Source organism: Uloborus diversus, chromosome 9 (assembly GCF_026930045.1).
Source record: "Uloborus diversus isolate 005 chromosome 9, Udiv.v.3.1, whole genome shotgun sequence".
NCBI classification, from domain to species: Eukaryota; Metazoa; Arthropoda; class Arachnida; order Araneae; family Uloboridae; genus Uloborus; species Uloborus diversus.
The window spans coordinates 14508147-14575899 of NC_072739.1; the positions used below are offsets into that span (position 1 = coordinate 14508147).

At 35.2% G+C, this 67753-nt stretch overlaps 1 protein-coding gene across 1 annotated transcript; it reads left to right on the top strand.

The window, feature by feature from the left end:
• The first annotated feature begins 22433 nt into the window (after positions 1-22433).
• On the top strand, positions 22434-60591 carry LOC129229766 (uncharacterized). The gene is made up of 5 exons (XM_054864139.1): positions 22434-22473; positions 28404-28571; positions 48840-49004; positions 54048-54182; positions 60565-60591. Exons 2-5 carry the CDS (start codon positions 28407-28409, stop codon positions 60589-60591), a joined length of 492 nt encoding a protein of 163 aa, XP_054720114.1. The 5' UTR covers positions 22434-22473; positions 28404-28406.
• Positions 60592-67753: the final 7162 nt, after the last annotated feature.

The window sequence follows — 67753 nt, forward strand, 5'->3', positions numbered from 1 at the left end:
TAAACATTATTATTATTATTTATAATGCATGTGTGTTAATTAATACTTAGAGTGCGAAGAGTAAATGGTTAAGTGCTATTGGTTATTAATACTAAGAGTAAAGTGATATTGAGTTTTAAATTTAATTAAATCATTTCGTTTAAAGATTCAGTTGAAAAAATTTTATTTTGTAAGTTTGAAAATTTTTGAAAAAAAAAAAATAGTTTTGCGAAAAAAAAAGATTGAAAAGAAAAAAAATAATATGTTACAAAAATATTATTATTATTATTATTTTGATTTGAAAAAAAATATTTTTGAGGAAAAATTTATTGTTGTAAGAATAAAAATTTATTTTTATATGATTGAAAAAAAAAATTGATTTTTTTTTTAATTAGTGGAAAAATATTACAAGTTTGAGAAATTATTTTTTGAAAACATTTTATATGATTAAAGAAAACAAAAATTTTTGATTTCATTTTCTAAGTAGAAAAATATTACAAGTTTGAATCAAAAATCTGTTTTTGAAAGAAATATTCTTACAAGCTGGAAATTTTTTTATATAAGTTTGAAATGAAAAAGAAATTAATTCGAAACTACGAATTAAAATCTAAAATTTTGTTTGGAAAACCAGACATCAGGCTATTGTCGATCTATGTGCTTGATATTTGAGAAACGTGAACTAATTTTAATTGGTCAGAAACAGTGACATCACTTGAAAGACGTAGGCCAGGTGGTGAATAATACTCGCACGTGGGGTTTGTTATCTGTTATCGGTAAAGGGGTAGATAGCAATATTGATAAAGTCATTTTCTCATTTCGCATCGGTGTGTGTGGACGATGGGAAGTTCTTTGGGATTATGGTAGTTTTTTTCAACAGCCGCGTTGATTTGCGATTTCACGGCATGCCTTCTGCAAATCGACGATGGGCAAACAGCCGTATGCAGCGATTTCAAATAAAACATGCATGTAGTTGTAATTTGTGAGATTGAGTTATAATTAACAATCCACTTATTACAATTTCATTCACTGTTTTTAAATAACTTCGCGATAGCTGGTACTTGAGGGATTTCACCCCAAAAAGGTTAGTCTTTTGTACTTAATTTTAGTCAGTATTTAGCTATAACTTAATTTGTCAAAATTTAGATTAAGTTTCTTAATTTAACGTATAGCTGTCCATTTGAATGTATCGTTCGAAAAGGATAAAGACTAAAATAAATGATATCGATTTTGTTAAAGAAATTAGTTGTTAAAGTAAAATATTATTGGGAAAATGAAATAGTCAAAGTGGTTCTAATTCATGAATGTTGAAAATTTTGTTTTATTCTAACAAGAGTGCTTGTATGAAAAAAAAAAATAATAATAAAGTAAAACACTATGCGATAAAATGACTAAGTTAAATACTAATCAAAAAATAATTAATAGAGTTGATTAAATAAAATGTGATAAATTAAATGAAACTCTTGAAAAGCATATAAAGTGATGAAATGTAACTTGAGTGCGAAATTTGCTTACTGGAAAAAATTAAATAAGTTGATTTTTTTAAAATCGTGAAAATTTATTAATGATAAGTGTTAATTACTACTAAGAGTAAATTGATTGCAAGTTTTTAAAATAAATTAGTTGGATGAAAATTGTAGACCTGATAATGTTTCGAAAAATTTGTGGGTTCGATTCCTGTTACTAATTGTGAAAAATTTCTAAGTTTAAAAATAACGGGAAAAAAAAAACGATAAAGTAAAAACAAGCAAGAAAATGATTAAGTTAAATACTAAGCGATAAAATGACTAAGTTTAATACTAATCAAAAAATAATTAAATAAAATGTGATAAATTCAATAAAACTCTTGAAAAGCATACGTAGTGATAAAATGTAACTTGAGTGCGAAATTTGCTTACTGGAAAAAATTAAATAAGTTGATTTTTAAAATCCATGAAAATTTCTTAATGATAAGTGTTTATTAATGCTAAGAGTAAATTGATTCCAAGTTTTGAAATGAATTTCAGTAGAAATTATTTTTCGGTAAGTCTATTTTTAAAATTTGCTGACATGAAGTTTTGATACTCGACTTATAATTTTAACATTTCTCGGGTTCTTCATTGATGTTTAACTTTTTTATGTGATGTGTTTTATTTTACCGTAGGTAAAAATAATTAAATAAAAGTGAAATTTATAAATTGTAATGAAAATTCTGTTAATGAAATTAGTTGGTTGTAAAGTAATATTTTGGAAAAGCTGTAATGAATGATAAATAGTAAAACGCAGTAAGTAAAATAGTAAAGTATGGTAAAGTAAAATAAAATAGTCAGAGGGGATTTAATTCATGAAAGTTGAAAATTTTATTTTATTCCATCAAGAGTGTTTGCATGAAAAAAAAAAAATAAAGAAAGGAAAATATGATTAACTTAAATATCGATGATAAAAAATAATTATTAGAGTTAATTAAATGAAATGCGATAAATTAAATGAAACTCATGAAAAGCATATGTAGTGATAAAATATAACTTGAGTGGGAAATTTGGTTACAGTAAAAAATTATTTAAGAAGATAATTTTTAAAATTCATGAAAATATTTGATAGTGATAAGTGTTAATTACTACTAAGAGTAAATTGATTGCAAGTTTTTAAATTAAATTAGTTGGATGAAAATTGTAGACCTGATAATGTTTCGAAAAATTTGAGGTTTCGATTCCTGTCACTAATTGCGAAAAATTTCTAAGTTTAAAAATATCGGGAAAAAAACGATAAAGTAAAAACAAGCGAGAAAATGATCAAACTCTAAAATATACTAAAAAAAAAAAAAAAAAAAAAATCGAAATCACGAAAAAATAATTTAAGTCTGAAATGCTTGAAATTAGTTAAAGACTAAAAAGCTAAGAAAATAGTTGAAGACTGAAAATAATTGAAAAACGCTAAAATAGTGAAAAAAAAATAATCAAAGTGCTAAATGACAGGAAAAAACGTTAAAGTTCAAAATGTATGAAAGAATATTTAAGTTAATTATTTCTTAGAAAATTTAACAAATAAGAAAAAATATTTTGTTGTATGAAAGTAAAAAAAAAAAAAAATAGTTAAGAAAATTATTTCTCCGAAATTTTTACAAGTTAGAAAAATTATTTGTAAATTTGACAAAGAAAAAAGAAATTAGTTAAGAAAATTTAACGAGTTAGAAAAAATAAAAATGATAAAGTTTGAAATGCATGAAAAAGAAAATCAAAGTTTAAAATATATTTCAAGCCCACAAAGCATTGAAATAAATCTAAAATCTCGAATGGGTTGTATTTAAATAAATCTTTACTTAAGTGAAAACTTTGTTATTATGAAAAATAATAATAATAACGATAGTTTCAATTATGAGCTGAAATTCAGTTAATGATATGCCATGATTAGTACTAAAGAGTAAATTAACTGATGGTTTTAAAATTAATTTAATTGTAATATTCGTTGTCATGGTACAGATTCACATTAAGACTGAAAGAGTAATGGAAAATATAGCATAGTGGTTAGCATACGTTTTTGCTAACTCAAAGTTTGGGTGTTCGATTCCCGGCCGCGACATTCTGTAAAAATAAAAATAATTAAATTCGCGAAACTTTGTCGAAAATCGTCGAAATTATTCAAAGTTCGGAAATAAAAAATCAACCTCTCAATAGATGGCGCCAGGAGCATTGCAAAAATAAAATCTTCAAAGTTCGCGTAAAAATAGTCACATCCGAAACTTCTACGTTGAGTGTTGCCATCCCAAAACTCGTAAAAGGTGACGAAAAACAAGTGTTGCCATCCGAAAACTTCTACGAAGTGTTGCCATCCCAAAACTCTGGTTGTCATGACAACCAGAAACCTCGTAATCTTTCACGGACAACTCAACTCACGCGGCGAGGGAGGGAACTGCTGGGGGAGGGAAGGAACGGCTGGGGGAGGGATTGGGAGGCGGCTCATAGCCGCAGAGCCGCCTCTTGGGGCAGGATCGGCCTTACTACCCTACTGTGATCAACAATGAATTTTTAATTGAAGGCCACCACCCCGCCCCCATGCTTTTTAGCACAAAAGTATAGTTTAAAACGGTAATAACTTACATTGTAATTACGTTGTAAAATTGGAACAAATTTTATCTGATGCAGAAAAATCATGGATTTCAGTGGATATTTAATTGCCTTTTTTGAAGCATTTTTGAGAATTTTTTCGTTTTCAAAAGATTTATGCAAAAATATTGATTAAAACTGGAATGATATGTTTAAGGTTAATTAAGTGAGTTAATCATAGAATATTATTATAGCTTTTTTATCGTGTCAGAGGTGGCATCCGATCACAAAGAGGTGGGTGAAATGAAGTTGCATAAAATTGGAATAAATTAGTTATAATTAATAGTTAATTAATTGAGTTGATTATTGAAATGCGTAATACTATTCAGTCTGAGTTCACATACCAAATTTCAAAAGAGTTGCGAGATTCGATTTTGAAATTGCAAGATTCCGTCCGCCCACTCTAAACCCCAAATTAAGTTAATACAATAAGGGTGCGTTCATAAAGTCGAACGCGTTAAACGAGTGAAGCGAATTAACCAAACGACGCGTTCAAAAAGAGAAAGCGTTATCTAATTGCAAGATTCCGTCCGACCACTCAAACACCAAATTAAGTTAATACAGTAAGGGTACGTTCATAAAGTCGAACGCGTTAAACGAGTGAAGCGACTTAACCGAACGACGCGCTCAAAAAGAGAAAGCGTTATCTAACTGATCGTTCAAAAAGTGTAACTGGGTTAGTTTCATGAAGAAAAATTCTTAGCAAAGCTCACGAAGGAAAAGGGTGATTTGCATAGACATAAGAACCGGTTCGCTCTCGCTCACTTAACTAGATGGATCAGCCTACCGAAGTTTGGAGGGGAAAGTGATTCTCCCTAGGAGTAAACTCGGCCGCCATTGTGAGGGCAAATATATTGGTGGTTGAACAGCATTTACTTCGTTTCTCAGAGTTTTTCAGGTGGAAGAAACTCAACCATGCCGACTTCGTGTTCAGCCTTTAAGTGTACGATTAGAGCAAAGAAAGGAAGCAATGTATATTTCTACAGATGAGAGTGAGTTTGTATTTAGAAGCTTAGAATTTAGTTTGAGCTACTATAATTTTAAATAATCAACAGGAGTAAAAATATTGTAACGCATACTGCTCTATTTGATAGGAAAAATAAAGGAGGGTTGACGAAACCGTCTAAGGATAGTGTTAAAATTTGCTCAGAAACAGAAAAGTGTATCCGTAAGTATATTAACAAAGGTTTACCAAAAATGTGTGTGGTTAAAATAAGAACCAAAATTGTCAATTTAGTGCTAGCCATTTTTACTTGCATTTCATTATTTAAAGAGATCGATCATGGCAATGATGATAAAGATAGGGAGCATACACTTCAACTAATAAAATTACTTGCAAACCAATACAGTCGGAGCTCCATATATCGAAGTAGCAAATTGCCGGGGGAAAAAAATCGATATATAAAAATTTCGATGTATGGAAACGATCTTATTTTATCATAAAAGTCTCCTAAAACATTAAAATAAACGCTGACTTTCGTGTATGATACCCAATTTATAATTTACACGAGTATCGGATTAATTGAAAGTTGATTAAAAAATTAACAGAAATGATATTTTTACGCCAACTATACATCTTCATATTCTTTGACAATTCAACTTGATCGCAACATTAGGGGATTTTCGTTTTAACAAATGTGATCGAGAGAAAAGTAAAAAATTAATCTACTTAACTTGACTGATTTTTACTGAAGCTAAGAAGACTAGAAATGATAATCAACAAACAAAAGGGATAATTTGAAACTGATTTTACAGTGTTACTGGTTACAGCTAAGTTTTGAAATAAACTTAAGGGGATTTATGAACTTCAGAACGGAACAACGACGTAACTACACACCTTTCAACCACAGATTTCTTATGAGTTCCGTAGTAACCTTTAGTGGACGTAATTTTCTCCTCTAACCTTCATTTTTCATGAGACAAACAGTCTAAAGAGGAAAAAAAATCTACGAATGTCTCGAAAGAAAATTCGATATATAGGGATTTTTTCGATTTATAGAAACTATTTTTCTATATGATGAACATAGAAATTTGCTGGGATTTCGATATATATAAAATTTCGATATGTGGAAGTTCGATATATGGAGGTTCGACTGTATGTGAAAACTAGATGTCACCATATTTCTAAGAATCTCAACTGTAAGCGTAGTAGAATCAGACAAAAATTAACAAAAACCATACTCTTTAATAACAATTAAATTATCCGTTAAGTATAAAATAGCATAAATAAACTTATACCAAACAGCATTTTATTTTAATTTTGCTTTAAGAAAAACATGAACTATTAACAAGTTAACATATAAGCTGATTACGTATAGTTTTATGCAATTTACTAGCTTTTAAAACAATATAACGATAACTAATGCTTCAACTTTAAGTTTCAAAGATACTTGGGAAACCATACGATAGTGTAATAACGAAAAAATATTTATGATTTAGTAGCAATGGAAAGAGCTAAGTACATTATGTGTCTAGATTCGTAAATTTTTTGCCTTTGTGTCTCCGTAACCGAAATATGAAGTTTGTAGGTCTCTCGTAATTTTAATAAAAGTTTAAATTTAGCAAGTTTCAGTGAGAAATAGATAACATTTTTCACACGCATGCAGGCAGATACCGCTCGAAAACTAAAGCCTTTTGTATTTTTAAGGACATAAACTTTTAGATCAATCAAAAATTAGCGTTGAAAAGTTGTCACCATTAAAAACTGCACATAATAGAGAATTAATAGCAAATATTCGTGTTTTATCAACAATTTAGTTGCAAGTGTTACATATTATTTTATTTCATAATATTTGTTATTGATTCTGATCCGAAAGTGGATGTGAGATTTACAAATCTATGTACCTTATGCCATTTTTGTTCAATAAAAATATTTTGTTAATTTTACTTCTTGCATATTCTGATTACGAGTAATTAAACATGTTATCATGACTTTAAAAGCTATTCAATATCAATTTTGATTTCTTAAATTTATAATTTATTACTAACCAAAAGTACATATAAATTTACCCATGAATTGCAAATTTTATGCAGTAAACTTCACAGATATATCCGAGTTAATTTAAAATCCTTTTATTTGAAAATATGCCAAAATTCACACAAGATACCAGATGCAGCCTAAAAAATCCTCGTAGTGATTAAAACTGACTTATCCGTTACCCAAAAATTAATTTTTCGTTAAAGACAAAAGTATACTTTAATGTTTCGCATAATTCTGAATGACGAATGAGTTACAAATTAAGAAGAGGCGAAATCTATTTTCTGTTTTGAAATTACCTCCAGTAGTTAATTTCGAACAGAAAAATGATTTTGAGGATTTTTTTTTTTCAAATTAAAAAAAAAATCTTTCACTGAAAGTACTATTTTAAAACAGAAAAATCCCAGAAAATTGGGGGAAAACGTACCGATAGTAAGCTTATGTGATGCGCGGTGGTAAGTTCTTGCCCTACAAATGGCGGACGATCGTTGGTTGAAAAGGAATCACTTTTCTACCACCGGATGATCCATCTAGTTAAGAGAGCGCGAGCGAACCGGTTTCCATGTCTATGGTGATTTGCTCTTTGCTCAGTTAGAAAAAATGGCGGCGCCCAGTGCATGCAATGTTTGTGTTTTAAATGCGATATATGTGCGGTTCATAATGAGTTTATTGTTGAGCATATGAAATCTTGTTGCGAGAAATCATCAGGGATTTCAGGATTGAGAAAATTTAAATAAAAGAAATCGAGGGGATATTTCGATAATTGGGAATCTGGTGCGGCGTAAATAGTTTTATTTTGGTAACCCTGCTGATTTATAGTAACCCTATGTGAATAGATGTTTCCGATCTCTTTATTTTGATTTGCAAAGAAAAATACTTCTCGCGCAGGCGCTGCAGCCAAAACTTGACGCCAATGAAGAAAGATCGCCAGATTCCCAATTATCGAAATATCTCCGAAATCGAAATAAATACTTCACACTTTAATTATTTATTTCATCTAGACAACTGACAATAAAGAACAAAAAAAAAAAAAACATATAAATGCATATAATTTTAATAGCCTTTACAAATGCATTGTACTTTACTTTTAGTCAAATAATTTAAATACACCTGTGCCTACTATTTCTAAGGTCTTAACGGAGAAATTTTAAATTTAAAACACATTTTGTATTTTCTTACTAATATTATATATGCGAAAGTTTGTCTGTATGGATGTATGGATGTATGGATGGATGTTTGTTACTCTTTCACGCAAAAACTACTGAACGGATTTTGATGAAACTTTACAATAATATAGCTTATGCATCAGAATAACACATAGGGTAGTTTTCGTCCCGTTATGGGGGGCAAAACCCCCTTAGGGGGGCAATAAAACACAATTTTTGTATAAATTCTCTAATATTGGGATGAAAAAATACTTGCACATATTTACATTATATGTCCATCGAAAGCTCTGATTTTTCTGCTGAAGATGGCACCTGTTCGAAATTTCTAAGTAGAATAAAAAAAGAGTTATGAGCTTTTTAGATCCATGTTCGAAGGCTTTCCTCAACTCAATACAGTATTTAGTGTATCATCTCAACTCCCTGTCGATAACGACAATTGTTGTATTGTTGACTTTCTTTGCTTTTCGTGATTGTTCAAGGCTTTTCTCAAGTCAAATCTTGAAGTAAGATTTTTGCACAAGATTGGCAAATAATACATGATTTGGCTGATAATTTTCCATTTAAACGGAACTTTAATGTTATTAATGGTTTTTATTATTATTTATGCTAATTGAACACTTACTCATTATCCAAACAACCAGCAGATCGCCAAAATTTTTGCAGAAAGATTTCCGTAGCTGATGCATTTGGCAGTTTTTTCAACGTTGCTGTTTTTGAAGCCGAAGACTACGTCATAATGTTTCTCAGCTTTCACCATGTAAACAAAATATCGCCAATCAAAGAATTTTCAAAAGACTTTTTTTACTGTGTTAAATAATCCAGCAACTAAATTAGGCAAATCCATAAACAGCACAAAAACTTCCATTAATTTTCCTTTTTGTACAATTTCAAACAATCACCAAATTTTATTACTTATTTTGGTAACATTTCGGATGAAACTGTTTAGCGCCATTTTATGGTGACCAAAAATATCTCAGCATCTGGCGACGATATCTCTGTAACGAAAATTAATATCATATCGTTTTACAAAGTAAGGAAAGAATGGGGGAGCATCATCGAAGGTACCCCGAAACGACTTTCGCAAATTCGGTAAAATCGCACCAAGAGCCACAATGATTGAAATTTCCCGAAATAACTAAAGCAAGTATAAGGGGATTACGAGCGCAGCTACTTTTTTTAATCACTTCGTTCTTAATTAGCCATACAGAGAAGGTTTTAGACTCCATGTTAAAAAAAAAAAAGTATCAACAGATTAATCTTTTCAAACATGAGAAGATTAATTTCATGTTTTTTAAATTTGTATATGCTTAAATATAGTGCTTTCGTTTCTAAATCAATACTACTTTGTTCTTTATGCTTATTGCTATTTTAGTTTTATGGGTAAGGAAGAAACTCGATTTTTAATCACGTCAAAAAGATGTGTTTTAAATTTTTTTACTTAAAACAAAAAACAAAAGCAAGTAACGATTTTTTCTAATAATTATTACTGACCCAGGCAACGCCGGGTATTTTTGCTAGTACTACATATAACTGCAACAAATAATTCAAGATATTTTGTTTGAGTCGGGTCATATCTGATTTTATAAAAGTTAGTAGATTTATAGTGAAACGTTTTCTATTCAAAAAGCGTCGGCCTGACGCATTTTCCGCTTATACCGGGGATACACCAATTTAGTAAACAAGAGACTGTTTTCTATACTTTTTTTTTTTCAGATTTTTTTAGAAATTAACTGAATATGCAAACAGTGGGGCAGAAAATAGAATGTGTGAACCGATTCTTTTTTTGACTGTTTTATTAAATGTGTAGTTTGTTAGTTTGTTGTTTTGTGCAAAGAAACAATGATGGAATATAAAAAAAATATCTTAATTAAGTTCGAATGTAGTTGAAAGGAATTTTGACGATTTGTTTTCTTTTTTTTATTTTATTCAAAAAAAGAATCCTTTAGTCATTTTCTTTCATCACTAACTTCAAAAAACACATCCTCCGCCAAAGCAATGACCTGCGTCGTCTGCATCTAAACATCCGCCATCCTTACTTTTAACTGAGCGTTCAAAAAGTGCACGCGGTTGACTAAAAACCGACGAGTTAACGTTCGTTAAGCCAGTCAGTTTCGTGAGACTTTATGAACGCGCCCTAAGAGTAACTAATAATTAATAGTTAAATAAATTAATTTGATCATGAATCATTATATATAACTGATGAAATGTGATGTGCCGACCTGATAATTTATATTGTTATCAGGTCGGCACATCAAATTTCAAAAGAATCAGTTCACAGAAAGTGGGTGAAAATTTAGTTTCTAGATTCACCCCAACAGACATGCACCAAACCAAGTTAATTAACATATGATAATACAACAGGGTTACTTTTATTAGTGAAGTCCCTATTAAATATGGATATGTTCCCAAGAACTCGTGTATAGAAGTTGGCACATACGATATAAATGGTGGGGTTATGGTAACGTGATCTCTCAGTAAGATTGGCGAAAAATAATGAACTTGGCGGAAAATTTTACTCTTTAGTCGAAATGTTTATTGGCTCTTTTCATTACAATTAATTTGGCTGATTTGAATTGTTAATAGAGTTTTTGGGCATAATTTATTTATTTGGCGGATTTTAAAAACGACATTGAAGACAAGATTTTTGAAAAATCGCCCCGACTACGTTACCGTAATCCTGCTTTTCAAACGTTGCCCAGAGCAATGTTGTTGAAATTAAAAATTAAATATTTAGTTTTAAAAAAATAAGCCCTTAAAAAAGAGTAACAGTTTTATCAAATTAGAAAAAACACCTACCCTTAAATGCAAAATACTCCGTTCAATAAAAATACTACATATATAGACAATAAGAACAATACAGGATTCATTTCAATGAAAAATGGGAACTACTTTGATATACCCCCCCAAATCGGAAATTTGGCGACTTTTTTTGTTTTTGTTGACACAAAACTTTGTTGCCACAAAAATTGTTGCCACAAAACTTTTAAAAAAACTCAAAAAATGGTACAAAATACATGAAAATACTAAATTTGGCAACAGTAAAAACCTAAAAGCTGAAAAAACCTAAATTGGCAACACCAAAATAAGGAACAGCAACCCTAAAAAGTCCGTAGGGAATGCCAGATTTGGCGCGTAATTTTTGGGGGTGTATATCAAAGTTATACCGAAAAATGACATCCTGGGGAGCAAAAATGGCAGCAGCAGTTTCAGAAATGGGATATGTTTTTATCATAGGAGTGAGCAATCGAATTACTATGTATGATTTTTAACCAAGTCAGCTTTATCCACATGAAAATTATCCTTTCGTAGATCGTGCCAAATTGGGGAAATTAATTTCCTTCACAGAAATTTTTTGGACCAAATGGGAAAACACCTACTTTCGCCAGTTTTTCTTCTATGCTTTAAAAAGAACATTTATTGTTTATAATGAATCGATGTTCATTAAAAATGAACGCAATTGAAGGATTGCATTACTTCGCAGTTGCTTACGTTAAATATTTGGCGAATTATTTATTATTTAAATGGAACATTTAATCTTGTTTAATGGCTAGTTTTGCTTAAAAATTAAACATATGATTTAATATTTTAGCAACAATGTTTTCAACAGCAGTTGATAAACAAATAAGCGCTTTTTTTTTTTTTTTTGACAAGCTTGGCGAAAAATTTTGAAAAACGCTCCGAGTGTTCAACGTTTTGTGATCATTCCTCCAAATCGTTTTATTTTTGGTCGCATTGGCAAAGCCGCAAACCATCATATAAGTTTTTGGAGTCAAAAAAAAGGGGGGGGGGGTGGAGACAAAGGGCAAAAAGAAACGCCGAGCGTCTCAGCCTATCGTGATCTTCCCGCCGGTAATACGAAGAGTTGCTTTTCTATGCTAGGGTAAGTTACCAAAAAGTAGAGCATTTGTCGTGTTTTCAAAATTTTCGCCTAACTAGTCAAAACAAAGCGATTACCTGCTTGTCAGTAGTTGCCAAAAACAATATTGCTAAAATTTGGAATCTAGTGTAAAATTCTAAAACAAAATCAACCTTTAATTAAGACTTAAAGTTACACTAAAAAAAAATCTGCCAAACATTGAAATTAAGCCATTTATATATAAAATAATCTGCCAAATATAAGGTAACAAGTCATTGACTAACGAGACGTGTTCCTTTAAAATGAAAGTATGATGAACAGAAATGGCAACAAAACTATTTGAGCAACGGGATTTTTTTTTAAATTTTTTTGCCAAGTTGGCAGGTTCTATGTTATAATATCCCCCGCTGTCGAAACTGAATTGTATACCGCATTTAAATTAAAATGGAAGGATCAACCATTACACAGCCACAAATTATTTGCATTTTTAGAAGGAAAATGGCGTAGTCATCTTAACGAATTTACTTACGCGAATCTTCATAATCAGTCTCAGACATATTTGTTTCGCTTGCTTAAATAAATAAAATAAATTCTGTTCGTAAATGCGGCGTTGGATATTATACGTATATATGTAAAGAAGCGTAAGCAGTTTGTTTTCATCAAGCTAAATAATAAGTTACTATTGCATATCGATATTTGTTCTAGTGCTGCCACCGTTTGTAGTAAAAGACACTTGCAGCACGTGAAAGGCTTTTTCACACTGAACATGGCCCACTAAATTTCGCTTACTCTTATAGGCGGTGACAGTAGCTGAAATTCTTGGCAACAAAGAGGGCGATACAAGGAATCCCTGTTTTCCATAACGTTGACTTCAATTGAATTGTTTATTAAATAAAATAGTATTTCTGGCAAATTTGGCAAAACCCGAAACTTTTCTCTGGTAACCCTAGCTCCGCAACAATGAAAAATCCGATCCAAACTGGCTAAACTCAAGCTGATGCGTCGGCCTGTATACATAGTGGCTCTAAGTGGATGCACAGATTCCGTTCAGCGCCTCTTGCGGTCAGAATGGGCGGCGAACGTACAATCAAAAATTAACCAACTTTTAAATTTGTCATTGATTGGTGGATGCAATGTGCAGATCATAGTTGCGTCGGTTTAACCATGGCCCCACTTAATTCTTATAGGCCGTGACAATCGCTGAAACTCATGGCAACAAAGAGAGCACTAAAGGGAACCCCTGTTTTCAATACGTTGCCATTGATTGACGGATGCAGGGGTTCTATTCAGCGCCTCTTGTTCCATTCAGCGACGTCCAATCAGAAATAAACAAACTTTGGAACGTTGACATTGATTGGTGGATGCATGAGCGAATTATAGATGCATCGGTTTAAAACAGAAAGTCATTGTCGAGGCCCGTTAAGCGTCAGCGCCATCTAGTGGACCATGGTTTAACACAGAAAAGTCATAAACTGATAAGGCCCGCAAGCGTAAGCGCCATCCAGTGCAGCCATGCTCTGAATGAGACCACGTTATGAAAATTGCAGTTTCAAATTGCATGTGGTTTTTGTTCACTTGTTTTCTTCATTTCCTTTCCAAGTAAAGTCTTAAGACTAAGAGGTTTTTTGAAGTAAAGCTTCGACTAAATTTGCATAACTACCACTACTTTGATTATTTGTGGCGAGGAAGTTATCTCTCTATTTCATTGTCCACATCCATCTACACATTGAGGTGTCTTTCACTTCTGACTGATTCTCTTCTGACTCTTATTCATTCATTTGGCGACTTTTCTTAAAATCTCTTCGGACTTTAAGATTTGGTATCTCGATTACGGGGACACGAGAACAAATAATTTTTGCGTCCATAAAAATGTTTCACAATGCACTTTCGCTTGCTATTTATTTAATTTTTCCCCCTATGATACTATCCTGTGATTTCCTGGTAAGTAATAACACAAACCATGGTCCCACTAGATGGCGCTGACACTTGTCGGCCTTGAGAATTTATGACTTTTCTGTTTTTAATCGATGTGCAACTATAATCTGTTCTGTGCATCCACCAATTCGCAACTCCAGCGCTCGAATACGCTACCTTGCGGAGATTTACAAAACTGCCGACGAAACTAAAACATTGCGTTCCATGTGTTCATTTTGGGCAAAACAAATAGTTTGTTATGTGTATTTTTTTTATTTGCGTAATTCATCATTTGGAATCGTCATCCGCAACAGCGTAACATCAAAAATATCTGATATAAACTGTGAGTACACATTTTATTTATCTTGTTCTGAGTGAATTTGAATAAATATCAGTTTTTCAATTCGATGAAAAAAAAAAAGAACTTAACAACATTGACTGGACACTTTTCCTTAACCTAATTCCACATAAATGATTTAAATAACCTCTGTTACTACAGTATCCTACTGAAATAGACAGTATGCAAATAAATTTTCTTGAAAATATTTATCGCAGAACAGATTGAAAAATCCAGAAAGAACGTTAAGAATTTGAACAATAAAAAATAAAAGTTCGCCAAAAATCTGTTTATAGGGTTATGGTTTTAAAATTGTGTGAAAGAATAATGTATCTTGACAAGATTTCGCATATCAGTTAAATCATTTCCATGACGAATGAATTAAATGCATGATGATTTCTTTTGATATCCAATCATATAGTCATAGAAATAAATTATCTAGTGTTAAACGTTACTCTTGACAGTCTGTCACGTATGTGACTATGTGACAAAAATGTCAACAAATGCCGGAAATGTCACGAAACTGAACTTAATATGTACTAATGTATAGAAAAAACGGTACAAAATGAAAATGCCGTTCGAAGCGAACCAAAAATTTACGAATTCCGAATTCAACATCGTGAAAATGGCTGCTTCAGAACAACTTACTGTGTGTTCTGCATAATTTTTTACTTTCGTAATACTTTTTAATTTCAAATCTCTTTCTACATGGGTCAGAATAACCAAAAGACTTTGAAAAATCTTTTCAAATGAATAAAGAACAAAAAATCATACATGCGAACAAAAATATCTATCATTTCCTAAGTTTAGAAGCAATTTATATGTTACAGCGTGCGTTTGTTTTAGTTTTTTCATCGGCCATTAGACAGTGGCTGCAGCGCCCCCTATAGTTTGTTGGAGTTGCGAATCAATGACCAGTTTCAAGGTTGGTTTATTTTTGATTGAACTTCGTCCAGTCTGACCGCAAGAGGCGCTGAAAGGATTCCCGTGCAGCCACCAATCAATGGCAGCATAATGGAAAACAAGGGCTACCTGTAGCGCCTTTTAATTGCCATGAGTTTCAGCGATTGTCACGGCCTGTGCGTAAGCGAAATTTAGTGGGGCCATATCCAAACCAATCCGACCAATTAGCGTTCTCTTGGAGGCATTGCAAAAGAACTTTCTCCTCTTCCAATAATGGAAGCGTGACTAAGCTTAAAACTGTAATTAAAATAGACTATAAAAAGTTATAATTCTAGCTCTTTCAAACTCGGAAGTAGGAAACAAACTCTATCAGACACAGAAAAAAATCATTCTTTTGGCTAGAATAACAAATGTGAGGAGTTTTAATCGAAACCATCCATAATATACTTAATGAAAAACTTCAAACTTAATTCGAAGCCAGGGGAGGAAATGAAGATGTTATACGGATCATGAGTATTCCTTAAAAAAGTGTGACACGAGAACTAGACAATAAGACAGTTCAAAACATATTAATCAACTAGAAAATCGCCCGTCAAGGCATGAAGGGTGAAAATTGCATCTACATTTGAACGAAGCAATTGCCTGTATGATTATATTTTCATAGCTGAACTTTTAACCCTAACCCCAGTGAATTAACCCTCAACTCCAGTAGACAGCGTCGGCCCCTTTTTAACCGACTTCAAAAAGGAGGCGGTTATCAGTTCATACCGTATGTATGTTTTTTTTTTGTTTGTCCACTCACAGCGTCCTACCTAGTGAACCGATTTTGACGATTCTTTTTTTAATGGATAGGGGATGTCTCAACTTAGGTCCCATTACTTTGTTTGACCATATTTGTTCGTTAGAAAAAAAGTTATTGGCAAAAAACAGTAAATTTCATGCAATTTCCCTATTAAATGATTAAATATAAAACCTATTGTTATAAAAGTTTGGTGCCATACAACAGTAACAGTAATAGTAATGATAATTTTGAATGAAGGCTTCTCTGAAGCAAGCATCCATTCCAGAGATGAACAAAGATAAATTTCTAGTACCAATCGCTTAAAGTTTCAGGCATGTTTATAGTTTTTTTTTCTTTTTTTTTTTCCAGTATGGAGCATTTTTATGAAAAAAATAAGGTGAAGTCACGTGATGGTAATTTCATACTATTTCTGAAATACATTTACACTAAAAAGAATGAAATAAAAAAATTTTGGAAAAAAAATAGAACCGACTTCAAATTGCTCTAAAAAGGGAAAAATAATTTTATTCTTTAAACACCATCGATAGTACTTTTAAACATAATTTTTGAAGTTGGCGCAAAAACGGTAGATAAAATCATTCACAGTCATAACTCAACTACAACTATGAATTTAACCAGGCCCAGTTTCTTTACTACAACGTACATATGCATTGATAACAGCATATTTGAGTAACGATATAAATGTTTCCCTCCTAACTTTGGATGATTTTCTGAAAAATATATGAACGAAGTATGGTTGCACTGCATTTTACTTTCCGTTTTTGCGCCAACTTCAAAAATTATGTTTAAAAGTACTGTCGATGGTATTTAAAGAACAAAATTATTTTTCCCTTTTTAGAGCAATTTGAAGTCGATTCTATTTTTTTTCCAAAATTTTTTTATGTTGACCCCTTTTTCGTTTCTTTATGCTCCTAAAATGAGTATTACCAGTAAAGCAGTTAAGTTACCGGATCCAGTTCAGCCTCGTCAAAATTAAGCATTTCCCTGCATGTCAAACATTACCCAAAAAAAAAAAAAATATATTACCAAATTATCATAGCGTGGAGCGGTTTTCATTGTTGAGGACGTCAGGAACGTTACTCGATCATTCGCTATTATATTTCTGCGGATTTCTACGGAGCTATATAGAAATAAAATGATAAATAAAAACACGTATGTGCGAATTGTTTTACGAACTCCATTTCTTCCACTGCTTGTTTATAACCAGGGCTATGGAGTCGGAGACGAACTGAATTTGGAGTAAAAGAAACGGGAATCGATGACTTTAGAATTATAAGAGTTGGGGTGGGTCTCTTTCCCTTCGAGTTCTTAGCTCTGCAAGGGCTGTAGAAAGAGAGTCAGAGGCATACAGTCGGAGTTGGACTAATTTTGGGGTGAAAAAGTCGAGTCGGAGTTGAACTAATTTTGAGATGAAAAAATCGGAATAGGAGTTGGACTTAATTTGATGTGAAAAAGTCGAGTCGGAATTAGACTAATTTTAGGGTGAAAAGTCGGAGCCGGCGGTTCTAGAATTACTGAAGTTTTTGTCGGTCATTTTCCCTTCGACTCCCAGCATTGGCTATAACTAGCAAACATTGCGGCAGGCCCGTCGTTTCGAATTTTTCCTGTGGGTGGAAGGGAGGGAGATAAGGAGTGTCTTCTCAATTCACATTTTATCGGAACAACAAAAATCACGCCCATTTACCGCTGAAACACTACTTTTTCAATGTCAGGGGGGCAATTGACCCCCTGACCCTTGGGTGGATACAGAGATAGTTTTTGGATGGGGCACTAGACGACAAAAAGTGCCCCTCTATCCCTCTTCCCGCTCATACAATTTTTATTCTTCGTGTGTGTGTTTTACAGAACAGGTCTATTTTATTTAATCAAGACCGTTCTTGAAATTTTTTTTTTTTTTAATTTTTATATAACTTTAGATCATTTTGAAATTTATTGTCCATTTTCTCTACAAAATTGTACTTCAAGGGGAAAAAAAAGCCACTCATATGTTTGTCTTTAAATTGCAATCAAACTTAATTGTGTGTACAAAATACTGATTTTGATGGTGTTACTAGGGTTTCTAATCCCGCGACAATATCAGTCCCGCGGGATTTCGGGATTGTAAAGAGCCAATCCCGCGGGGTTGATGCTATTCTTCTAAGAGTTTGTCAAATATAAAAAGTTGTGCTTTTTAGGACGGACTGCTTTTGTTACATGAACTAATCGTTATCTCGAATTCCGTACACCAATTGTAGAGTACTACAAAGTCATATCTCAATTAGTGACTATCATTTGGAACGCAAAAGTGTACTTTTAAAAAGTCCAATGCGTCTTAACAAATCATCGCGCTTATGGGATGGGGAAAAGATTTTTGCACAAAAAATAATGAGCTTGGTGCGACTTCGCTGCAGTTGGTTTTACTGAGGCTAAATAATGGGGTGGTTTCCCTCGGTCAAAAAGTACTGCTTTTAGTCACTGAAATTGATAGAATGAGCAAAAAAAAAAAAAAATTAATTTGAATTTTGTCATCTTGAATTCAAATTATGTTTTTCACAATCACGAGTGTGTGTTTGTATGTGTGTGTGTGTGGGGGGGGGTGCATGTGTATGTGTGTAGGCATGTGTGTTTGTGTCTGTGTGCAGTCATGAGTGTGTGGGTAGTTGTGTGTATGTGTAGGTGTCTGTATGCATGCGTGTGTGTATATGTTTGTGTGTGTGTGTGTGTAGGGGTATGGGTGTTTGTGTGTGCGTGTGTGTTGGTGCGTGTATGTATGCGTGTGTGTGTGTAGGATATGGACGCAACCTGGAGACGGTTTTCGCTAGAGGAGCAGCATCGTGAGGCCGGCCGACGCGACGGATGGTGCTGGCAGAGGATGGCGCCGTGCCGGTGGGAAAAATGATAGCACGCCAAAAACAGTCAAATGAAAGCAATAAGTAATCGTGATTGCTCAAAAAAAAAATAATAACATGGACCCAGAAAATACTTTTATTTTCCCAACAGTATTTTTTCAATTAATTTTTTTAAATGTCCGATTTTTCAAATACAAGGCGTGGTCTTGATGACGTCACAAATGATATACTTTGGCGCATCTTTCTACCACGTTTCCACGTTATGATAACCAAGAAGCGAATTGAAGACTGCGCTCTACGCTTGCTATCAACCATATCGTTGCCAATGCACGTGAGTAAAAATCCGAATTAAATATTTTGCTCTGAATGTCAATACTGAATAGCATTTCATCATTTGTGATGTCATCGGCAGAAGCGTTAACAAATGAAATAGCACAGATTAAAATAATTTTTTAAAAATATTAAACTTAAACAAATTATTTAAAAAATGGTCAGATCCAATGATTTTAAGCATACTCTTTCAGAAAAAAAAAAAAAAAACTTTTAAAATTTTGGTAACGACCCCATTGTGGACATTTTGCAAAAGATCCCCATAAACTCCACCATCTTCTAAAATAGATTTTTCTTTTCGGGGGGGGGGGGGATGTCATGTCCTGGGTTTTTGCTCATGAAACTTCAAATTTCGGACGAAAATGATGCCTGTTTGATTCTCATGTATTAAGTTATTGTTCTTTCATTAACGTTGGTCACTACATTGGTGCATTTGATTCGTTACTGCAAACAGGTGAGCGCTGATTGGGTCGAATTCTCAGTAAAAGTTCTTGAATAATTTCGCTAATTTTACCTCTCGTTTAATAAGAGATAATCAAAAACTTGAGCAGCTAAACGTACTGCACCGTCTTGCGAGTCATCATAGTGTGTCATCCAAGCTTCAGTCACCTCTTTTCGTGCAGAATATACTGCAGATTGCTCAGCTAATTCATCCAACATAATTTTCAAGGTACCACCCCACATTTATAATGTGAGCTTCACATAAACAGACATCGACAGGCACTTTCTGCTGGTTAGACAGCAAAAAAAAAAAACGAGCTGATGTATGCATCACATGACTTTTACACGAATTTAATGTTATTTCCCCATTGTTGCAATTTTAATGTGATTCAATAGTTAAGTCTCTAAATATCACCAACAAGGGCTAAATTGAAACAAGATTTAAAAATAAAAGCCAAATTTGTTGCTAAGTTGGCGACAAAAAGACTGGCGATATATCACCAAGTGTCCCATTATAACAACACTTGAGTTTGCATCGAAATTAACAATGATTTTCCCCCAAACCAGTACGAAACACCCCTTTAGAAACACCCAAATGCGACCAAAAGGGGAGGGGCACAACTAGACCCCAGTAGGAGTCTATGTACCAAATTTCAACTTTCTAGGTGAGTTATGCGACATACATACGCACATACGTACATACGCATATACGCCCATAAGCACATCCGTACATACGCACATACGCTCATACGCACATACATACGAACATACAGACATCACGAGAAAACTCATTGTAATTAACTCGAGAAACGTCAAAATGGATATTTAAGGCGTCTATATGTTCTTAGGTACATATGTACGTGTGGTCGGGTCGAAAAAAAAAAAAAAAAAAAACGCAACATTCACTCGGGGGTGAGTAAAATGGAAATAAAGGCCGTTTTTTGAGTGAAAATGTTTTTGCGACTACAAGACTTCCTTTTTGCAAAAGGAAGTAAAAATAATGTCAGGTTTTTCATAGCTCTCTTCTTCGGAAAAAAATATTGTGCGCTAGTTGTTTAAGTTAAAGGTTTCAAACACATCCCTTAAGTCTGCAGAAGCGTTTAAGAATTGCATTCAGGCTACTCCAGCGAATTTTACACTCTACACACTTTCTCAATTTCTTCAAAACCCCAGTTTTCTGAGTTTCAATATTTAATATTGGTTGTCTAAAAGGCTTATAATTTTTACACATTTTTGCAGTTGTTGAACGTATAAAAACAGAAACCTTGACTAAGAATACCAATTCACTCTCAGAAAAATACTCTACTTTTATTGTTTTCTTGACTGGAATCCTCCGTTCATTATATGAGACAAAGTTTTTCTTGCTTTTCTAGAAGGTATACAGGAAACTTCAGTTGACACTATTAAAAATATTTGTTTTGAAGACGGTATAAATTGGGAAACGTTTGCATAGAAAATCTATGAGGGATTGGAAATCCAGTGGGATTTTGCTCGCAAGCCCGTTAAATATCATGCGGGATCCCACGGGATTCGGGATTGCGGGATTGGAAACCCTAGGTGTTACTGTATTTTGTCAAAATTTCAATAAAGTCAGCTGATAATCCGAAGGAAATGGCGAAGGCTGTAGCAGATTTGGCCTAACGCAGGGTGCACCACGTGGAGACCTGCTACTCTACACACCAAGCCACCCAACGAAGAAACCTACAGGTTTCTAGGTTGGGTGGCGTTGGATAGTCACTCCACATCTCTCACCAAAACCGAGAAAGTCTTGTTACCATTCGGGGGAGAAGTAGAGGAGTTATCTTCAGTTATCTTCGCGTGTGTGTGCTTTAATAAGTTTTTTTTCAAAAAATTTAATGATGTTATGGAAAAATGAATGTAAAAAATATTTCATGGGGTAGGAAAGATTGAGACATTTTACCGAGCTAATTATCATAAGATGGACGAGCAAATTATCATAACGTGGACGAGCAAATTTTCCATGACGTGGAAACTGCCACAACATGGGCGAGCAAATGAAAGTAGCAAATTGGCGAGAAATTCATCGTCCATTATTTGTAAATATACAGGCGAACCAAATGACCTTTTCATTTTCTACCACGGGCAAAGCCGTGTGGGTACCGCAAGTTTTATTTATTGATGCTTTTCACAAAAAACAATATTCCATTTCAGAATGTTTTCGAGCAGTTGAAAACGGAGTAATAATTTCTCATTCTCCAACCTCCCGGAAGAGCCGCCCGAGCGAAGGATCCCGCTCTGTTCCTTTCAGCATCGAAAGTGGGCGCCACCACGAGGTTAACAGGTAGGTAGATGCACTGCGCCCCCCCCCCCCCCCACACACACACACCAACGCTCACGCTTCGTCGCATGAAGACGAAGAATCGCGTACAACAGGTTGTTTCATTCCAGGGTTCAAGTTCTGAAGGAGAAGCTGGGATAAATAGTCATCAGCACAACAAGTAAGTTACCCCGCACTTGTTATTTTGGGTATGCGGAGGGAACCCGGTCGTAGATATGTTTGATACAACTGCGAAATTAGGTATGATTAAAGCCCCGGATGTTTTAACGATTTGTGTCAAAAAACCCTCTTTTCATTCGCGAACTATAAATATCGGTGTCTACTTGTTTTTTCGCATTGCCCACACTTCTGCATTCCATCAATTTATAGGAGAGAGGAGGGAGGAATGAGACAGTGGGAGGAGTGGGACAGCTAAAATTATGGCAAAATAAATCACTTTATTTTATTGTCAGTTTGACCACTGGAGGGCCTGTTTATAGCTTCTTTTCGTTTCATACTTGCAGTTTCTCCAGCAGGAAGTTTCAGTTAATAGTTGGAAAAAGTTAAATTTCTCACCTCCAAAGAGTGTTTTTAATCTATTTTTAGTTTTATTTCTTTATTTTATGTAATTTGTAAAACTAACATAATATATTATCATTGTAATCTTAAGTATATAATGTATGCTTATCTGCAATTTAATTGAGCCTAAAACCAGCATGGTTTATGTGACAAGTTATTTTTTAGAAGCAATGTGTAGAGGGAGGAATGGGACATGCCCCATAAATCTCTCCCTTCTGTAAAGGGGCTGTTCAAATATTACGTAAGCATGTTTTTATCAATTTTTGATCTCTCCTCCCCCTTGTCAGCAGAAATAAGCAAATCGCAAACCCCCCTTAATAATAAACTGAAAGCTACAATGCAAAATTATTGAGAAAGGACATGAAAGGAAATTTTAATTTTCCTCAACAGGATGACTGTAGCATTATAGATAAAACAAATATTATCATGAAATTACAGCCACCACAATTGGTTGGTGGGACTAGTAGAGCACAGTCTTGTTTTTCTTTTAATGTGGACCTTTCTTATTATGACATTCGGTAATTTTTCTGTAATTTTCAAATGTGGCTCACTCCTCCCACCCAGGAGGGAGGAATGGGACAAAATTCTTGAAATTTGTAATTAGTCAAGTGTGAAAATAATAAAATGTTTAAACATTGTGTATATTTTTAAAATGTATTTATAATATGAAAGTTTATTGTGCGAGCTTTTGCATTTATGAATAAGTAGAGGATTATGAATAAAAATCATTTATGTGAAAAGTGTCCCAATCCTCCCTCCTCTCCCCTACTAGTGGTACCCCCCCACGGCTTTGCCCGTAATATAAAATTAAAAGGTCTTTTGGTTCGCCTGCATATTTACAAATAATGTAAAGTGAATTTTCTCGCCAATTGGCTTGTGCCCATGTTACTGTTCCACGTTATGATAATTTCGTAATTTACTCGTCCATCTTATGATAATTTTGTTCTTAAAATTGTAATAGAAAAAGAACCACTTCGAATTTTCGAAAAATCGCTTCGAGGTGCACACCCCCATGCTACAAACTAACTTTATGCCAAATTTCATGAAAATCGTCCGAACGGTCTAGACGCTATGCGCGTCACAGAGATCCTGACAGACAGAGATCCGGACAGAGAGAGATCCTGACAGACAGAGATCCGGACAGAGAGAGATCCTGACAGACAGAGATCCGGCAGAGAGACTTTCAGCTTTATTATTAGTAAAGATATCGCTCATTTGGAAAACGAGTGCCACAATACGAAATTTTTCATTTTTTTTTTTTTTTTCGTTTAGAGGCCTTCAAAGGGCTTTATCTACTTTGGAAAGTTATTACAGAATTTTTGTTCTAATATTAACCAATGGAGCAAAGTTTACTTTTCTTTTTGCAAATTGCCTGAAGAGTTCAACTTCAAACGCTTCCCCTGTAAAATTTCATTTTTTCGTATTGTGGCACTCTTTTTCCAAATGAGTGATATCTACTTTTTGGCCGCTTTTTGTACCGAAATGAAAGTTTTTTTTTTTTTAATTTTTTAATCTGAATCTTTCTTAAGTTGTTAAGTATGTCTAGAGGAAAACATGTCCCTATCCATTCATCTGTATGTCGGTGTAATATGTCTACTATATGTATATATATAAGTAATTAAAAGAACTGAAAATTTAATTCGATTTGGGAGAAATGGCAGCTCGTATAATTGTGTCAAAATGATTTATCAAGCAAATTATTTTTATTTGAGCGATCCAATCTTGATATCCCTTGCAGTAATCGTGGAAAAGATTTGTAGCTTTATTACAAACACTAAAAGTCGGTATTCATGTGTCACAACTGCACCTACGAATTGTGCTATAATGGCGTCGCTTCCGAAATTTTGTATTTTTTTCTGATAGAGCATGTTTCGAAACATAGGATCAGACCAGTTTTTAAATAATTTGACAAAGTTTAATACTGCAAAAAATTTTTTTTTATCGGTGCGCAGATTTCATTGTTTACACTTCTGCACATGACATCACAAGTGATTAAATGCCATCACTGATGCCATTAGCGCAAGCGCAATATTTAATTCGCATCTGTACTCACGTGTATTGGCAACGATATGGTTGATAGCAAGCATACAGGGCAATATTTATTTCGCTTCTGAATTATCATAGTGTGGAAACGCGGTTGACAGCAAGCGTAAGCATTCAGCGTGCCAGTGGATTACGCGCCAAAGTGCATTTACTTGTGACGTCTTAAAGACCACGCCTTGTTTGAAAAATAGGACCTTTTAAAAAATCAATTAAAAATTAAATGTTGGGCAAATGAAAGTATTTTCTGGTTTTTTTTTTGAGCAACCACAATTGCTTATTGTTCTCACTTGACACTTTTGAATACCTATGATTTTATTTCCCCCCCCCCCCGCCTCCCTCTGCAGCACCACCGTCGGCCGCCTCACGATGCTGCTCCTCTAGCGAAAACCGTCTCCAGGTTGCGTCACTTACTTACCTACACTTACACCTACACACACACATACACCTACACAGACAAACACATACACACGCGCATACATACAGACACTTACACATACACACACAAACACAGACACATACACATACACACACAAACACAGACACATACACACACAAACACAATCACACACAAACACATATACATGCACACCTACACATACACACAACTACCCACACATTCACATACCCCCCCCCCCCCCCTCCACATACAAACACACATACACACAACTACCCACATACACAACCTACCACATACACTACCTACCACACACCTACCTACATACATACACACACACTCTTGATTGCAAAAACCATAATTTGAATTCAAGATGTCAAAGTTCAAATAAATTATTATTATTATTTTTTTTTTGGTCTAAAAATTGTAAATTTATCTCAGTTGTTTTTGCCTTACTTATGTATTTGATAGTTTATTTATTTATTTTTTTTGCGAATAGAAATAGCTTTATTAATGCACCAATAAGAGAGATAAATCGTATTAGACTGCCGGTCAGCGTATTTCTCGTGATTTTAATTGTATGGAAATATCTCAGTGTTTTAAAATTTTTAACTGATGCCATCTTGCGTTTGTTAACAAATAAAGGTTTGAAATTATTTTAAGCAAGGCTTTTACAATAATTTTTAATTTTCATTCTTTGCTTTGCTTTTTAGATATTACTAGCTGCGTTGCCCGGTTTTGCCCGGTCTATTTTGAAAACAAAAATTTTGTCAAGTGACGTATCTTCAACAATCAGGCATAAATAAAAGAAAAAAAAATCAACATGCAAAATTTCCCCTCCAAACAATGACGACAGATATTAAAATACTTTTAAGAAACTAAAATAAAATAAGAAAGATGGATTTAAAAAGCGTAACCATGGAAACACAAAATAAAATAAGTTTGAGAATTGAAAATGAGAAAGATGGAAATAATGGATTCAAAAAGCGTTACCGTGGAAGCGCAAAATAAAATGGTTAAAAACTTGAATAGAGAACAGGTTTTTGAACTTCATTTAATTCGCTTGTAACTTTTTTCTAATAGAGATGTTTCGACCTTAGGTCGAGTTAGATCTGGAGTAAAAAAAGCAGCTCTTTTGAATGCTGTCAAAATGAAAATTGTAGGACAGTTCCTTCACTTTTTATTGATGGATTTAATGAAGAAAGTAGTGCCTAAATTTCAGCTAAGCCTAAAAAAAATCGAGCTAAAAACGTAAAAAACTCCCTCCACAATTAAGTTAGAGTGTTGGAGCAAATTGCGTAGAACGCGGAAAGTTCTTCCCTTTCCAACGATATATAATATTACTATTTGCGAGTAATTTTTCACCCCTATATTCGGGAATTTAGGTGAAAGTTGGGCTTAAATTAGAATAAAAAAAGAATTATTCATCGAATTATTTTCGAACTGGTCTGCAAACCTTTTCAGGACTTAAAGGAACAAACGGTGGAAATTTCAGCAAATTCGGCCAGGTAATTCTCGAGTTTTGCGAGTTCAAATACACAGACGCTTTTTGGACACTTCATTTTATACTATGTAGAGATTAGTCTATTGATTATTATTAGTCTATGGAAATATTATCTCAAAGATTTAAAATTGTTAACTGTTGCCATCTTATGTTTGTTAACAAGTAAAATATTTGTAATTAATTCAAGCAAGGCTTTTAAAATAAGTTTCACTTTTCGCTCTTTGCTTTGCTTTTGCAATAATTCAGACATTGGGATGGGCGTCAAGTTTTTGCATGTGTAATTTTGTTTTTGTTGAGAATATTGCTTCCTCGTCAAGCATGGGGAGCTATCAGAATTATAAGAAAGATATAGAAGAAAGTTTCGTGATGGCCACAACATATTAGTTTCTTTTTGGCACCGTTTTTTCTTTTTTTGCGCTCTTTGAAGGCCAAGGTTGGCGCCCTCTTGCGAGACCCCAGTACCCATTCCACCCCTGAATTATCGGCTGCGTTTTCTTCACACAATTCCAATAGCTTCGGAATAGTTGTGAAACGTAGATCGAAAGTTTGTTTTAAACTATTTTTAGAGGAAGAATATCAACAGGTGATGACCTCTGCTGGCCTCTTCTGGAATGAAACACAAACGCTGTTTGCCTGCGAAATGTGTCATTCCGACACGACATTAACCTCTCAGCATTCACGCGCTTTTACATTCCGGCCTCTTGAACTCCGCACATCGAAGTGGACAAACATGGTGGGAAGAAACGCCCACTCACAAGGACGAGAGAAGTTAAAACAGGGTGTTTACATGACTTTGTTTTGAACCAATGCCTTCCTCAAAATTTTGAGAAGCATTATTTATAATAATTATAATCTTATAGTATAATTAAAAACTGAGCGTATGTACCTATGTATCTATGTCCGAGTTACTTCTCCCGAACGCCAGTGAACAGACCGTCGAACCAGGTATCGATAGATTCGTATTTTTCCCTTCTTTGTGTTTGGCTATTTAACATAATCCTCTGATAATAGTTAGCCGAGACATCAATTAAAAACTATTAATTATGAGGCTTAGATTTCGAGATAAAATCCCTAGTTTTCGAAAACTTTCCTCCATTCAAATTATTATTTAGTGCTTCATCTCAACTTTCCGCAACAATGCTTTTATCAAAATTTTAGGTGTGAACATGGGCGTGAAGAAAATCATTGAGAAGAAAGATGTGATGTGCTATTTTTTCCCTCAAGTATGAAAAAATAAAATTATGGCTTTTGTTTTGAGGCTTTTAATATAATCGAGGGATTTAAAATGTTGCCTTTTTGGTTATTTTTCCGCAATCTGCAGCAAAATTTTACTGTTTTTTTTTTCTTTTTTTTGTTCAAGCCTGATTGTTGAACACGGTCACTTGACATATTTTGTATTTGCGAGGTAGACCGTGCAAAACCGGGCGACGCAGCCAGTAATATTAATAATTAAAGAAATACTTCCAGAAAACAATATTATCCAAATGAGGTGTATCACGGGAATAAATATATAAATAAAAAATATAATGAAGCTGACTTGAAAATGTTGTGCAAAAGAGATATTATTTTCCTCTCAATGCATAGTTGCTTTCATTCCTAAAAATGTTCATTAATTCGTTTGTGTTTATTTCTATGTACATATCTTTGCACACAAAAGTCGAGAGAGGGTGTCGGTGCGTTGAGAGACAAGATGAAAAAAAGTTCGACACAGTAATACTTAATTAGACTAGAAATAACCTGATAGGCAGTGATGTTCTCATCAAATTTTCTGAGGGTATCCTCCCAGTAATCCATTACACACAATTTGTGTATGTGATCATATACATAGTATGCCATAATACTACGAAACTTGAGGGTATACGCTATATGTCTAAAAAATGTTTGAGAGTATACGGCGTATATGGAGTATAATGGGAACACCATTGCTGATAGGTTTTAATGATTAAGTGAAATATGTTCTTTCTCAAGAGCTGTTTCTTCTCTCTTCCCCCAGGCGATGTCGTCGGCTCCGAGTCAGACGAGTACCACGAAGACTGACACCCACCGTTCGGGCGGGGTGAAGGTGACGGCCAAAGCGGAGTCCACTGGGATCGCAGACATACTGGAGCTCGACCCCTCCCACTTCAAGACCATCCCCGGAATCCTCAAGATCGTGCAGGTGGTGAGTGTTTGATTTCGTTTCTCAATTCGCCAATCCAACTGATTGTTTCGAATTGTGATAGTCTGATCGGTATTCTTTAAAAAACCTTCCAAGTCCTGAAGGGATTTGCCATAAAATCCCGGCACTTCGTGGCAAAGTTCTCTGGTGGCACCCCAAGGTACCGCGGCGGCCAGTTTTATAACCCCTACATTCAGAGCCGTAACCAGATTTTTGTTTCGGAGGAGGTTTTACCAAACACATTCTTTGAAACATTTATATGGTCAATCAAATTCGGTTTCATGTGTAGTCTCTATTGATTTTTGTTACAATAAAATTATCTAAATGGAAGGAGGAGACGTTCTTTCAAAACGTCATATTGTTATATAATAAATGAATTTCGTAATAACTACCATAAACTCACAATGAGTTTGTATAATTTTTCTGTCATTCTTTTTTCATTATACAAATAAAATTGAAATAATAATAATAACAACCATATTATTGTTTTCACAAAATAATAATAATAATAATAATAAATAAATAAATTAATTAATTAATTAAGGGAAAGCACTTCTTTGGAAAAAAAAAATTTCGGAGGAGGTTTGAACCCTATAAACCACACCCTTGCATACGGCCCTGCCTACCATTAAACACTTAAATATTTTCTCTCTTATCCCTGTAGCAATGGAGGGAAAACAACATGCTCCCCTCACAATATAAAAATGAATGTAATTAAGTTTAAATAAATCGTAAAACTTCATCTGAGAGCTTTCCCTTGGCCTCAGAGGAAAGAATTCCGTTACTATCTGTATCTATACATGCATAACCCTTATTACGCAAGTGCTCCTTGTGATGTAAACAAAGTGGCCAGTCCTTTTAAGCCGTAATCACTTGTACGGACGAAGCTAAGGTAAAGAAAATCTAAGTTTTGAATCAGCCTGAGGCTATTTGAAAACGATTTGCCTCATTGTCTTTTGAAGTCGTTTCATAATCGACGGATTGTTTGCGCGCACTGTAAATAACCGGTGTCATGGCTTGTTTCGACACCCTTGACAACGACCGGAAGCGACGCAAGGTCGCATACGAGACTGGAATCGTAATTGCTGTTGCAGTTAGCACCAATGCCCATCACATGGCTTCGGGCAAAGATCTTACGCTTCCAAAACAAACCTTTTTTTAGTGCAACGAGCAGATCGTGTATATATACCGGGTGGTCAATAAATGAGTATACATTTGAAAAAAATAATACACAGAATAATATGCGCAGATAGGTAAAAAATGGCACACATGCTTGAAACGGGGTGGGGTTTCATTGTAACCACAAAAAAAAAAAAAAAAAAAAAAAGTTGTGACATTGGCATTGGAGTCGGTTGAGTGGCATGGTGGTAAAGCGCTGACTTTGTCGCTGGTTCTGACCCGCGGTGGCCAGTCGGGGGATTATTTTCGAGATGCAGAAAATTGTCAGAGCTTATGTCGAATGATTATACGGCATGTAACAGTTCTCTAGAGGGTATTCGTGTGGCTTTGGATGAACGTGGCCAAATTAAATCTTAGTACCGTTTCCTATCAAAGAGAAACTAAGTTCCCGCCATCTGGTGGTAGGGTGTCAAAATTATCTGTGCCAATAACTTCGACGCCTTAATGGCGGCCCATGAAAGACTGGATGCCGTATCGATCGCACTAGGTCTATAAAGGCCTAAATATCCTAACACAGCTCCATTAGAAAGAGGGGAGGATACATTGGCATTGGATGTTACCTTGTAGCATTCCTATTGATGCCGGTCGGTCACTTTTACTGTTGACTGCAGATACCCTCAGAGCCAACAGTCACACGGAGTGAGATCAGGGGACCTGGGAGGCCGAGCATAACGAAAGTGGCGGCTTAGAAAGCGATCATCACCAAACGATGAGCGCAACAGATCTTTCACATGTCTTGCAATATTGCAGGCCCGGCTCCTGGGGTAGGCGATCTAGGCGGCCACCCAGAGCTGCAGATTGTAGGGGCGGCAAATTTCGAAACCTTTTTTTTAAGTATGAATATCTGTTTCAGCGCCATAAGATATTCACTTCTTCATTGCTAAAAAAAAATAATAATTCAGAGTGTGTAACAGTGCTTGGATAGGCAAAACATAGTACGGAATTCAACTAGAATTCAATTATGGAGGAAGCAAATTGCGTGATTTAAAAGTCTTTATATATATATATATATATATATATATATATATATATATATATATATATATATACTATTATTATTATTATTATTATCAGTATTCTTATTATTATTAAGTGGGAGGGGGGGACCGCACTTGAAAATATCGCCTCGGGCGGTAGAACTAATAGAGCCGGCCCTGGTAAAGTGTGGAGCACCACCCAACATAAAAAACAATTTATTTTTGTTTTGCGGTTACAATAAAACCCGATGTTATTTCAAGCATGGGTGTCAATTTTTACTTTTCTACATACATTATGTGAAGTGTAAAATTTTAAATGTATATTCATTTTCTGATTACCCAGTGGTGCATGAAGTCAGAGAACGAAATTGGAGAATGTCAACAATTATCGGCGATTTCTCGGAAACATTCGATCTTTAACGGATATCTTTGCTATGAGAGTAAAGAGCTTAATTTCCCTTCTGCTGTCTGACAATGATATATATATATATATATATATATATATATATATATATATATATATATATATATATATATATATATATATATATATATATATATATATATATATATATATATATATATATATATATATATATATATATACTAGAGGACCCGACAGACGTTGTTCTGTTCAAACTTTGTAAATTGAAAAGTTAAAAAATTTCAATAAACTATCAAGTGTTTGAACCGTTTTGTTGAAGAAAATAAGTAAAGCGAAAATGTTTTAAGCTGCTTGATGTCAGAATGCGTATATTTATCACAACTTGATTTTTCTAATGCCTACTGAGCAGTTGTTTTATTAACTATTTTTTCTCCCGTACTTGATAGTTTGTTTCTTCAGCCATACTCAAAGGATAAAAAGTGCCCTCAGGTATTAAGTATAAAAAACTAACTACCCATCTAGAACAAACAGGAAATCCCGCTGCAACATCCCCCATATGAAAAAGAATAAAACAATCGAAAGGATATCGTTTAGAAAAATGATAAAGATAAAAACAATTCTCTGAATAAGCAAAAATCACTCATCCCCCTCCCGATGTAAAATAACTATTCTTCAACTAAAATGACTAAACACTCTTTAAAAACGAAAAACAATTCGTTGTAATTTGAAATATTTTACCAAATAAACAAAAAATACAATTAATTGCATTAACTGTATCTTTAAAATGTAAACAAATGATCACGCAACTCTATTGTTAATAGCCAAAATCGCCAAGCACCAAGTTACTGTAATCCAGCCGATCAGTGAGCGAATCCATCTCCGACTGATTAGCAGTCCGATCTTTTGAACGAAAACTTTTCATATATTGCCCAATTTGTTCTTTCCACCAAAGATAAAGAGGTTCCACTGCACTGATCTTTTGTGTCCAGAACTATTATGTTGCAATTTATCTGGACGAAAATAAAATTTGTTTCGTCTTTAAATTCCCTCATCTTTTCCTTTAATAATGTACCGATTAGTTTGATTGAATCCTTAAAGCATTCTTGACATTGGTGCCAAAACGGATTTGGAACCGAGAAACAAATGTACGGCACTTTCTGATCATTTCGTGAGGAAAACCTAAGCACCGATCCGGTCACATGGTTCAACTGCGACGACAGAACACACGTTTTGCGTGAACCTTCCAGTACATTACTTTAAAATATATCATGGGACCTAAAATCGTTGCTTTCAAGAAATGAAGGCTTCTCTCTCTCTCTCTCTCTCTACGTTTTATTTATTCTCAATTGACATATCACAGTAGGAAATTTCATTACAAAAAGCAGAGCTGGCTTTCTTATTGTCCTTTGGCAACGGGTTAAATATTTATTTCAGATCTCGCTCAACTATAGGTTAAAATAAATATTAAAGATTTGGGAGATATAACCATTCAATGTTTAAATTAATTAATTAATTAACAAAAACGTTTCCGATTCGATCCATCGCGCATCTAAACCATGCTTGCCACAACTTAATTACACACAAAAAAAATGATCAAAAATCGGTCCAGCCGTTTAAAAGCCTTATGGTGACAAACGTCCGCACAGAAGATATATATATATATATGTATATATATATATATATATATATATATATATATATATATATACACACACATCAACACACAACTACCCACACACTCATGTCTGCACACAGACACAAACACATATGCCTACACACACATACACATTCCCCCCCCCCCCACACACACAAACACTCATACACACAACTACCCACACACTCATACCTGCACACAGACACAAACACACATGCCTACACACCATACACATACCCCCTACACACAAACACCTCCACACAAGCCTATACACACACACTACTGATTGCGAAAAACATAATTTGAATTCAAGATGACAAAATTCAAATTAATTTTTCTTTTTCTTTTTTCAAACAAAAATCGCTCAACTGCTTTTTAACAATAAGTTTCTGCCAAGTTTTTCGATGACTATTATTTTTATGCTACAGTAGTTCTATCAATAGAAAAAAGGAGGAACCAGGACCGGTCAAACTGAAAGGGTGATCAGGTTATGGTACAAGATAGAGCCCCGCTAAGAAGAAAAACCCATATGCAGTGAACTCTCGATAACATGAAGTGAGGAAAGAGGTGCGAGTTTTTCAACACAGACTTTCAGTTATGAAGGCCTTTGCGAAATCTTGCCAAGATTCTGGCACAATGTTTGCAGATTCTGTAACCTATAACTAAATATACCAGGATGTCCGAAAAGTTCTTGACTCATTTAAAAAAATCATGGAAGAGTGACAAATCATCGTTTGTATACATGCAATTTGCACAAGAATAACCACAAACTCATCAAGATTTGGAGCTGCATATGGACCAGGGGCAAATACGAGTGCGATACTTTTTTTTAATTGCGACAAAACAAGAAAAATGTTATTTTAAAGTGCGCGTGTTACGTCTTGGTAGCGTCCAACGTGGTCCTGGTAATGTCCTGGGCCGTCATCACTGCGGCTATCCTGTCCGCCGGATGCTGTTCTTCAGTTCTTCTAACGCTTTTGGCGGTGGGGGCACATAAAGAAGGTCATTAATTTATTTTGTGCACCCCCCTCCCCTGACCTTATTTTATATGGAGAAGCAGTAAAATATCCTGTATACTTGCGTATTAACATATTTGTACTAAATTTGGTGATTCATTATATTACAAAACGTATGCATTATAAAAAATAGAAGTGACATAGTATTACAATAACTAAACTTGATAATATAAGATGTCGCAAACTTTTCCCGTTGCAGCAAGCTATTAATATCAAAATTATCTATGGTATAACTTAAAAAGTGTAAATACAGAACGAACTTGGAGTGGTTTTTAGATTTGCGAAAGAGATTAAAATTTTTACAGGGATTTTTTTTTCTAGACTTAATATTCACACCCTGCTATAGTTCGATATGAAATGAGTCCAAAATCACAAATTTACCTACAGATTTGGTGCCCCCCCAAAATGTTTGTGCCCTGGGCCCGTGCCCCATGTGCCCATGCCTTAATCTGGCCCTGCGTATTGTAATACATACACAAAAATGCTTTTCTGGCTTTGCCATTTTGAAAATACTACACTCGTCTAACCACCTGGTCAACACAATTCCGAATCTTGATGAGTTTTGTGGCATTTCTTGAGCAAACTACATACAGCAATTAGTTGCTTTCCTGTGATTTTTTAAAACTTGTTATACATTTTTCGGACACCCTGTATAGTTCGGCAGAAGTATGCGACGCTAAAATTCAGATGTTTGAAATCACACATTCAGCAGTCTTTCCGTGTCAGCAATGTTGAAGTTAGCAGCCTTTCGTGGGATGATAACGTGAACTCGTTGGTTGTGTGTGTGAGCGTTTGAAACCATCTCGCGCTTCTCCACTAGAAACGTGCGTGGTTTCGTTGTTCTTTGATCAGTCACTGGCGTGGGTACTTCTATTTCTGAACAGCTGCTTCTTAGTTTTCACTTTTCTTAAACAAAAGTTCATGCACGTGTGAAAGTAAACGAAGTGTCCTGACTGACACTTACACAGTTGGAACTATCTCCTGGGTTTTTTTGGTTTACACTGTGAAAAAATTCCGAAACGTCACTGATTATTTCCGTGCAACGTTTCGGAGTTTCACGGGCTGAAATGGTTTTAAGCAGTGGCTTAAATTGTAAGGTTTTAACTACAGCGGGTACCAAAAAAAGGAGTTTGGCTCAAGTTCTCTCGATATGTTATTTGGGGCCTGCAACTCGATCACAATGGTCCCTGTTTATTCATTCAGTTCAGTGGTATCCAACCTACGGCCCGCAAAGCTAATCCGTGTGTTAGAAATTGGTTTCTGGAAAACGATGCGGTTAATAAAATAGGCATCAAGTAATTGATGACAATAATTATTGGGTTTGTAATTTTCTTTTCTTTTTAATACTTTTTCATGTTGTTTTAAAAAACGTTAAAAATATTTTGAAAATATGTATGCGATAGTGAGAAGCAAAGGGATGCAAGTAGCAAAATTAAAAATTTGGAGACAACCAGTACACATGGTAGAGGAACCCCTTCTCTGTCTTGGGGCAAAGAGATAGTACTGGTAGCCTTGGTAGGTGCTGCTGTACAGCATGATTTAGAATAAAAAAAATCAGTGAGAACCTATCTACGACGTAATCTTTATACGCCTTTTACTCAAAACTTGAAAATGTCCACTTACATCCCTTTGCCTCTCACTGTCTCATATTTGTTTCTGACCCGCGTCATTTTAACTTAAGGTGCAGCCCTCGGCAAAAAAAAAAAAAATAGGTTGGGCACCACTCATTTAGCTTATGAAGAAAGTTAAATGTTTGTCTTCAAATGATTAGTGGTTACAAGCACTGAATTCATTATTGACCAGTGAGAACGTGTACTCGATTCTTAATTTGGCAACAGTAAGCTTGTTTGAAATTTGCTTTTTCCAGAATGTCATAACTCCGGACTTTATCTCTCAGATGTTCCATGTTTCCTTCTAAAAGAACATCAAAACAAACAACTAGATGATAGAGAGAAAGAAAATTGAATAACCAAGGAGGCACAGAGAAGGATGACATCACAACTTACTACAGCCATCACAGTTACAACACTCTGAATCAGGAAGGAAACAATGAAATAGGATTACGTCAGAGATGGATTTATATGGCCCTCCTTAGATTTCGTGGGCGTGGTCTCGTTACACAGGTCTTCCGCCGGATATATAAATAAGGAGTGGTATTTTCGCCAGTGGCGGTCTGGAAGTGTACTCCGCAGCATTTTTAGAGAGGAAGGGGTGCGCCATTGCGGTTGGCGGATGAGCACCCCTATTTCAGAGGGAGACGCACTTCATGAAGATGGGGAAAAAAGTTGAGCTTTATTAACTTACGTCAGAAAACTTTATTGGAGAATAAAACGTAGCATATTTGTCTTTAAATTCCAGTATCACTCATTTTTAATACGTGCAGTGGTTTAAAAAAAAACGATTTTTTTTAAAATAGGGTCTGTTATTTGCGCTCACCCGGTATAATGTTTAATCTTATTTACTATTATTTTATTTTCTACTTTTTATTTACTAGATTGTAAATGCATCTGAAAGATTTTTGATATAAAGCAGGCATTACTACAAATGCGGAACTAACACAAAACTTCCTGCAATATTCCAGATTAGTACGGCTGGGTCTTTACGCTCTAGTTCTCTATTCGCTCAATAGATGCCGCCAATAAAATCAATCGTTATATATTTCAAATTTCGCCACCTATTGCGAAACTAAGCAACTAGAGAGTTAGAACTCCAGCTCCATTACTAGCGAAAGGACTTTTAAATGCAGTCCACCTAGTTCACACCCAAAAAAGCCAGAAACGCCACACATAAAGCGTCCATCGTTGTATGACATGTTCTCTATCAACATTTTTTCTCTTGTCACAGAGTTAGTATACACATAGCGGGCTTATGAGATAAAGGACCAATTCGTGATTTAAAAAAAAAAAAAAAAAAAAAAAAAACAGAATCAATGAAAGAAGTGAAAATTAGAATTCACAGCATGTAGTAGGTGTTGGAGGCATTGGCAAGACAATAAGAGATTGATATGAACCATCCCCTCCCTCCCTATTGTTATTATATTGCAACAGTGGAAAAGGGGAAGGAGCTTTTTTAAAAAAAATAAATGTCAACACTTTTTGATTTCTTGACATCGGATAAATACGTTTAGAAATTGAAAAATACAAAATAGACTCACTATGAGCTAACAGAAACATAAAAATCGTGTTATACAGTCAGTAGCGTAACTAGGGGTCGGCAGGTATACAAAATAGACTCATTATAAGCTAACAGAAACACATGAAAATCGTGTTATACAGTCAGTAGCGTAACTAGGGGTTGGCAGGAGTGGCCCTCGCCAGGGGCGCAGCATCCAGGGGGGCAGCATTTCAACTGATGGGAAAAAAATTTCTAAGAGGTTTTTTTTTATTATAGAATTTGAAAAATGCTTTAAAAAATGAAAAAAAAAAAAAAAAAGAAAACTGGCAAGAAAAAGAGCTAGAGACGCATACAAGCACATAACATCTACTGAGAAAAAACATTGAGCAATATTGAAAACAATTCTAAAAAAGAAAATATGAGAAAAATTACAATGCTGCCTCCTATTTGTCGAATAAACAAATCAAAATGTTCCAAAAAAAAAAACTTTTTTTTTTGAGGTCACAATGACCTCCGGTGTCTTTCCTTGTGGGCGACCCTGGGGGGGGGGCACAAGTTCTTTAGTTCGCCAGGGGCGCTAAACCTCATATTTACGCCACTGTATACAGTTGACTCTCTGTTTAACGACTTTCTCTATTTAAAGACGACTTTTCACGGTCCCGGATGCTCCACTGTAGTTTTAAAAGCATTTATTTAATGACGCATTCCACTTAAGGACGATTTTTTGTTGTCCCTTGAAAGTCGCTAAACAGAAAGCCATATATATTATGTATGATATATATATATATATATATATATATATATATATATATATATATATATATATATATATATATATATATATATATATATATATATATATATATATATATATATATATAGATGGATGGATAGATAGCTTGATATAGGGTGCGGCAAGTATCTGAGAACAAATTGATGTGTACAGAAAAAAGGGAAGAAATTGAGGAAAAAGACCATTTATCACAATTTAACGTTTTCGCTTAGGTGGTCAGGTATATAAAGGAAGGCAAATTCGAAAAAACCCACCATCAAGCGGCAATAACAGCTTCCATACGCTGTCGAAACCGACTGCAGGCAATAATGAGATTCATCTCCGGAATTTTTGTCATTTTTTCTAAAATAACAGCTCTGAGAGCTGCAACAGTGATGTGAGAACGACTATTTGAGTCCTTTTCAACTACGCCCCACACATTGCAATCGATTGATTGGATTGAGATTTGTGGAGCTGGGGGTCAAATGATAGGCATGAAAAAATCGTGAAAATGTTTTCATAACTAATCTTGAGTTATTCTGAGTGTGTGGAATGGTGCCGAGTCTTGTTGAAAAACATACGGTCTCCTACATGGTACGGTAGTGATCCAGGGCTTGGCAACTCTGTAAAATACCTCTGTGTAAGCACGGCATAAACTCTAGCACCTTGACAAAAAAAAAAAAAAAGGAAAAGAGGAAGCATCTCATGTCTTTCACCACACAAAGAACCATACCTAATGCTGAAAATTTGGTATTCATAACCGCTGGTACCTCGTCAAAGTCTTTACACAGCCAACGATCTTTTTTTGCGGTTCATGTTTTGGTCAAGAACAAAATTCTTCTCATCCGAGAAAAATAAGAGCAGTTTTGGCTCCTCGGTTTAAGATTGTTCAGAAGGCTCTTGGCTCTTCTAGTCAAGCCTTTAATCTTGATCCTATAGAACATAAATAGTCCTCTCCACATCATGTATGATTTGTAACGGAGATCCTCATGAACCATACATCGGATCGTAGCATCATCAATCTGCTGCTCATTAGCGAGATAACAAGTGCTCTCGTTGATTTCCATCGATAGCAGCTTGGCCCAACTGATGAATTCTAATGTCCTGACACTGTCAGAACGTCGACAATGTCGATTCCTTTCCGAAACTGCCGGTACATCCCCCCCCCCCCAGCTCCCAACTCTCTACGAACGATTTTTTGTGGTTTTTTGTTTGAACGATTCGTAAACAAATGATAGGGCGACCTTCAAGAAATCATCAATTTCTTAATTGGTCTGCCCTGAAGCCAATGAGACAATAACGGCAGGCCTCTTCATTTCTTGAGTAAGAATAAGGTCTTCCGTGTCTATATCCAACGGAAAAAAATCTATATTTTGTAAAATACAGAAAAATGTGGTTCCTATAATGTGTGTCCTCAAATAGCTGCCGCACCCTATATATATATATATATATATATATATATATATATATATATATATATATATATATATATATATATATATATATATATATATATATATATATATATATATATATAAATCTCGTGTCACGATGTTTGTTCGGGGTAAACTCCGAAACTAATCAACCGATTTTCCTCAAATTTCATATCTATGTGTCATTTGGTCCAACTTAAAAGATAGGATAGTTTTTATAATTTTTTATTGCAAATTTCATATTAATTATGCAATAATAGTGTGAATTAATTGTTTAGTTCTAAAAATTCTTAATAGATGGCGGTTGTAAGTTAATTAATCGATATAACTAACATCGTATGACTTATATTCAGTGAGGTTTTCCATCTCCAGCTCAGTCACTTTCCTATGCAGTGGCGGCGCTAGGCGTCGGCGACGTCGGCGACTGCCGACGGCCTCGCGCAGATAGGGCCTCGCAAAATTCTCAGAAGTAAATTCTCAAAAGTTTTAAGAAATTTCCATGTTTTCAATTGAAGCTCTTATTAAATGCAACAGACACAAAAGTAATCAAAATAGTGCGTGCAGCGGAGACTGCACAGAGCCAGCTTTAGCAAATGCGGGGACCAATTCTGTAGGAACCTGAATTTAAAATATTCACTAGCTACAGCTTATTGATCAGCTAACTCTATTCCCCCCCCCACCCCGCTCTATTTCTTTTCTTTTTCTCTTGTTGAAAAATTAGAAAATATTCAAAATGCTGCTCCTCCGAACACACACCCCTCCATACACACGCGCACCGATAGCATTATGGAGCATCTGAAATTTCGTTTCGAGATCTTAAATTTCGCGATATTTCTAGCTTAAAGCTAAAGCCCCCAAATACTAAACAACATCGAAAATCGCTTAAAATTGTGTTTTTGTAGCTTGAATTTCAAAAATTACCGAACCTAATATTACAAAATATGGCCTTAGAATCGCATTTTTAAGGCTTGAATATCAGAAAATATTCGGGCAAGGGTTTCCATACCGCCTTTCTTTTATATCATTAGCAATTAGGTTTTTTAAACTACATCAACAAAAAGTTTAGGTGGACTGGCTCCTGAATATAAAATATTGCTAAAGTTTTTAGAAGCATAATTTTCAAAATTTTTCGAGGGAAGAGCTCCCTCCCTTTCCGTAAAATCATCAAAGTTTGTCTAAAATTCTGTTTTTGAAACTTCGATTTCGAGAATTTGCAGGGGATTGATTTTGACCTATTTTTTTTAAACAAAAGAATCGATCTGGGACACTCTCTGACCCTTTAAGTCAATAAAAATGGACTCTAATTGCGTTTTTAAGGCTTCAATTTCTAGAAATTTCCACCGAGACTTCTGTAAATTTTTTCCCCTAACATCAGCAAAGAGAGCCTAAAATGGCGTTTTTAAACTAAAAATTTTAACATTTTTCCTGGGGAGGACCCCCGGACCTACCTTTCTATCAGGTCATTTTTCCTCTTTCAATGTGCCGCCCCCTCCCCCCACCACCAAAAAAAAAAAACTTTTTGATTGCGCTACTAGTCACGAAACGTTTTTGTCCTAGCAATTAAGTGAATTGGACTCTATAAGTGCCAATAGTTAGTACAAAAATTAATTCCGTGAATTCAATGATTTGTCTGAAAATATTTTATGATTAAAAGGGCCTCGCAAAACTGCATCGCCGACGTCTACTTTTGCTCTCGCGCCGCCACTGTTCCTATGCCGGGCTGATGAGTGCTAATAAGCACGAAACTGCAGTCCTCGGCTGGAAATGACTGAGCTGGCGGTGTATTTCAAGTATCGTATGACTTACTGCTAAAAACACCATAATAAAAAAACTCAGAAATGCTGCTTAGAATTTCCATATAACGTTTCGGGATATAACAGGTTATTATTTGCTTCCTGAGAAAATCAACTATATTTTTCAAAACGTTTCCTTGAATTGCTACAAATTGCAGATTTCACACCGTTGTGAAAAATATTTTTCTCCACCAGTATCAAGATTAACTAAACGTATTTAATAAGTGTATCGGTTTCGAAGCGATTACGGTTCGCCCAGATTGTCTCAACACCTAATGAGTGCGAAGAGTTATCTGGATCACGAAACGTTGCAAGAATTGCAGAGGAGTTACATTCGAGCTACTTGCTTGCGAGTCTGTCTTCGCGTTGGCAATGCGTGTATTAATGCTTTGTGAGCTTTCTTAGAAAAGCAGGAAGGTTCCAGGCTGTTATATTAAACTTGCGTTAGGCTTCTCCGACGGTGCCAGAATCATAACTGCCTTTAACCAAGAAGACTACTGAATTCTTCAAAAATATTCCAGGTTAATTTCAGGAAGGTTAATGAATTTAAGTGGAAAGCAATTATTTTCTTCATTTTGTTCCCCAAGAAATTTTTAATATCATTAATTCTTGCAAAGATACGTTCGCAACAGAAAATTGCAGTGACAATTGCATCGTCAGGCATTGCTGCTACTTTTTTTAGATGGTAGACGAACAGCACATAAAAACAAATAAATAAAAAAAAAAAAAAAAAAACTTGGTATGGCTGTAGTGTTGCAGGAGACTGAAATTAAAATTTGGGATAAGTGTACTATGGCTCATGAGTAAAAGCATTCATTCGAAGCACATCCTAGGATTGTGCAAGATTTGAACGGCAAACGATAAACTTTTAGGCGAAATTGTCTGAATACTGTCTAGGGACTTCCGGTAGACATTACCAGTTATTCCGATGAAATCAACGCATGTATAAAACAATCTTTTTATAGCGTAATGTCGAGATAATGCGATTGGCCATGAACATAAGAGTATAAACGCAAAATAATCTAATCGCACAAGTATTTTCTAAGCAATTGCTGGGTATTGGAAACGGTGAAATTGAACTGTATCAAAATATACAGTACAACAAATAGCCAGACTATTTCTACACTGCCGTTGAGTCGAAAAGTGAACTAATTGAGAGTCTATTCCCAGATAAATTTATTTTTTTTAAAATCATAATTGCCTCTGTAATCGCGCTGGTTTTGTAGCAGTTTTGTTTTCGGTAAACATTCCCGAACAGACAGGAATATTTGTGGAGCGTCAATTGTTGACTGTCAAATGACATATCCCGATGCATGTCGCAAATTGTATTTATTGGTCGCACAAAGTCATTGGGAGTTGATACTTTCTAATGCAGTTTTGACATAACGAGAAACAGTATTCGTCAACTGTTTAAAACAATTTTGACGACATACTATCCAACACAATCATCATTTTTTAAGGAGAAACGATATAACTTTCACGTTTGAAGACGTATTTCATAAAGTTTAACAAACACACAAATGTCCAAATCCAGATTTTACACCGGAGATGAATATGAAGCTTTAGTTTTAACTGAAGGTTTTTGCGTTTCAATTTAAAATTTGCCACTTAGTTATTATGATATGCCGTCACTTGATCGTTGGGCCACCGACTTAGTTAACACTGATTTGTAACGTATAACAACAGAGCAATGACGCTGTCTTAGCTACAATTATTTCGAATAATGAGCCTTTACTGACGCCTGGAAAAAAATGCTCCCCATTGATGCTGAACAAGGCTATACAGTTGTCGATGAAAACAAAGCAGTAAACATTCCAACTGAATTTTTAAATTCCCTGGATACACCAGGAACGCGACTACACGATTTCCGGTTTAAAATTAGCTCAACAATTTATTCTTTTTCGCGATTTAAACCCACCTAAATTACGCAACGGTACACGTTTCTTCTTTAAAAGTCAACAATTTTGAAGGGAAAGTTTAAAGGAGAAATGTTTGTATTGCCACGTAATGCAATAATTGCGTCATATTTTCAAACACATTTGAAAGGCTTCAATTTTTGATTCGTTTAGCTTTTGCAAGGACCATAAATAGATTTCAAGAACAAACAATGTCTTCTTTTGGTTTGGACTTGAAACATAAATATTTCTCTCATGGGCAACCATATATCGCCTACTCACAAGTGGAAAGTTATCATACTTTTCGTATTAGCAAAAGACTGGTTAAGCAAGAACATTGTGCACAACTTAGTGCTTAGACAGTTTTCAGTTTTCAAATAATAGAAACAATAGTTCGAAGTCAATGTTATCTACTTCATTGAAAAAATTTAATTTTTATATGTTTTTAATTTAGTTAGTGTATTTTGTAAAGAAGTTATTGATTACAAACTATAGAGAAAGCTGAGGTGAATAAAACGTAGTGTAGAATTTAAAAGTGTATGGGGGTTTACGCTTAGTTTCTAAATTCGGTTATTTTACAATCACTTTCAAGGTTTTTTTTTTTTTTGGCCGAAGTCATACTGACAAAATTTACTAAGCGTAAGTATAGTGCTTTTTCCATTGAAATTTCAGTTAGTAGAAAGTTCATTTTAATCCAACATCTTTGCCACAGCAACGCGTGGCTGGGTCAGCTAGTATATATATATATATATATATATAACTCGTTTATATCAAATGTGAAGTAACTTCATCAGAACGGAAGTTCATTTTTTTTTTCTAAAACTCGTAATGACATGTTAGGCCGTTATAACACCAGTGTGATAGTAACGAGTGTCACCCGAGTGCTCCGACTTTTAGGAACTGGTGATGGCGATTTGAACCGAAGGCCACACATCCATCCGAAAGAAGGCCAAGGTTCCCTGGCGCGATAAGAACAGGTGGATTACGGCGCGAAAAGTATTCTATGAACTCCACTTCGGGGTCGAGTTTCGAATCTTCGATTATTGTTGAGATTCGTGGAGCGTGGAGAAAAGGAGAAAACATGAGGTGCTGCATAAGTTAATGCGCTGAACGTTTTTCGAGCCGACTTCGATTTGTCGGCGAAGGTTTGTTTGTTCGGTAAATAAATCGTTTTCGAATGTGAAAGTAGTTGAGCCTCGTTACCGAAGAAGCCGAAACATTACTACTATTATTTTTTCGATATTGCTTCACTGTGAACCGAAATGGAAACACTTTTTTTTTGTCACCAGTAATCAATGATTACGCTTGCTTTTGCCAATCACGGCATCAAAAGAAAGATCAGAGTAATCATAATATTGACATATCATAATGGGGTCGTTTCCGAAATTTTAGAAGTGTGAAGCACCGTTTACACGTTACTAAAATATTTTTTAACCAATCGGTGGAATCGGGGGGGGGGGGGATTACTAATATGCAATAGAACCTCTCAATTAGGGACAGTAGGGGACCGGATAATTTGTCCCTTAAATAGAGGTATCCTTTCTTCGGAGGTAGGTGAATTCATGCGTGCTGTGTAAACCCTTTATAATTTCAGAATAAACGTAAACTAATAACATTTAATATTAATTATTGAAAATATTTTTTATATATGTACTAAATAAAATTCAGAATTGTTCAAACTAAAGTTTTGTGCCTGATTTTCACTAACTACATTTTTGAATGATTCTGTTAGATGGATTTATTTGACGTCATGTAATTTACAATGTGAAAAATTTCTTCTTCTTCTTTTTCGGCACTACAGCCTAGGGCAGGCCAAGACCATCTCAATCATTTTCCTCCATCCCACCCTGTCACAAACAGATTTCCTCCATCCACTGAGGCCAACAGTTAGTAAGTCTTTTTCGGCACAGTCGAGCCAATCTGGTTGGTGGGCGGCTCTTGCGCGCACCATCTGGAATTGTGAAGGTGACTTTATGGGATGTATGATTAATGTGAAATACAGTGTGATCATATTTCAAGTTTTCTATACAAAGTTTGTCATTGGCGACACACTATTTGTCGGGGTTCAGCCCATTTGAAAAAAATGATGCGAGGGGAAAGCATGAATGCAGGTCACAGCAAGAATTTTAGAGATCTTATTTGTTTATTTGCCAGTTAAGACAAACTTTTACCAGTTAATTGTTGAACAAAAAAAAGGACCTTGAATTCCTATAAATTCGATATTTTTGGTGTTTTCCCATTTGGGCCAGTTGGAACCTCACCATATTTTTAATGCATTTATGCAAAATTTTTGTGTAATTTTTCTCCGCGACTGTCCTTCAAATAGAGTGTCCCTTAATGAGAGGCAAATGTTTGGAGGTCCCTATTCAAAGGGACTGGGACCAGAAAAAGTGTCCCTTATACAGAGGTATCCCTTATTCAGAGGTGTCAGCTCTAGATGGAAGTAGCGAATTTGATATTCGGTCGTTTATACGCACATCAAAATTCAACAGGTTCGTTCTCTGACAACTTCCGCTGCTGCATTCGAAAGGCGCTCAGGAACGCGTGCCGGTCCGAAACTTCCTGTTTCGCAACCTGCTTCTTGGGGGTGGAGGAAGGGGGAAGGCGTGTTATGAATACGCTTTCCCCCAAGGTACCGAATTCTTCGCATTTCTTCGTTAACAAATGCTGTTCGTTGCACACGAAATTCTGCTCTTAGTTTCTCATGGTTATAATGGTTAACAATGTTCCGGGCACAATGAAATACGCTGATTCAAACTACGTTGTTCCGAAAAATTGGGTCATCCGTTAAAAAAAATAGTGTTATTTTCCCCCTGATTTACTTAGCGTATTGGCAGTCAGTACTCGACCAGAAGGTTTCCCTGGTGGGGGGGGGGGAGGGGGCAGGGCCGCAGAAAGCCAAGGTGGGCCCCTTGTCAGTTATTTTTGCCGGACGCCTTCTGCTCCCGAAAAGAAAGAAGAAAAAAGAAAAGGGGGGAAAGGAGGAAAAAAGAGAGGAAAGAAAAAAAATGGGGGAAAAGAAGGAAAAAAGGGGTTGAAGAAGAAAAAAAAGGGGGGGGGGAAGAAAAAATCAAAACCGCTTACCAGAAAACATTGAACTCTATTTTGATTTCCGCAACAGTAAATACCAAAAGGATCAGCTTTACTTAATCTTAACGTTTTTTTCTTATTCGGATTCCCCCCCCCCTTTCCTCCAACCTTTCCTTTTATATTCTTTCTTTCTTTTTTTGTGTCAGTGTTGTCCCCTCCCCCAGGCCCGGGTCCTTAGTTTCCGTCTAGGCCGACATGACCTCTCTTCGGGACTGGGGGGGGGGGGGCACTGAGTTGTAACTAGACAGTTTTCTATTGGGAGGGGACCAAACGAGTCCAAACTATGGGCTCGGTTTGGGATCGGATTAGTATATTTTGTAAGTTTTACGGTAGAGCTGGTGACTAAAAACTTATAAAAAATTTCCAATAAGTAGGCCCGGTGACCAAACTGGCAGAGGGCCCTCCTTGACGTTCGGCGGCCCTGGGTGCAGTCCAACGCGCCTGAACAGGGGCGCCCCGATGGGAGGTCACTGTAGCCTTAAAAAACGTCCATCGTTCGGCACATTAAGAGGCAACATTGAGATCCATTTCTTTTTATTCTTTTTTCAAATATCTCTTATTGATGCCTAATGCTTCTTCTCCAGGCCCGGATCTGCGTACCCATAGTGCAGGGAGCCCACGTTCTTAAGGGGTCCAATGGCCCAAGAAATTAAAAAAAAAAAAAAAAAAACTAACACTTAAGACTTTTTAATGTTGCAAATATACATTTCTGGCCTGTGGAGAGGGTCCCTACAGGTTTTGTTGCAGGGAAATCCAAAATTTATAGATCCAGGTTTTTTTTTTTTTTTTTTGGATCAAAAATACCTTCTGGAGTTTTTTACTTCCTTTTACAAAAAAGGAAGTATTGTATTCGTAAAAAAATTTTCACTCAAAAATCGGCCTTATTTTCCATTTTCTCACCCCCGGATGAATATTAATTTTTTATTTTTTTCGACCCGACCTTACCTGGATGTATACCTAGGAACCTACAGACACCCGAAATATCCATTTTGACGACCCCCGAGTTGATTACAACGAATTTTCTCGTGACGTCTGTATGTACGTATGTATGTGCGTATGTGTGTATGTGTGTATGTATCTCGCATAACTCAAAAACGGTATGTCCTAGAAAGTTTAAATTTGGTACGTAGATTTCTAGTGGATTGTAGTTGTGCACCTTCCCTTTTGGTTGCATTCGGATGTTTCTAAGGGGGTCTTTTGCCCCTTTTGGGGGGGGGAATCATTGTTAATTTCGATGTAAACTCAAGTGGTGTTATAATTTGGCGGACACTTGGCGATATATCGCCAGTCTTTTGGTCGCCAACTTGGCGATAAATTTGTCGATTTTTTTTTAAACTTTTCTTTTTTTAAAAAAATTTGGTTTCAATTTGTTCACTGTTGGTGATATTTAGAGAGTAAACAATTAAATCACATCAAAATTGCCAATAATAGGGAAATGACATTACATTGGAGTAAAAGGAAGTTATGTGATGCACACATCAGCTCGGTTTTTTTTTTTTTTTTTTTTGATTAAAAATACCTTTTGAAGTGTATTTTTTGATTAAAACAGCCCTTTCATATGCATTAACTATTGTATTAGAATTTGCATTTATATTAAAAACAACAGTTCTGGGGCCGCTTTGACCCCCAACCCCTTCTCCCCTCTTTCGCTCCGCCAGCCACTGGCACTGTGCATTCTTGTATTTTATCTTTCGATAAAATTGTAATTTCATTTGGCATATTGAGAATTCCCCGTCCTCTCCCAAATTATGTTAGTTCGTGGCACCTCTTCTCGTGAAATGCATCAAAAAGGAAGTTCCTAAATGAGAAGATAAAATTTCAGACAATAAAACTTCCGATATATACCCGCCCCAGTGCACCAAGATGGGGGATTAAAACATCATCCAGGTGAGACATTAGTCTGTTTCGTGCTAAAACTAAAACATTAAATTGGTCTGTCAAGCACAGTAGAGTGATGGGCATTTTACCCTAAAAAGGCACACAGTATTGAACCATACCAAACGAGATGAATTTTAAAACTGCAAATTGCCAGCAATATATTTATAGTATATGTATTTAACTAAATAGACATGGCTAAAAATGAAAAAGTATAAAGTAATAAACAAAAAAATGAACACAGAACATGAGTAAGATATTACAATCCGAACTTGGAATAAAACCGGAGTAAATGTGTTGTGCCTGAGTTTCAAAAAGCAAAACATGAAATAAATTAAAAGAATTTAATGAAATCGAAAGAAGGAATTGCAATCGATCAAACTGCATTTTAGCCGGCATCTCAACAACTAAGCAGTAACCCCGGTTTTATATCTGAAGCAAGAATCCCCGTCTCCAACCGATAGGGAAACCTAACTTGGCAGCGTCGTAATGCTTTGATTAGGATCTGTGTAATCTTCACAATGCTGCCAAGTTAGGTTTGCCCCAGCTATAGACTCGTAGATGAATGGTACAGCTCGAAGCAAAAACTCCCTCCGTCCTCATCATGGGGTTAAATCTGTGAAACCCTCAATGGTACAGAGTAATGGTAAAGGTGGGTTCACTCCTTTAATTACCCTCTCTATCCTCCTCCACAAGGGAAAATTGAGGCTACACTAAGGCTTGAACTTAGTGAAAGAGATCCTAGTGTGTGTAAGCAGTACTGATGAGTAACGGCTGAAGTTGCTTTATTTATGTCCTAATTATGCTTTAATTAATATTGTAAACTGTCCAATCACGCATTGCATGGAATTTTCAAATGTCCAGATAAGACGAATCTATGTGAATAAGGGGGAAAAGTGAAAATTTGATGCGCGTATTTCGCTCATTTGAATGAGACTCTGCTTCTGCAAAAACTGACATCGGTAAAAAGTAATAGATTCGTCCATTTCCGGCTGTAAAACGGATGTTTGTCTTTTCATACAATCCGTGGTCAGACAGTACATAATTTCCCCTACGCTTGAAAATACTAACAAAACTGTGATTCCTAGATCCTGGCTGTGATCTGTATGGGTTGCGCATCCCCAGTGGTTACCTCCTACACCAACTTCTTCATGTTCGTCGTCGCCGTCTACTTCATCATCACCATCCTCCTCTGCGTCCTCTACTTCTTCACACTCAAGACCCTGTTGCCCAGGTGGCCCTGGCTCCTCATTGTAAGTCTACGCCCACTTCCGCTTCTTCTATCCAATCATACTTTCGGTTGTGAAGGTTTTTTAAATCACCAAAATTTCGTGAGAAGATATCTGTATAATGGTGGCCATGAGATGAAGTTGAAAATATTAGTACTTCACATCAAGTAAGGTTTAGTGGGGATTAAACATGCTGAGCACATGGAACGATATTTCACTTTTACTGCTAGAGTAGAAGTAAATAAAATCTTATGTAAAATTTGAAAACCTCCCCCCCCCCCCCAAAAAAAAAAAAAAAAAAAAAACAGAAACCATTCTCTTAACTGTACTGCAGAACTTTAAAAGGGGGACACAGTTTCAGTGACGGTGCGGCGTAAAGGCATTGTCACCGCTTTTGTTATCATGATATTGGTTTTATTTGACCACTCCCTCGTTTTTACTGATTGGCTGTCAATTTTCCCAACGTTAAAAATCACATTTACCCAGAAAACCATAACTGTGATAGCACTAGGACGTAATGTGTGGGAGCTAAGTTCTTGTAATTTCTGTGTTGTTGTTGTTGTTTTTAATCTCCCTTTGGTCTGACGGAGTCAGACCAAAGGGAGATTCATCGATTGGTCTGGACCATCGAGACCTTCATCGATTTGGTCTGACGGAGTCAGACCAAATCGATGAAGCCGTTGACCCTTATGAAATCTGACACTAGCAGTAGACTGTCGAATATGTCGTTCCAGTCCAATCCCAGGCAGCTCAATATATGCTGTGGTGATGCCTGGTCTTGTTGGCATTTAGGGCAGTGTTAGTCTGCCTGTCACAGGGTAGGGCAAGAGATATTCCTGGCCTTTTGCCTTTGTACCAATTGTGAGATGGAGGTGTTAACCTTTTTTCCTTATTATTGGCTTTTTGCTTGGAGTTCTAGATAGGTGAGCTCCGAGGTGAAAGGTGTTGGATGGCAAGACTCTCTTTGGCAAGAGTATCGGCCAGCTCGTTACCATAAGATATCGACATGGGAAGGGATCCATTGAAAGTGGACCTTATGCTGAAGGGCTATGAGCTTTACTTTACGTAGGATTGATAGGCTAGTTTTATCTTCTATGAAGGACCAGTTTTTGAGGTGTTGAATTGAACTTTTACTGTCAGAAAGTATCCAAAGATCTCCGAAGTTGTTTTCGCACATAATTTTCTCCAGTCCTATGTGAATAGCAATTAATTCACTTCGGAAAACTGAACAAAAATCTGGATTTCGTTGCTTTGGGAAGAACTTCTCTTGAGGAGTTTTAATGTAAGTTCCACTACCTGCCTGAGTATTCATTTTGCTGCCATCTGAATATATTGTAATATCATTTGGAGAGATTTTATTGATGACTTCCAGGGCCAGTTGTCTAAGAAGTTCAGGAACACATTCTTTCTTATTGAGGGTGGTAAGGAGACCATCACAAAACTCAACATTGGAGAGGTCTGTACAAGTATTTTAGTTACAATGAATATAGTGAGGTTCCACATTTGGTGCAATTAGTTGTTTTGATTTTATCAGTGAAAAGGGGCTGTTTCTCTTTAGTCTTTTATTGCTTGTCCAACTGTTTAGGTAGCAAGCAGTTTTGTTTCCATGATCTATACTAGAAATTTTATTGAAGTATTTGACTAAACTGGCCTGGCGTCTCATGGAAAGAGGCTGTAGATCTGCCTCAAAGAGGACGATTTCGGATGGACAGCTGCGTTTCATTCCAGTAGTAATGCGAGCAGCACTCAACTGGACCTTTTCCAGTTTATTCAAGTTGGTTTCAGATGCACAACAATAAATGGGATATCCATATTCTAAGATTGGCCTAATAAGAGCCTGGTAGGAAGTCTTAAGAGTTTTTGCGTCTGCTCCCCAGTTTCGACCTGCAATGTGTTTCAAAATGTTGAGGCGCTTCCTGGCTTTCTGGACTATGAAATCAATATGTTTATTACATAAAAATTCTGGATCAAGGATGAAACCCAGGTATTTTGGGTGTTTCTCGTAGGTGAGTTTCTGGTTTTGGAGCATCAAAGAAGTTTGATAGTTATAAAGCTTTTTATTGGTGGTAAAGAAAGTGGTTATTGATTTAACTGGGTTGAAGTTCATTTTATGTTCATCTGCAAACTTTGAGATGGCATCCAAGGTACTATTGAGTTCTGATTCAATTTCATCGATTGCTCTGCCTGAGCTCCAGATAGCAATATCGTCTGCAAACATTCCAACAAGAGTCCTCGGGGAAACGGTTTTTTCAATTCCGGCCATAAACAGAACGAAGAGAGTTGGGCTGAGAACGGTTCCCTGGGGAACACCCTGGCCTAGGCTAAAAGCATCGGAGAGGGTTCTATTAATTGTTCTCTGTTTAAGGTAATCCGAAATCCATGCTAAAGTGTTTCCCCGGATTTTAAAGACATCGTACAGTTTTATTATAAGTTTATCCTTCCAAACTCTATCAAAAGCCTTCGTTAGGTCCAGCAGAGCTGCAACACTGTGTAATTTCTGTAATAACCATCGTAACACTATTGCAATAGAAGTACAGTTGGCTCTCTGTACTAGAGAGCTCTCTGTTTAACGACGTTCTATTTAACGACTTTCTCTATTTAACGACGGCTTTTCACGGTCCCAGATGGTCCACTATAGTGTTAAAAGCATTCTATTTAAGGACGCTTTCTACTTAAGGACGATTTTTTGTGGTCCCTTGAAATTCGTTAATCAGAGAGCCAACTGTATCTTGTTTCCGTGGCAAATGAAGTCAGTATTAGTGTAAAGTAACAACGTGTTCATAGCAGTCAAACATATTTGGGGCAGTCGCGACCGTCAGTGATTCTGTAAAGAGTTTCAAGAGAGATTGTAAATCAAGATTATTTAATGTGAACACACCGGAAATTAATTTTAATCGTTTCACAACAGAACCACAAAACTTTAAACATAAATAGGATTTTCAACCGATTTTGTACATTGAACAGACACTTTGGTGGTTCCCTACGATCGGAACCTGTCTCGTCATTTATTCCCTAAACTCGGCAAAAATTTCACATGAAGTTCTCATTAGCGCAGATGATCAGCTATGGCATGATTCGTTGGAATTATTGGTTGTCGATGAATTCTTTTGCTTGAAAGATTTTTCATTGTAAAATATTTCTAGTGAATCACTGGATAATCGATCATTCGAAACAATCACTCAAAAAACCGGTTCATCAGTTATGAAATCACAAATCATTCTTCAGAATCACTCTATGGCGGATTCTTCGATTACATCACTTCTGAAATTACATCAAAGGTTATCTCGCAGACGAATTAGTTGATTATGAAATCATTCGTAAGAATCCTTCTGTGAATGATGATTCAATTAAGAAATAATTTGAAAATACTTTCGCATGATTAATACGAACACTCGGCCGTTAGGTAATGAAATAATTCGTCAGGGTATCTCACTAATTGGTTATTTGATTGCACAGGGAAACAAAAAAAAGGGGGGGGGGGTCTTTGGTGCCCAGTGTTTGCTGATTTTACTAATTTTAGATTTGTTTGGGGCTCTGAATCAAAATATGAAATTATTTTTTCTCTAGCAGCTCTACGTTTTCAGATAAGTGCAGCAGTTTTACCCAAAATCCACTTTGCGCACTTCTAAATCAAGTATAGGCTTCAGAAACAAGGATTGCTTCCAGTATATATGCCCTATTGTCACTCTGCAGTTACGTTCAGGAAAATTCTCTTTATGGAGTAAATCTCCGGCAAGTTTAGTAACAACGCTTCAGCGAATTAAAGTCAATTTGTAATTCTTGTTATGCACGTATTCGCTTCGCGTGATCTGTGACGAGTTGCAGCTTTGTACATAATACTTTCAGGGTTTGATTAATGTAGGAGGTGACTCAAAACAAACATATTTTGGGGGCTCTCAACAGTCAAATCTTATAAACATAAACATTAATGGAGAACCAGGAGTGGTGGTTTCATGGGTGTTGAACCACTCATTCAAAATATTTGTTGGGAATCAGATCATCCCATATTTGTAAAAAAAAAAAAAAAAAAGGAAAACAAGTGAAGGAAAATACCTGGATTTTCTTTTCCAAATACCGAAGCACCTAATTGACTGCTCCCCTGTGTTATGAAATCATTCGAAAAGATATCTTGCTAGCAGATCATTTTATAATAAAATCATTTATAGTGCCCGCCGCTTATTAAAATCGCATTCGTTCGGACGACATTTGATTTTATAAAGCGGCTGATTTTATAAACCGGCATTTCTGAAGAAAAAATTTAAACTTTTAAGGTTTAAGTACTCAAAAAAAAAAAAAATAAAATAAATAAAAAAAAATAAAATAAAATAATGAATAAATTTATTAAAATTTCTTTAAAGTGTTTTAAAATACAGTTGACGTTTTGTCGAATCAAGGAGTATTTTTTAAATTTACTTTAGGTTCTTGAACTATTGGTGCTGTTGTGTGAATTTGAAAGTAAAGATTCGACAACATTTGAATGTTCACGAAAATTCTGTAAATTTCATCATTATATACTCCTTTTTTTAATTCTGTAGTGCATCGTATGACCACCAAGCGTTTTATAACATCCACTGAAACGAGGAAAAATGGCACTGCTATTTTCTCATCTTCCGAGATCGGTTCCTCTACTTCTTGGTGTGACATAACTTCGGAATGTATCGTGTTAGCAGCAATTTGTAACATATTCCAATTCTCTTTTTAAATTTTTAACGAATAATCTTACAAAACTTGATTTTAAAAAGCGGCGATAATGATTTTATTAAAGGAGGTTTTTAACATGTTTTGGCATTGTAGTGATTCTGTTCTTCCATGTTTGATTTTTTAAAGCGGCTGATTTTATAATCCAGTGATTTCATAAGTGGCGGTTACTCTATGTAAAAGAAACTTTTAATAACTGATCAGTTAATTGTGAAAAAAACTAGTGGCAACGAACTGTTCGTCGAGCTTACTTATTTGCCAGAGAAAGAGTTTTCACTAACGGAGTTTGACTAAAGCCTGTTGGGACAATCTTAAACTCAAGCCAGCAAGAGCCTTCATCAAGAATAATGGAGACCTTCTCTATTTCAGGAGTTGGCCACGACAGCTCTCGGGGTAGTGCTGTATTTCATAGTGAGCGTGGTGCAGCTGGCAGCCACCAACCGAAGAGACTACCACTACGTTCTTTCGCACCACGGCCTCTACTCTCAATACATGGCAGCTGGCGTAAGTAGAACAGGGAAGTTGCAATCTATTAAATGTTCATATTTTGGATATTGGATATTGTTAATTGACCCTCAAAACTAAATAATTCACCATCGCCGAATTTTAAAACACCGTGGTTGATTTTTAATCAATTTTTAAAAACCCACGCGCAAAAGTGCGCTCTTCTGAAACGTCACGAGCCTACGTCACAGGGAGCGAATGGGCAGCCTTCCGCCGAAGATCCCTTGTTTTCGCTAGGGACATTTTGAGCGCGCTGATATTTTTATTTTTTAGAAATTCAATAATCCTTTTGAACACACTATGGAGGCCGGATTCGTTAAAGTACAATCTAAATAATCTTCTTCATGTAACATCAATGATGATATTCGAATATTTCCGAGAGGATGAGAGGTTTAATGTTCCAGAAACGCGAGGAGTTAAATGCGAGGAGATAAGCCTTTTACGTTTCGTCTTCGCAGTCGAATGCGTGACCTTCGGCTTCTCCCCTATCGGAAGAGCGCATGACGTCACTTCCTATGCCATTTGACGTCACAAGCGCTTGAACTTTAAAAATTAATTTAAAAAAAACTACTTATCGTATCGCAAAATTTTTTTCACCTATGATGTTCATACATGTTGCTCTATCAGATTAAAAAAAAAATTGAAAAATCGAAAACTTCCCTATTGCATTCTAAATATTGATTTTACCTTGGCTACGACAGCAACGTAATTTTGATGGCCACGTTTCTGTCGCACGCTATTGGTCATATATAATTTAAGTAGAGAAAGTGGTCCCAAAACGGGCTGCCACTTTCATTACCAGCTCACTCATAAAGGTTTAACGCCCGGTAACACTTAAAAACACTCTTGAAGGTATATTAGGATTAAAAACAAAAACTAGTTTTAGTAGTCAAAAACTACATGATCTCAAAAAAAAGGTAAAAACACGATTTTTTTCAACAGGTGGTCCAAATGCACGCTACTTGTATAAGAATAATTTATCTCCAAATAAATGTATGAAAAACATGAAATTTTTTGCTGAAAAACTTCATGGGATATTTTGTACGTCATTCATGAGCGTTGTGACCATGTTCACCCTTAAAAAAAATCACATATGGGGAGATTAAAATCCCCGAAAACACTCATGCCTGCTATAGTTGTGATGGTGTGCAGATATTGAAACAGCTACGTTCTTCTCCCTTTCCTTGAAACGATTGAACGACATTTATTCAGAACTATTAAAAATCATGTTTCGACTATGACTTTAATCAAAACTCTTTAAGGAAATTAAAATATAACATTTTTTTTTGCACAAAGTTTGATGAGTACCCCAATAAACATGGAAAAATTTACTTGTTTTCAAAGTTCCCATTTGCGTTCGCAAACTACCTTAAAGGATTTCTAAATACTTTTACATCAGACTTAAACTTTTTTTGTCTTTGATTCTCTGCATCTTAAAAACAGATTGAAAGAAAAAGAATCGACCACCTTCGGATTCTTCTCCATGCCTTATCAAAACCTATGAAAGCACTAGAATAACTCACAATTAGCAAGAATCAGTAATTGCACATTCTAAAAATAGGCTAACTTTAGTGTTCCAAAAAGAGCCTGTTTTTAGACTATTTATGGTAGCCGTTTTTAGACCATTCAGTTACTTCAAGTCGGTGTTGGCAACCATTACTAAACAAACAAGTAGTCACTAACTTACCTGCACAATTTTAAGAGGAAGAAATTCAGTTTCACATGCCTTGAAAAGTTTTCAGTTCCTTAACAGTAGGCTTCCTATTAAAACAATTCTCAACTAAGCGTATGGGTCAACATCCAAGGCCATTTGTTCACCAGTATTTTGTACAGTCCTGTTCTTCCGTTTGGTGCCATTTTTATGGCTGTGCACAAACCCTTTCCCATTATTTTCAGCAGGTAGCCCGTATTTAGACCCTAGCCCGTTTTTAGACCACTTCCTCTAACAAATCTACAATGGTTTTGACTTTAAAGGAAAGTATAAGAAGGTGTGCGACTTCAAAAATCGACTTTCATTCTTTTTTTCACCCTAATGAGCATATTATGGTTAACAGATCTGGAGAGGATCCCATTTCCCTGACGTCGTGAAAGGAGCGAGTAGGTAGCGATGCAATAGCTTACACTAATTGAAGTTGGAGGGGGGCGGGGAGTTATCTTCAGGGCCACGCATTAGTTGAAAAAGTTGAACATTAGTTAAAAGAATATTCAATTGAAAAAGGGAGGTCATGACATTGAGCAGCAAGGTGCTGCAGTACTTGGGCACAAGGATTTTACATTGTATAACTATTTTTTTTTTGAGGGGGGGGGGCGAGGACCAATCATTAATTGCTTATTGCTCTCATTTGACCGTATTTGATGTTCCTTTACTATGCTTATAATGCTTATAATCAGTGGTTGGAAAAACCACTTTTTTTTGTAGCGAGCACAACAACTTTATTACAAATGCAGTTAACTACAACAACTTTTTTGAAAAGTAGCGACTACAATGTAGTCGCTACTTCGCTACTTTTTAAAAAATAAATAAATAAAAATAATATATACATAGTTTGAGGATTGAACTAAAAAATTCAAAAAGTGGTAAAAATAAAACTAGCTCATTTTGAATATGTAATCTTAGAAAGAGTTATATATTTCATTCTTTTTTTTTTTTTTTTTTTCAAATTTTACGAATATACTCAGCAAGGAAGTGCAAAAAGTTGAAAGAATTCAACCTTCAAATTTTTAATCCTTTCTTGCTAGCGAATATTTAACTTAAGAAATCTACTCAGCTTACTAATTAATCAATTTTCAGCTTTGAACTAATTTATTAATTTTTGACTTGATTTAAAAGTAGTTTCTAGAAATCGCTACAAACTACGCCTTTTTTTTTAAAGTAATGAGCAACGCTACACACAACTAAACAAAGTAGATACGACAGTAGCGTCGCTACTTGTAGCGCGCTACTTCCGACTAAGGCCACTTAAAAGGGGAGCTGACTCGTCCGACATTTTGGTTCCAAACTTGTACGCCGGAAAACATTATTATCTATGCACTAAGTACGTTGCATAAACCCGGATGCCAAACTATAAATGTGTTGGATATATATATATATATATATATATATATATATATATATATATATATTTTAATTTTATTGTCTTAATGGGGAAGATATTCTTTATTAATATTTAAAGTATAAAAGTGAGACCCATTACAGGATATATCTGCTGATAAACTATTATTTAATTAGAAAAAAAATGTCCCTTCTAGATTTACCTAAAGGGACGTCTTACTCAATGTATCATCAATTATTTTATTGCATTGTCAACTAGCGACTATAATAACGTATTTCCAAATACTTGAAACAAGGTTGGATGCATAGCTGTCTTGGAACCAAAATGTCGGACAGGTCGGCCTGTCCTCTAAAGGGCTTCTTCTCACCCCCCCCCCCCCCGCCTCAACCACTGCTTATAATGATAACTTTTAAGATCCACGGGCCTTTGAGAGTTCCCTTTTCCTGAGCTGTGGCATCCATGTCCCCAGGAAACGACTTTATTTATACCGACCCTCCCGACTTGACACAATCCTCTTTTGACCAAAAACAGCATCCATCACCCAGCACATCCAGCCCCTGGCATTCATTTCAATTTTGACGTATTTAATTGAAATTATGTTTTTCGCAATCACGAATTGCGATAGGAGCCATTCCGTAGAAAGAAGAAACCCAACGAGTAGGGTTCTATCGCAATTCGTGACTTCTATAATTTTATAACTTGAAATCAAGACGTTAAAAGTCAAATGAATGCAGGGGCTGGATGCTGAAGGGTTTTTTGAGTGATCGCGAACTATGCTTATTATCATCTTGTGACCCAAGTTGATGTTGCTCTGAAATTTCAGATTACCGTGGTTACAGATTACGACGCTTGTTTTTAATAGCTATTTCGAGAGCGAAATTTTCGTTGCCATAGTTAAAAATCATCTGGGTTCGATTTTTTTCATATTTTTATCAGGGCTTAACTAAAGCTGACTTAACGTTAAAAAAAAAAAAAAAAGAAAAAAAAGTTTTTTTTTGGTGTAAATTTGCGTTTTCCGGTAAAAAAAAAAGCACCTGTGTAGATGAACTACAAAACCAACGAGTATGGTCCCATCTAGTAGCGGATACAAGGGGGGCTCATTGCCCCCCCCCCGAACTTTCGAAAATAGTGTCTCGACACTGTGTTTAAACATTTAATGAGTGAATTGTAAACGACTTCATTAGTCTTCTCAAATCATTAATTACTTTTGAAAGTAAATATTTAAACTACTACTTCGTTTCACTGCTCATGAAAATAATTTTTTGTGATTGTGCCCTATTAAGTGCCTTATTCCTGGCAGATTTGGTTCTTTTTAACGACATTCAAGCAGGGGGAGGGGTCATTCTTCAGCAAACCCCTCCCCCCCCCTTAAAATGGTAGTCTGTATTCGACCACAATTCCGTCGCAATTTGTGATGGCAAAAAACATAATTGAACTCAAGACGTCAAAATTCAAATAACATTTTTTTTTTGTGTAAAGTTTAAGTCCGATTTTTAAATTTCTTTTAATAAGAAAATAAACACCATTTATAAACCGTTCGTTGGCAAACATGAACTTCTCGACGGTCACGTGATAATCGAGACTTGGCTATCACCTGTTCCAATGACGGTAGAAACAAGCGCGGCGAGAGTTTTATTGGCGATACACGCCAGAGAAAAAAAAACAATGATTTGTATTCTATTGTCCAGCAACACAGCGTCAAGCCATTCCAATGTCAAATCGCTTGGTTCGTTGTTAAAAAAGCGGGATATTTTTTATTTATTTTTTCACTCTCACTGTTGTTGGTGGTGTTCGCCTCGAAGTAAACGGATGAAAATGAAATGATTACTGAAAGATTCTTGTCTTGGAAAACAAAACAAAAGAAAATAAAATGGCTAAGAAAAAGGACGTCAAACGAGATGAAAATAAGTAAGCGCACAGCTTATATAGAGCAGATCGAACAGAATAGAAAACTTTTTTATGATAAATGTATGTTTAGATAAATTTGACTTTGTTAAGTTAATCAATATACAGAAATGTACTACTTCTGTATGTATTTAAGTATGTCCGCTGTCCGGGGTAAGCTTCAATATCACTGAACCGATTTTAACCATTTTTTGACCATAAATAGCTACATTATCAAGAAAAACACAGGCTATATTTTATTCCAAAAAAAAAAAAAACTTAGTTTAAAAAAGTTACAGTGAAACATCGTCAAGCGGCACTTGTCTTAGGCGGCTACCCCTCTTAACGGTCACTTTTTTCCGACACGGATTTTTTAGCCCATATACTTAATAATGTTTAAAACACCCCTAGCAATGGTTACCCGACCCTTCTGAACGACCGCCGAGCGGATGAGTCCATACCATTTTTCAGGAAATTCTGCTCACTTCCTCTTTCTAAACGATAGCCTTTCAGTTCAAAGAGAAGCCTTACAGGCTGTAAACGAGTTCCAATAATTTAGGAATAAAAGTGTCCCTCACATTTATATTATTAGTTGGCCAGTGCGTGTGTGTGTGATCTTTGCTGCAAACAGCACTCTCAAGGACCATTTTTATGAATAAATGCGATTTCAAATTCTTTCCAGCACGAAGCAGTGGTGGAAAACTTTGATAATGGGGTCGTTTCCAAAATTTTGAAAGTATTTTTTTCTGAAAGAGCATGCTTAAAAACATAGGATCTGACCATTTTTTAAATAATTTGTTTAAGTTTAATATTTTTAAAAAATTACTGAAATCTGTGCGGTTTTATTGTTTACGCTTCTGTCGTGTGACTTCACAAATGATGAAATGCCATTCTGTGTTGCCAATCACAGAGAAAAATATTTAATTCCCATCTTTACTTACGTGTATTGGCAACGATATGGTTGATAGCAAGCGTAGAGCGCAATTTTGATTCGCTTGTTGATTATCATAACGTGGAACCGTGGTAGAAAGATGCGCCAAAATGCATCATTTGTGACGTCATAAAGACCACGCCTTGTTTTCAAAATCGGACATTTAAAAAAATTTATTAAAAAATAACTGTTGTTGAAATCAAAGTATTTTCTGGGTCCATGTTATTTTTTTTACTCATTCTATCAATTTCAGTGACTAAAAGTAGCTCTTTTGACTGAAGGAAACCACCCCATTACAGTGCCAACTGAGAAACACGTCTTCCGGTTAATGATACTGCCAAAATATGTGTTTTTCAATCAAATCTAATAATTATTTGAAATTAATTTTATTTAACTAATCAGTTCGCTTTGAGCTTTAACGCTTTTACTACGAATAAATTTGTGTGCCTTTCAGGCACTATGCACTAATTCGGCCTTTGACTATTAATATATTAATATGTTTTGTAAATGTCAGGAAGCTAAACTTTCAACTGAACACTGAAGTGGTTTTAGGGATAATAGATAAAGCCATTAGAAATTCGGATGCAATGACAAATAAATTAGTTAGAGATTTACGTTTTAAACTGAATAACGAATTTGAAAACAATTGTTGGAGAAGAGTAAAAACTTAAGTCACTAATCCTTTGTCACTAATCCCTGTATCCTTTCTTTGAAAAATGTAAATAATAATTAAATAAAATACCATTTTTCCTTTAGGAAATTCTTAAACATCATTTCATGTGTTTGACTTGTTTATATTATGCACTACGGAAATTATATTACAACTGTAACAAAAACTCTTTAAAGCAGCCACCCCCTCTGAACGGTCGAAATTTTACGGAACGGAGAGGCGGCCGCTCAGAGAGGTTTCACTGTATGATCGAAAACAGTAAATTTCATTCAATTTCCCCATTACATGAATAAATATAAAACCCATTGCTACAAAAATTCGTTGCCTAACAACAGCAATATTAAAAGTAATCATAATGAAAATTTTGAATCAAGGCTTCTCTCTGGAACAAACATGAAAATTGTTACTTTCTTAGGATTTTTACCCTCATCTATGCCAATGATCGATACCGGAACTAAGTAAAAAAACAATTGATCTTGGCAACAGTTAGAAAACATACAGTGTTTTATTGTCTGAAATTACATAGGCCTGCAGATTTCGGGTCATGAAAAAGTGATTGTACGGTGATGAGTGACTTTTATTCTATTGAGTGCGCTGATTTCAAATACGACATCCATTTCTCTCAATCACATAAGAAATTTTCACCAATTGGGCTTTAACATAAAGGCAGAAAAAACTATTTTTTCTTATTCTAGAAGAAAGAGACTTTTCAAAATATCTGTAAGTTAATTATTTACAAACGCAGTTAAATGCATCAAACATAAAATTGGAAATGAGTTACTAAATATATGTATTAATATCATAGAGATAAAATATATGTATTAATATCATAGAAATAAGAACATAGTAATAATTAATTCTAACGATTCCAAGGCAATTTTTTCAACTGGCGCTGATCGTGCAGTCAAAGACTACGTAATAATGCTTCTCAGCTTTCACCGTATAAACAAAATATCGCCATTAAAAGGATCTTTAAAACTTTTGTTAAAATGTAAAATAATCCGCTAACTAAATTATGCAAATCTATTATCAGCAAAAAACCTTCCATTAATTTGTCCATGGACACGATTTCAAACACTCGCCAAGTTTTACTACTTATTCGGAAACATTTCGGTTGAAAATAGTATTTTGCATCATTTTATGGACAGTAAAAATATCTCAGTATTTGGTGACAATATCTCATTGACGAAAATTAGTAACAGACAGTTTTAAAAAGTAGGGAGGGAGTGGGGAGCTAAACTATGTAGGGAGCTAAAGTATGAGGGAGAGCATTATCCAAGGTATCCCAAAACGATTACCCCACAAATTTGGTAACATTTTAAAACGCATCAAGAATCCACAATAATTAAAACTTCCGAAAATAACTAAGGCAAGTATAGGGTAACGGCACCAAAAACAGACATGCTTAAGACATCGCTCTCAGGTTAGCTCAATTTTCTGAGCCTTTTAATGTATTTAACTTTTTAAAATTATTTTTAAGCTTTTAAAATTATGTAGGGAGCTAAACTATGAGGGAGAGCATTATCCGAGGTATTCCAAAACGATTACCACAAATTTTATAACATTTTAAACTGCACCAAAAACCCACAATAATTGAAATTTCCGAAAATAACTAAGGCAAGCCTAGGGTAACGGCACCAGTAACGGACATGCTTAAGACATCGCTCTCAGGTTAACTCCATTTTCTGAGCCTTTTAATGTAATTAAGCTTTTTAAACAATTTTTCTCTCGTGCAATTACATCTCATCTAACGTTCGGCTGCTTCTGAATCCGCTGATATAGTTAATTCTATTTTTATTGGCTCAATTTCGAAAACCGGTCCGACCCCCAGTAACACCCACCGACAAGTCTGATGACACCCAGTAACAGATAGGATGAGTAATGGCCAGAATCCCCCTTTTCTCTTCAAAAGTTGCGAAAGTTCTTTATTTTTAAATCTAAAACCCTATAAAATTCAAATAAAGATGAAACACCGGCAGGTGGTAGCTGTTCACAACCTTCCACCACTGCCTTGTAAATACCAACTGGCTCATAAAATTCTCTCTGATAACACTACATGGTTGCACCGTATTCAGAGGTCGCAGCGACATCAGTTTTACCCGCCTAATATTCGTATTATTTTAATCCAAACTTATGACTGTCTCAGGGGCGAAACAGAAATTTTTGTAAGGGAGGGGGTCAAATTTCAGTGGTCAGTTGAGTGGAAGAAAAACGAAGTATATTTTGAACTTTCTTCAAAATATCTTAATAACCTATGCATGTATTCTAATAAAAAATGTTATCAAGAAAAATATGCATAGCAATTTATTCATTGCATAGTTTGCTGTTGATATTTGAGTTATTTAAATTGTTCAATTCAATAAAATTACACATTTTTTACATTTAATGTCCTCTTTCAAAAAAAAAAAAAGCTTCGAACAGACAAACATATTTGTTTTTATTCATGCAAATGCGAAATTTGTTAATCCAGTTTTCTTGTGTTTACGATTTCGCCATTTCCGACAGTCAACTCACTTTTTAGAGGAAAATAATGAAAACTAATATTATTTTGAGAAGCTCGAGAATAACATTCCGGGAGGAAACAATTTCCGTTGCTGAGAGCAATCTAAGATACATCGAATGCGTTAATAAATACTCATAACAAACTGCCTAAGTTTATCAACAGACACGCGTGAAACACAATGTTTCACCTTTTCCTTTAATTTTATAAATCACCGCAAGGTAGCGTATTCGAGCGCTGGAGTTGTGAATAAGCATTTTTAAGTGAAGGAACATCAATATTAAATTGATCGTATGCCGTGAGCTAGTTTTGACTAGGGTGAATAAATTTATTGAGAAGAAAGACGTAGCCATTTTTTTCTAGACTGTGAGCAAATGAAATTGTTTTTACTTTGAAGCTTTTCCTGTTATCGGGGGATTTAAATTTTTTCCTTTTTGGTTATTTTTCCGCAATGACCTGTCAAGAAATTATGCCGGTTTTTTTTTTTTTTTTTTTTTTTGTTCTAGCCTGTTTATTAAACATGCGTCACTTGCCATTTTCAAAGCAGACCGTGAAAAGCCGAGCGAGCTGAACTTCTTGTATCATTAAAAAATTAAACATAAAAAATTATAGTTAAAAAAATACGACTTTAATAATAGTCAATTAAAAAAATTATAAACGTATGTATGACATAAAGAAACAACACAATGATAAATGTACGATATTGGTAAGAGAAATTTGTTCGTGCAACTTCCAACAAAAAAAGAACGTTCTTGATTGGTATTCTGTCGTTTAGAAAAACTACATAAGATGTAAAATGGTAAGGAGTGTTTTTAATTGGTTTGCTTTTCTCATGAGAAAGTAAGAGCTCTGTAAATTTCAACTTTTCGTTCTTATTCTACAGGGTGTTTCAAAAAGAATGACCCGATTTGAAATGCGTATATCATGAAAACTATTGAAAATATATAGACACTTCGGGGTAAGATTTTATTTCATGAATAATTGTTTGCATCGACTGCTTACACAAACAACCTGTATGTTTGAATTATTTATACCATCTTCAAATGCTTTTCAGGGCAGGAGGTTCACCACCAGGGTATTCTCGACGAAAATCATGCTTAACATTTTTCATTGACTCGCACTTCGCGAAGCGTAGAATACAATACGATTTTTGTCGTGCAGTCGCCATTTTCACAAACACTGAAATGGCGGGTGGAGAAAGAGAGTTAGCGCTACTTGTCGCCAACTCTGAAACTCGTGATTTCCCCCCATTCTAACGATACCTTTTTCTTAATGAAAGGAATTAAAATCTGAATAGTTATGATTTTTTGAAATCGGGTCATTCATATACAAATATAAATGTGACGACCAGCAACAAGCTCTTGGCCCAGCTAAGCTGGTCCTAGTTAATTTATTAGTCCTCAATGAAGATCTATGGCCCTTTAAAGCTATCCAACCCCTTGCTCATTACCACCTCTTCCGGTAAGCTGTTCCAAGTTCCCACAACCCTACTAAAGTAGTAGTTTTTCCTTATTTCCAGGTTAGCCTGAGATTTTAATAGCTTAAAACAATGACCCCTCGTCCTGCTTTCAGTGCAAAAATTTAATCTATTAACATTATTCTTTTTGATAAATTTAAACAACTGAATCATGTCCCCTCTGATCCTCCTTTGCTCCAGGCTATACATATTAAGCCTATTAAATCTGGTATCATAATCTAAATCTGAAAGTCTACTTACTAGTCTAGTTACCCTTCTTTGAACCCTTTCCAATACCAGGGGTCTGTCCAGGATTTTTCACAGGGTCCGTTTTTTGTGAAAAATCAAATAATTTTGTGAAAAATGAATTAATTTTGTGAAAAATCAAATAATTTCGCAAAAAAAAAAAAAAAAAAAAAAAAAATTAGAATTTAGAGATGGCACAAACTGCATCAATTAAACTTAAAGTTGAGTGTTTTCCTCTTCTATGTCAAGAAAATCATTCTGGGGTGTTTTTCTGATATTTGGCGGGGGGCGGGGGCATCGCTCTCTCAATATCAATATTTATCTACCATTCTACATTATGTTAAATTATACTAGAAATATTTCTGTGCAGTATTTAAAATAATTGTAACAAAAAAATAAATAAATAAAATTCAGAATAGGGTTCAGCATTTAACTTTTTGACCCAAGACATTCTTAAAAAGCACAGAATTTCGTTTAAAACTTATAAATTCCCTGATTTTAACAAAAATAAAAAGATATTTTAATTGTTTACCTCTTAACAAAGCATAATAATCATCAAAAGTTCGTAAAATCGGATTCCCATAGCGGATGCAAAGAGATCGCAATTCTCAAAGTGAAGGCATCAAAAGTATAAAAACGGCTTGTAAAAGAAATATTTTTGATAAAATTATTTTAAAGTTGCATTTTAGAGTCCTATGATAAACATTTCTTTAATATCTGTGGACACAGTTGACGCAAAAAAAAAAAAAAAAAAAAAAAAATAATAATAATAATAAATAAATAAAATAAAATAAACCATCTATTCAGCATTTTAGTTTTTGACTCATAACAGAAAAGGGAATTTTGCTTTAAAAACTTGAAAAGAGAGTTCTAACAGAAATAAAGAAACTTTTCATTTATTTGCATCCTAATAAAGCGAAGTTAGCTTGAAAAAAAGAACAAAATATGATGCTCATATCAGATGTTAAAAGATAGCATTTTTCAAAATGTAGACATCTAAAGAAAAAAAAACGGTAATTAAAAGAGTATTTAAAGTTAATCATCCTTGTTAGCATCGAAAAATCAAAACCCATATAGTTTTCTCCCAAAATAACAATTAAACATCGCACCCGTACCCGTAAAAACGCAAATATTGACTAACTGGTAAAATGATGAGAATATTTTCTAATCAAGTCATTATAAAGGTTCAACGCCCGCTAAGTGGTGATAATTTTGAAGTTGGTAACCCTATCTGAAGCGATCATATTTTTCCCCCCACCCATATCCTCCCTTTTCTCTATCCCTTTGCAGTTCTAAGTTCATTTCGCAGATATATATTATTATTGTTTATTAAATCATGAGCGGGGAGAAAAGTGCTTACCAATGCCTTTTCAGAAAAGTTTACAACAACACCGCTGCTAATTAGCGGTGATAAAACAAACAACCATTATATTTATTTGGCAGTAGCAATTATTTATTGCTTGCAGGAGTATCGCAAGAGTGCCGATTTTTTTTTTTTTTTTTTTTCAAAATTAGCCGATTTTGTATAAACTGATCCCTCTAATTTGATTTTAAAAAAGGTTCCAAAAATTATCGGTTTATACACAGAAATATGCGTTATTTTGCTTTCAGATTTGCTCTTTCAATAAACAATTTGTGAAAGATCCGATCTTGTTTATCAGAATTTTGTGAAGGGTCCGTTTTGTTTGATCAGGATTTTGTGAAAGGTCCGTTTTGTTTGATCGGGATTTTGTAAAAGGTCCGTTTTGGTTGATCGGATTTTTGTGAAGGGTCTGTTAACGGACCCAAATATCCTCTGGCCAGACCCCTGAATACACAAATATCTTTCCTCAGATAAGGCGACCAAAACTGCATAGCATACTCCAAATGGTGTCTTACTAAAACCCTATATAAGAGCAGAAGAACCTTCTTGGATTTGTTTGAAATAGATCTATTGATAAACCCAAACATTCTGTTGGTTTTGTTACTTGTAATGCTGCACTGTTGACTAAACTTGAAGTCCTGATATATTAAGATACCCAGATCAATAACATTTTCTGCCAGACTAATCATTGAACCCTGTAAACGATAACTCGTACGCTGATTTCCATGACCTTAATGTAGCATTTGACATTTCCCCACATTTACTGCCATACCCCACCTATCCGCTCCCTTAGTAATATAATCTAAATCCTCTTGAAGTTGTTACAGCTTACCTGTTCTTCATTTTCTACAATCCTCATAACTTTTACATCATCAGCAAAACAACTCAAGCTTCCAGAAATATTTATTCTCGTTGATATCATTCATAAAAATAATAAACAAGAGAGGCCCTAAAATTGAACCCTGAGGAACCCCGCTTAAAACATTACTCCATTTAGAATGATTTACCCTCACAACTATTGTTTCCTTCCAGTCAGCCAATTTCTAACCCAAAGTAAAGTTTTTCCTCCTATTCTTATATCAGCTATTTGCTAAGAAGAGCAACATGCGGTACCTTATCAAAAGCTTTTTGAAAATCAATATAAACAACATCCACACACTTTTTGTTATCAAAAGCCAAGGTAACCTTGTCGTAGAAATGCAATAAATTAGTAGCACACGATTTACCTTTCCTGAACCCATACTGTAAAGTAGTAAACAGACCATTAGTCTCTAAGAAATTCATAATATTCATTTTGATCAAAGTTTCGAAAATCTTGCAAACCATTGAAGTCAGACTTACAGGTCTATAATTCCCAGCATTACCTTTAGACCCTTTCTTGAAGAGCGGCGTTATGTTAGCCAGTTTCCAGTCCTCTGGCACTGTCCCTGAGTTATAAGAAGCATTAAAAATATTTAAAATAATATCC

Excerpts from the sequence above, each read along its gene's own strand:
- LOC129229766 (XM_054864139.1), top strand. The coding sequence starts at position 28,407 with ATGTCGTCGGCTCCGAGTCAGACGAGTACCACGAAGACTGACACCCAC. Across the intron at positions 28,572-48,839 it reads TCCTCAAGATCGTGCAGGTG|ATCCTGGCTGTGATCTGTAT; the intron begins GTGAGTGTTTGA and ends TGTGATTCCTAG. Across the intron at positions 49,005-54,047 it reads GGTGGCCCTGGCTCCTCATT|GAGTTGGCCACGACAGCTCT; the intron begins GTAAGTCTACGC and ends TCTCTATTTCAG.